The 70,671-nt window shown below is 50.2% G+C and overlaps 2 protein-coding genes across 3 annotated transcripts in view; one reads left to right on the top strand and one right to left on the bottom strand.

Annotated features, from left to right (window-relative positions):
* The window catches only part of EFHC1 (EF-hand domain containing 1), a 20,802-nt gene extending 17,650 nt beyond the window's left edge, over positions 1-3,152 (top strand). The window contains exon 4 of the mRNA XM_068142936.1: positions 2,958-3,152. Within this exon, the coding sequence (XP_067999037.1) occupies positions 2,958-3,152 (195 nt within the window). The remainder of the gene's footprint in view (positions 1-2,957) is intronic.
* Positions 3,153-18,500: 15,348 nt separating this feature from the next.
* Positions 18,501-46,534, bottom strand: TRAM2 (translocation associated membrane protein 2). Of its 2 annotated transcripts, none has more exons than XM_068143222.1 (11): positions 46,295-46,534; positions 34,107-34,170; positions 28,825-28,934; positions 28,474-28,590; positions 25,263-25,321; positions 24,286-24,370; positions 24,078-24,148; positions 23,087-23,191; positions 22,806-22,964; positions 21,596-21,765; positions 18,501-18,769 (listed from the first exon to the last, which is right to left on the bottom strand). In XM_068143222.1, the coding sequence occupies exons 1-11, from the start codon at positions 46,412-46,414 to the stop codon at positions 18,696-18,698; spliced, it is 1,134 nt and encodes a 377-aa protein (XP_067999323.1). In that variant the 5' UTR covers positions 46,415-46,534; the 3' UTR covers positions 18,501-18,695. The 2 variants fall into 2 exon arrangements, with proteins under 2 accessions (XP_067999323.1, XP_067999324.1); XM_068143223.1 differs by having other exon boundaries at positions 21,596-21,698.
* Positions 46,535-70,671: the final 24,137 nt, after the last annotated feature.

Here is a 70,671-nt window from a genome sequence, read left to right as displayed (position 1 = left end):
CACCGAGTTCCCATAGTTCACAAACCATCAAGGCCAACACTGTCTCCTTCTTATCAGTCCAGCAGTGCTTGGAGCTCGGTTCTCCAAGATTTAACCCTTCAAGTTTGGAGATGGATCTGTTGGAGTATGATGTAGAGGAAAGGGACCTGGGAGTCCTGGTGGACAGAAGGATGACCATGAGCCAGCAATGTGCCCTTGTGGCCAAGAAAGCCAATGGCATCCTCAGGTGTATTAGGAGTGCAGTTACTAAGTAGGTCAAGAGAGGTTCTCCTCCCCCTCTATTCTGCCCTGGTGAGGCTGCATCTAGAATACGTGTCCAGTTCTGGGCCCTTCAGTTCAAGAAGGACCTCAGAGAACTGCTTGAAAGAGTCCAGCACAGAGCCACAAAAATGGTTAAGGGAGTGGAACATCTTCCTTACAAGGAGAGACTGAGGGAGCTGGGGCTCTTTAGCTTGGAGGAGACTAAGGGGTGATCTCATAAATGTTTGTATGTGAAGGGTGAGTGTCAGGAGGATGGAACCAGGCTCTGCTCAGTGATGTCCAGTGATAAGACAAGAAGCAATGGGTGCAAGGTTCCATGTGAACATAAGGAAAAACTTTTTCACTGTGAGGGTGACAGAGCACTAGAGCACTGGAGCACTGCCCAGAGAGGTTGTGGAGTGTCTTTCTCTGGAGACATTCAAAACCTGCCCACATGCATTCCTGTGTGCCCTACTCTAAGTGATCCTGCTCTGGCAGAGTGGTTGGACTAGATGATACCGTTTCAGCGGTAAGCTCTCTCGGTGTAATGGGTTGGGGCAGACCCTCTCCCCACCACGCGCAGAAATAACGACTCAGACAAACAGATTGCAAAAGTGATGGAAAGTTTAAATAGAACAGTGAGTGCGTGCAGAGAACTAGAAATACAGTGACAAGAGAAAAGAACCCAAAACAGACCCAGAGAAATCCCATCCCTACCTGAGGGTACACCCGAGACCCCCAGGGCTCCTTCTTCCCCCTCCCATTGCTAGGCTAGTCTCAGCTGGCCAGATCTGAGACTGCCCATCCCCCCGTAGCCTTGGGCCTAGCCAGGCCCAAAGCCAGGAGATCTCTCCCCCATGTTACCGGCTGACGGAGGAGGAAGAAAAGAGGAAGTGCCAGACCCCGCCGCGAAACTTATAGTGGTGCAAGGGATCATAGTAGGAAATAACCTAATTTCCTGTGTCCACCCACTGGGCTGGAATTCTGGACACAGGAAACACCCCTGTAGCAGAGGGCAGCCAGCCCAAACTACGACACTCGGGAACACACCAAGACCAGGAGCCTCGGAAAAGCACTAACTGCTCCATTTTCAACCTGCGGGACTCAAGCGGTATCTCGGCACTCGGCTAGGATCGGCTCTTGCCATTTCTCCACGTGCTCGGGATCGCTTGGGCTCCCTGTGTCGCCGTGGCACTTTAAAAAGCCAACGGCAGCTTGCGGCAGCTTCCGTTTCAGCAGTAAGCTCGCTCGGGAACACACCGAGACCAGGAGCCTCGGAAAAGCACTAACTGCTCCCTTTTCAACCTGCAGGACTCAAGCGGTATCTCGGTACTTGGCTAGGATCGGATCGGCTCTTGCCGTTTCTCCACGTGCTCGGGATCCCTTGGGCTCCCTGCATCGCCGTGGCACATTTTTCTATACAGAGAGAGTGATTGCCCATTGGAATGGGCTGCCCGGGGAGGTGGTGGAGTCACCATCGCTGGAGGTGTTCAGGAGGAGACTTGACAGGGTGCTTGGTTGCATGGGTTAGTTAGTAGGGTGGTATTCTATCTTTGGAGGTCCCTTCCAACCCCTAACTTTCTGTGAGTCTGTAATTCTGTGATCTTCATTTGTATTTGCGAATGGAATGGAATGGAATGGAATGGAATGGAATAGAATAGAATAGAATAGAATAGAATAGAATAGAATAGAATAGACCAGACCAGGTTGGAAGAGACCTTCAAGATCATCGCGTCCAACCCATCAACCAGTCCAACCCACCTAAACAACTAAACCATGGCATCAAGCACCCCATCAAGTCTCCTCCTGAAAACCTCCAGTGATGTCGACTCCACCACCTCCCCGGGCAGCCCATTCCAATGGGCAATCACTCTCTCTATATAGAACTTCTTCCTAACATCCAACCTAAACCTCCCCTGGTGCAGCCTGAGACTGTGTCCTCTTGTTCTGGTACTGGCTGCCTGGGAGAAGAGACCAACATCCGCCTGTCTACAACCTCCCTTCAGGTAGTTGTAGAGAGCAATAAGGTCACCCCTGAGTCTCCTCTTCTGCGGGCTAAGCAATCCCAGCTCCCTCAGTCTTTCCTCATAGGGCTTGTGTTCCAAACCAACTTCATTGCCCTTCTCTGGACTCGTTCCAGCAAGTCAACATCCTTCCTAAACTGAGTGGCCCAGAACTGGACACAGTACTCGAGGTGTGGCCTAACCAGTGCAGTGTACAGGGGCAGAATGACCTCCCTGCTCCTGCTGGCCACACTGTTCTTAATGCAGGCCAGCATGCCATTGGCCCTCTTGGCTGCCTGGGCACACTGCAGGCTCGTGTTCAGCCTACCATCGACCAGTACCCCCAGGTCCCTCTCTACCTGGCCACTCTCCAGCCACTCTGACCCCAGCCTATAGCACTGCATGGGGTTGTTGTGGCCAATGTGCAGAACCGGGCACTTGGATGTGTTAAATCTCATGCCGTTGGATTCTGTCCATCTGTCCAGCCTGTCGAGGTCCCTCTGTAGATCCTCTCTACTCTCTGGCAGATCAACTCCTGCCCCCAGCTTGGTGTCGTCAGCAAATTTACTGATGATGGACTCAGTGCCACTCCTGCAGTCTGGTGGTCTGTAAGGAATGAACTTGCAGTGTTGTAACAGCACTCATCTCACCCCATCTGTAATCTCTGGGCTTCAGAACTCCTGACATCATTAATTCCTCAGATGACCTTCCTAGGTGTTCTTGGAGAGCCAAAGAATTGAAGTGAACCCTCCAGAGAAAATGGTTTCTGATCCATACACAGAGCTACATCGGATGCCTAAGCACAACTACCTCACACCGTCAGACTTTGGCCAACTCAAACAGTTTCTGACATATGACAAGCAGGTGAGAGAGCTGGTTCCCCACATCACAGACTATTTGTGCTACTGAAACCTGAGTCTTGTGAGGACCTGCAACCTTACTCATTCCAAAAAAAGCTCACTGAGCAGACTCCAGATTTGCTCCTTTCTTAGCTTTAGTGAGAAACAAAACCTTTTATGTTTTTGCTGGGCTCTGTGCTCTGTAAACAGCTTCTCTTTGGATTGTGGAACCTATGCCTTAGATCTTCCATTTCTCTTCTGTTTTCTGTTGGGATGATATAAGCCATCTGCTTCAGGAACTTAGCAGGTAGGGGCAGATGCAGTTCTAATATGACTGAGCATGCTGCATCCACTCCTTCCTTCCCCCAAAACATTGATGCCAGCTGCCAGTGGACAATTTGAAGTGGAAACACCACTTGCTCTGACTGGGTTCTCCCTCTGCACACAGTTGACTAACATTCTTCTCCCTGCTCCTCTCTATGTAGGCTACATTTATACTAGAAAATAAAACAGAGCCAGGACATGGCCTGGGTTCTGCATGTTGTCCCTGGCTAGCTATCAATCACTCAGTTCCTGCCTATCAAGTAGGTGCCAGCTCAGGCCAGGATCATGTGCAGTTGCCACATGTGGTCACCTAGTTTTGAGGGCAGTTGAGAATTTTGTGGTGTGCCACTGTTGCAGTTTGAGCTGGGTGCCCCCTGCAATGTTTACTTCCTGTGTCCAGAAGTCCAGCCCAGAGGGGTGGACACAGGAAATTATGTAGTATTTCCTACCACAATCCTTTGCACCACTATAAGATGTCTAGCACACTCTCTTTTCTTCCTCCTCCGTCAGCCGGTAACTGGGAGAGATGTCTCCTGGCTTTGGGCCTGGCTAGGCCCAAGGCCATGGGGGGGATGGGCAGTCTCAGATCTGGCCAGCTGAGACTAGCCTAGCAGTGGGAGGGGGAAGAAGGAGCCCTGGGGGTCTTGGGTGTACCCTCAGGTGGGGATGGGATCTCTCTGGGTCTGTTTTGGGATCTTTCTTTGTCACTATGCTTTAGGTTCTCTGTAAATGTTCACTGCTTTCTATTTAAACTTTCCATCACTTTTGCAATCCATTTGTCTGAGTGTTTATTGTTGCCAGGAGTGGGGAAGGGGGCTGCCTCAACCCAGCACAGCCACGCCTGCCATTCTACTGCCAGTTTAGCCTTGGTGACTCAAATCTGCACTGGGCCAACTCTGCCTGCAGTGGCTGCTGGACTGCCTGCTCAGGAGCTGTGCCTTGGGGAACTCATGAACATTTCTGTGGCATTAAAAGATGGTATTTTGACTAGGCAGAAATAAGATGGGGTCTGCAATGAAAGCAGCCTTGTTTGTGCTGCCAAGTGCATTCCCCTCTGCATTCCTAAGCGCCAGAGCAGTCAAGAATTGGCCATGAAACCTCTGAGAGATTTAAGAGTCAAAACAAAGATTTTATCTTATGGTATTAAAATTGCTTCCCTTGACTACTTCCCTACTTGCCCCTGGGCAATTATATTCTGATGCTTTTTAATCACTTCCTCCTCATTTTATCTCATGCTTCCTGAACTGAATTTCTTGTCTTAGCATAAACTGTTCTTTTGCACTTACTGCTGTCAAGATAAGCCAGGCCTGTCCAGCTCTGGAGGCCACACTGCTACTCTGCCCACTGCTGCTACCCATGGAATCCTAAGCCCCGGACTACCATAGATGAGGGAATTAAGCACCTGAGAGAATTTGCTGTTAGAGAGATACTCTATGGTGAACATGAAAATCTGAATCCTGATGACATTCCTGTAGGAACTGGTCTTGCTAAAAAGCCCATCAAACTTGCTCCTTCTAATTATGCAAACATTCTGGCAAGAAGGATTGTGTCAAGAAATTCTGGTGGAGCTCCTCCTACGGTTGGCCAATTCAGTGCTCAAATGAGACAATTGGAGGATAGCATGACACGTGTTTCTTTGGTTTCAGCCATTGAAACCCTGTCTGGAAAAATTGAGAGTTGCATGAAAGAGTTGAAGGATAAATTTAAAAATTCCATATCCCAATTGGTACAAAGAGATAATTCCAATTCTTCCTCCAGGTGGATGCAAGTTTCATCTGTGAGGAAAACACGTCCTCCAAGGAGGTCATTCCAAAACAGATCAAACCAAAACAGACCACCAAGGCAGTCACGTAGGACTATTTGGATAACTCTGCGTGATCAGTTTGGTGAGAACATGAACCGGTGGGATGGCCAATTAACTTCTAATCTTTTCAGGAGACTGAGGGAACGGCAAAGTGGCAGAACCCGAGGTAGCAATACCAAAAGGGTAGCTGTTACTTCCACAGTTCCCCAGAACAACTATAATAGCTCCAACAGTGGCTCCAGTTCTAACGCTGCACACTGTGCTCAATGCACATGTGGGCATGATCCCCATAACTAGGGGTGCCCTGCCTCCTGGCAGGGGGAGAAGAGGGATAATAGAGATAACAGAATCTATTGGGATGTGTACATCCAGTGGCCTGGCACTTCACGATTTCGGAAGTACAGGGCCTTGGTTGACACAGGAGCTCAGTGCACCATAATGCCATCAAATTATCAGAGATCAGAGTCTATAACCATTCTGGGAGTCACTCGTGGATCTCAAGAGTTAAGTAAGGTGGAGGTTAATATAAGTTTAACTGGTAAACAATGGAGGAAGCATACAGTTGTGACCGGACCTGATGCACCTTGTATTTTGGGAATTGATTTTCTGAGAGAAGGGCGTTTCAAAGACCCTAGAGGATACAAATGGGCTTTTGGAGTAGCTTCTGTAGAAATTGATGGACAAAAACTGAAGCTATCTGTTAGACCTGAGCTTTCTGATGAATCTGCAGTTGTGGGACAACACAAGATACAGGACATTAAATTGCTGGTTGCTTCTCAGACTGTGCATCACAGATAATACAGAACCAACCGTGACTCTTTGTTGCCCTTTCAGAATCTGATTTGCCAGTTGCAGAGTCAGAAAGTCGTCAGCAAAACTCATTCACCTTTCAACAGTCCAGTGTGGCCTGTGCAAAAGCAGAATGGAGACTGGCCCTGAATAAAGTAACACCACCTAGGAGTGCAACAGTACCAGACATGATGGAACTCCAGTATGCGCTGGAATCCAAAGAGGCCAAATGGTATGCTACCGTAGACATTGCTAATGCATTTTTCTCTATTCCCATAGCAGAGGAATGCAGGCCAATGTTTGCTTTCACCTGGAGAGGAATCCAGTACACTTTCAACAGGCTGCCAATGGGCTGGATCCATAGTTCAAGCAGCTATCATGCGGTAATCCACGACGCTCTGGAGAAAGGTAGTGCTCCAGAACATATCCAGTTCATCGATGATATCATCGTCTGGGGTAAAACTGCTGAGGAAGTCTTCGAGAAAGGTAACAAAATCATTGACATTCTTCTGAATGCAGGCTTTGCCATCAAACGAGACAAGGTGAAAGGACCTACCACAGAAATTCAGTTTCTGGGAGTGCGGTGGCAGGATGGACGCCGACAAATTCCAGTGGATGTGGTAAATAGAGTCTCTACCATGGCAAATCCCACAGACAAGCAAGAGACCCTACGTTTCTTGGGGATAATGAGATTTTGGAGACTGCACATTGCTGGATACAGTCAGATTGTGAAACCTCTGTATGATGTGACTCGAAAGAGAAACAATTTCCACTGGGGACCTGAACAACAAGCAGCCTTTGACCAGATAAAGCAAGAGGTAATTCAAGCAGTGGGTCTGGGACCTGTCCGAAATGGTCCAGACATTAAGAACATTTTGTACACGGCTGGAAGTGACAGCAGTCCAACCTGGTGCTTGTGGCAAAAAGCTCCAGGTGAGACATGTGGACGACCTCTTGGTTTCTGGAGTCGAGGTTACAGAGGTTCAGAGGCTAACTATACTGCAACAGAGAAAGAAATTTTAGCTGCCTATGAAGGAGTAAAAGCATCTTCTGAAGTGATTGGAACTGGATCACAACTTCTCTTAGCTTCCAGATTACCAGTTTTGGATTGGATGTTCAAAGGCAAAGGCTCCACACCACATCATGCCACAGACTCAACATGGTCTAAGTGGATGGCTCTGATAACACAGAGAGCTCAAATGGGAAGTCTTGAAAGACCTGGTCTAGTGGAGGTGATCTCAAGTTGGCCTGAAGGTACCAACTGTGCTAAACCTCCAGTGGAGAGAGTAACTCGTGCTGAGGAAGCTCCTCCTTGCAATGACCTTTCTGATGATGAAAAGACATATGCTTTGTTCACAGACAGTTCCTGTCGTCTTGTTGGAAACAAGCGAAGGTGGAAGTCTGCAGTGTGGAGTCCAACACGCCAAGTTGCAGAGGCGAAGGATGGAGAAGGAGGATCCAGGCAGTTTGCAGAGGTAAAAGCTGTCCAGCTAGCTCTCGACGTAGCTGAACGTGAGAGATGGCCAAAGCTTTATCTCTACTCCGACTCACGGATGGTAGCCAATGCTCTATGGGGTTGGCTAAAGAACTGGAAGAAGAGTGGTTGGCAGAGAAAGGAAAACCCATTTGGGCAGCCGACCTGTGGCAGGGCATTGCTGATCGAATCGAGAGAATTCCAGTGAAAGTGAGACACATTGATGCTCACATTCCTAAGAGCAAAGCTACTGAGGAACAGCAACACAACCATCAGGCAGGTCTAACTGCAAGAGTTTCTCAAGTAGACATGGACTCTAATCTTGATCTCGACTGGAAACACCGAGGTGAGATATTCTTAGCTCGGTGGGCTCATGATTCGTCAGGACATCAAGGCAGAGATGCAACATACCAATGGGCTCGTGACAGATCCATAGACATTTCCATGGATGCTATCACACAAGCCATCCATGACTGTGACATTTGTGCTGCTATTAAGCAGGCCAAACAACTTAAGCCCTTGTGGTATGGTGACAGATGGTCCAAGTACAAGTATGGTGAAGCTTGGCAGATTGACTACATCACTCTACGACATTCTCGTTCTGGTAAGCAATATGTGCTTACTATGGTAGAGGCAAACACTGGATGGTTGGAGACTTATGCAGTTCCACATGCAACTGCACGTAACACCATTCTCGGTCTGGAGAGACAAATCCTGTGGAGACACGGAACTCCAGAGAGGATTGAGTCAGACAACGGAACTCATTTCAAGAACAACCTTGTAAAGAACTGGGCAAAAGAGCATGGTATTGAGTGGATATTCCACATTCCCTACTATGCACCAGCTTCAGGGAAAATTGAATGATACAACAGTTTGTTGAAGACTACTCTTAAAGCCATGGGGGGTGGATCTTTGAAAAACTGGGAAAAACATTTAGCACAAGCAAACTGGCTGGTAAATAGTAGAGGTTCAGTGAACCGAGCTGGACCTGCACATTCAGATCTGCTACAGAAAGTAGAAGGTGATAGAGTTCCTGTTGTTAGAGAAAAGAATCTGTTAGGTAAAACTTTTTGGGTATTTTTCTCCCTCAGGAGAGGCTAAACCTGTCCGAGGGGTGGTTTCAGCTGAAGGTCCGGGTCACACTTACTGGGTAATGCAAGAGAATGGTGAAATACAGTGTATACCACGAAGAAATTTAACTTTAGCTGAAAGAGTTTAATTTCAAACTGTTGTACAGCTACATCGCGTCCAAAGGAAGAATCAACGAGGAATCTACGGTGCACAAACCCTGAGATCCCTGAGAGCCCTGAGTCAACTAAGAGACCCTGAGAATCCCTGTTTCCCTTTTCTTCGCTTCGTTGGCGAAGGAATAAACTGTTTTCCATTTTTCTCATTTTCTGATTTTCTTGGACTTTTGAATCATCTGCATCTGAGTATAGCCGGAATGGACTATGAACTTTGCTCATAAACTGTAAATATTGTCTTGGATTGGATGGACAGTATGAACAGCCAATGAAATTGTTTAGAAGGGGTGGACTGTGACCGTTTGAGGCTGTCCCTTTAAGAAAGGGGACATTGTGGCTGAATGTGTGCACTTGCAGCCCGCAAAGCCAATCAGATCCTGGGCTGTATCAGGAGAAGTGTGGCTAGCCGGTCGAGGGAGGTGATCCTCCTCCTCTACTCAGCCCTGGTGAGACCCAACCTGGAGTGATGTGTCCAGTTCTGGAGCCCCTATTACAAGAGGGATGTGGAGGTGCTGGAATGTGTCCAGACAATGGCCACAAGGATGATCAGAGGGCTGGAGCACCTCTCCTATGAGGACAGACTGAGGGAGTTGGGGCTATTCAGTCTGCAGGTGAGAAGGCTCCGAGGTGACCTAATTGTGGCCTTCCAGTATCTGAAGGGGGCCTACAGGAAGGCTGGGGAAGGACTTCTCAGGATCTCAGGTAGTGCTAGGACTAGGGGGAATGGAATGAAGCTGGAGGTGGGGAGATTCAGGCTAGATGTGAGGAGGAGGTTCTTTATTAGAATAGAATAAACCTTTATTAGAATAAAGCAAACCAGGTTGGAAGAGACCTTCAAGATCATCGCGTCCAACCCATCAACCAATCCAACCCACCCAAACAGCTAACCCATGGCACCAAGCACCCCATCAAGTCTCCTTCTGAACATCTTCAATGACGGCGACTCCACCACCTCCCCAGGCAACCCATTCCATAGCGCAATCACTCTTTCTGTATAGAACTTCTTCCTAACATCCAACCTGAACCTCCCCTGGCGCAGCCTGAGACTGTGTCCTCTTGTTCTGGTACTGGGTGCCTGGGAGAAGAGACCATCATCAGCCTGTCTACAACCTCCCTTCAGGTAGTTGTAGAGAGTGATAAGGTCACCCCTGAGTCTCCTCTTCTCCAGGCTGAGCAACCCCAGCTCCCTCAGCCTCTCCTCATAGGGCTCTTGGCTGCCTGGGCACACTGCAGGCTCATGTTCAGCCTACCATCACCATCACCATGAGAGTGGTGAAACCCTGGAATGGGTTGTCCAGGGAGGTGGTCGAGGCCCCGTCCCTGGAGGTGTTTAAGACCAGGCTGGATGAGGCTCTGTCCAGCCTGATCTAGTGTGGGGTGTCCCTGCCCATGGCAGGGGGGTTGGAACTAGATGATCCTTGTGGTCCCTTCCAACCCTGAATGATACTATGATACTATGATACTATGAATGTTTATAAACAAAGGCAGATCTAAACTAATTTCATTGGTAGATCGGTAGAAAGCACCTTTGAACTTGGAGTTCAGCAGAGACTTGTGGGCAATATATTGTAAATACTGTAAATTCTGTATATATTTCCCTGCATCTCCTAAACCGCTTTGTAAATATAGCACACAATCCCTTTGCTAATCCAGCTGCGTTTTTTTTTCCCTTTCAATTTTCTTCTCTTTACTTACCTAACCTGCTGGAGGGGACATAAGCGAGGGTTGGGTCTGTACTATGTGCATAGGAGCCAGCAGTGTGTTCAGGTGGGCAAGAAGGCCAACAGCATCCTGGCTTGTAACAGCAACAGTGTGGCCAGCAGGAGTAGGGCAGAGATCATTAGATAGTGCTGGGTGATAGGTTGGACTCAATGATCTCAAAGGTCTTTTCCAACCTGGTTAATTCAATTCAATTCAATTCAATTCAATTCAACTCTGTTCTATTTCTATTCTATTCTATTCTATTCTATTCTATTCTATTCTATTCTATTCTATTCTATTCTATTCTAATTTCCATTCCATTCCATTCCATTCTCTTCCTCTGTACTGGGCACTGGTGTGGCTACAGCTCATATATTGGTTTCAGTTTTGGGCTCATCATTAGAAGAAAGACATTTGAGGTGCTGGACTGTGTTCACAGAAGAGCAACAAAGCTGGTGAAGGGTCTAGAGGAAAAGGTGCTAGAGTGGCTGAGGGAACTGGGGTTGTTTAGCCTGGAGAAAAGGAGGCTCAGTGGAGACCTTATGGCTGAAAAGAGATTCTAGCAGAGAAGCTGAAGCCCAGCTGTGAGGAACTGGAGGACACAAAATGCTGCACCAAAAGGAACAGCCTGGTCTGGTACGGCAGGGGAGAGACAAGCACAGCACCTCGCAGCTTGCTTTGGGAGCAGACACAGCTCAGCAGCGTGACAAAGCATCAGTGGAGAGCAGCAGTGGAAGAATCTATGCCTTTTATTTCTTATTTCAGAAAAATACTTCTGTTGAGTATATCACAAAAGTCATTGAATGACAAATGACGACAAACACCATCCGTACAAAAACTGCAGTGACAGGAAGGATGCATCCAACAGAATAAAATAGCAGAGGCTGTTACTTCCCAACCCCCCCTCATTCCCCCCCCCCCCCCCCCCCCCCATTCCCCCTTCCAAAATCAGGAAAGTTGCACTAAAGCATAAATATGAAAAACTAGACATTTTTCCTCGAGTTCCCTGGCTGAAGTTTGGTCTGTGGAGTTCAACAGGTTCAAAGGCAAACTGCTTGCCTCTGCTTGGCTATGACAACAAGAAGGCTGTATGACCTTTGGAAGGAGGGGAAGGCTTCTCGAGGTATGTTCAAGGAAGCTGTTAGATTATGTAGGAATAAAATTAGGGAGGCAAAGGCCCAGCTGGAACTGAAGCTGGCCACCTCAGTCAAAGATAATAAAAAGCATTTTTACAAATATATTAACAATAAGAAGAAGGGCAGGAAGAACCTCCACTCCTTATTGGACCTGGAGGGGAACATTGTGACTGAAGACAAGGAAAAGGCTGAGGTACTGAACACCTTCTTTGCCTCAATTTTTAACAGCAAGGCAGGAGTTCAGGATGAGTGGCCTCCTGAGCTGGGTGATGGGGTCGGGGAGCAGTGTAAGCCCTGGTAATCCATGAGGAATTAGTTTGGGACCTGCTGAGCCACTTGGACACTCACAAGTCCATGGGACCAGATGGGATCCATCCTAGGGTGCTGAGAGAGCTGGCAGATGAGCTGGTCAAGCCGCTCTCCATCATTTTCCTCCAGTCCTGGCTCACAGGTGAGGTCCCAGATGACTGGAAACTGGCCAATGTGGTCCGCATCCATAAGAAAGGTCGGACGGAGGAACCTGGAAACTACAGGCCAGTCAGCCTGCCCTCAGTGCCAGGGAAAGTGATGGAGCAGATTATCCTGGTGGCAATAACTGCGTACCTGAAGGATGGCCAAGGGCTCAGGTCCAGCCAAAATGGATTTAGGAAGGGCAGGTCCTGCCTCTCCAACCTGATCTCCTTCTATGATCAGGTGACCCGTCTGGTGGATGTGGGGAGGCCTGTGGATGTGGTCTACCTGGACTTCAGCAAGGCCTTTGACACTGTCCCCCACAGCAAACTGCTGGCTAAGCTGTCAGCTCGTGGCTTGGACCACTACACTCTGTGCTGGGTTAGGAACTGGCTGGAGGGCCGGGCCCAGAGAGTGGTGGTGAACGGTGCCACATCCAGCTGGCGGCCAGTCACCAGTGGTGTCCCCCAGGGATCAGTGCTGGGCCCCGTCCTCTTCAATATCTTCATTGATGATCTGGATGAGGGGGTCGAGTCAGTCATCAGCAAGTTTGCAGATGACACCAAGTTAGGAGCAGTTAGTCAATTAGAGGGTAGAAAGGCTCTGCAGAGGGACCTCGACCAACTGGACAGATGGGCAGAGTCCAATGGGATGGCATTCAACAAGTCCAAGTGCCGAGTGCTGGACTTTGGCCACGGCAATCCCATGCAGAGCTACAGGCTGGGGTCAGAGTGGCTGGAGAGCTCCCAAACAGAGAGGGACCGGGGGGTACTGATTGACAGCTGCCTGAATATGAGCCAGCAGTGTGCCCAGGTGGCCAAGAGGGCCAATGGCATCCTGGCCTGCATTAGGAATAGTGTGGCCAGCAGGAGCAGGGAGGTCATTGTGCCCCTGTACTCTGCTTTGGTTAGGCCGCACCTTGAGTACTGTGTCCAGTTCTGGGCCCCTCAGTTTAAGAAGGACATCGAAACACTTGAACGTGTGCAGAGAAGGGCAACAAGGCTGGTGAGAGGCCTTGAACACAAGCCCTATGAGGAGAGGCTGAGGGATCTGGGATTGTTTAGCCTGGAGGAGGCTCAGGGGTGACCTCATTGCCCTCTACAACTACCTGAAGGGTGGTTGTAGCCAGGAAGGGGTTGGTCTCTTCTCCCAGACAACCAGCACCAGAACAAGGGGACACAGTCTCAAGCTGCACCAGGGGAGGTTTAGACTCGAGGTGAGGAGAATGTTCTTCACCGAGTGAGTCGTTCGTCATTGGAATGGGCTGCCCAGGGAGGTGGTTGAGTCACCGTCCCTGGAGGCGTTCAAGAGGGAATTGGACGTGGCACTTGGTGCCATGGTCTAGTCATGGGGTCTGTGTTGATAGGTTGGACTCGATGATCCTTGAGGTCCTTTCCAACCTAAGTTATACTGTGATACTGTGAACCCCCCACAGCCCCAGGGTGAAGAAACAAACTTCACCCCTTGAGTACAAAGCCTGCCCAACCATCTGTTACATGCTCATGAAGTTTGCCAGAAGGCTGGAAAACAAACCCCATAAACTCCATCTACTGCTGACACAAGTCAAGGTTCACCTACCAAGACTTCATCTAAGGCAAGAGATGAGGCTGCTGTAAATCCCCACATGCTGCAGCAAAGGCAGGGTGGCTACTGGCTTCAGGAGTCATTTGGAGGTATCCTAGGGTAGTCCTTATTCCTTCTGACCATGAAGCCTACCAAAAAGATGTTTCTAAATGGTGAATGAAGGGTAAGGAGACCTACAGGGGAACTGGAACTTGACTTCTGTACGACTAACTCAACCATGATCAGTGGGAAAGAAATGATCCTAAACAAACAAACAACAACAGAAAATATACAACTGTAATGCCCCTTAAGAGTCACTTCAAAAGTCTATGTGAAATGCTACATCTGTTCTTCCTCTGCCCCTTTCTCTTTCCAAGCCCATTCCCAAGCTATCTAAGACCAAAAGAACTACTTCTGGGCTGTGACAAGCATGGAAAACACTATGCTTCACACCCAAAATCCCAGACTACTCATCCCCAACCTTCTCAGGCTGGACAATGGACACAGACTGCAGAAATGGCCTCAAACCAACAGGAAGGGTGCAAGCAGAAGTGTCATGCTAGAAGCAAAGACTTGCTCTGGTCTCTAACACCTTCTGTGCTGTGGTGGACAAGAGTCCTTGTCTGGGGTTGGATCTTCTCTGCAGCAGACACAGGGCTTGGAGAAGAGGAGGCCTGAGAAGAGCAGCCACTGAAGGGAGGTGAGCTTGTCCAGGGAGTGGTCAAGGGAAGACTGGGACCACTAAGGGCTTGCAGTGAAAAATACTCCTGTGTGGAAGAGGAAAAGCTCTTTGGGCTGAAGAGCAGGCTGGGCCTGCTGAGACATGACATGGACAGAGAAGCAGTTCCTGCAGGCTCACAGCTGAGGGATTTTGCTTGCTCGAGGAAACGGGCAGAAGCAGCCCCCGGAAGCCTCGGATGGAGGGTGGATTGCATGCCTCTGGGATGACAGCGCAGACTGCCTTACAGCAGAGGCTCAGCTCAAAATAAAAATCAACTCCAGGGATCCTGTCACATTTGGTGTAACAGAAGGATGGGGATTTCTGAGGACTAATTACAGGGGTGGGCAAAAAAAGTCCAAACCAATCCCAGCTCCCCCCCCTCCCCAGGTTTTAAAACCAAACAAAGAAAACAAAAAAGTGATAAAGAAGCAGACCTGGAAAAGCTTCCAAAACAAACTGTCCCTTTTACTAGTACCTCTACCAAGCACAAAGCAAAACCCTGACAAGATGAAGCCCATGTAGGTTGTGGAGAGAGAGGAAGATTAGCTGCTGATACAGCACACAAAACAAGCCTTCATGGCACCGTAAGGCACTTGGGATGCAAAGCATCATTAGCTACCGTAGGAGGATGCAAGATTGTGCAAGTGGGAATAGAATAGAATAGAATAGAATAGAATAGAATAGAATAGAATAGAATAGAATAGAATAGAATAGAATAGAATAGAATAGAATAGAATAGACCAGGTTGGAAGAGACCTTCAAGATCATCGTGTCCAACCTATCATCCAACACCACCCAACCAACTAAACCATGCAACCAAGCACCCTGTCAAGTCTCCTCCTGGTCACCTCCAGCGATGGTGACTCCACCACGTTCTCGGGCAGCCCATTCCAATGGGCAATCACTCTCTCTGTGTAAAACTTCCTCCTGACCTCCAGCCTAAACCTCCCCTGGTGCAGCCTGAGACTGTGTCCTCTTGTTCTGGTGCTGGCTGCCTGGGAGAAGAGACCAACCCCTGCCTGTCTACAACCTCCCTTCAGGTAGTTGTAGACAGCAATAAGGTCACCCCTGAGTCTCCTCTTCTCCAGGCTGAGCAACCCCAGCTCCCTCAGCCTCTCCTCATAGGGCTTATGTTCCAAGCCCCTCACCAACTTTGTTGCCCTTCTCTGGACATGCTCCAGCAAGTCAACATCCTTCCTAAACTGAGGGGCCCAGAACTGGACACAGTACTCAAGGTGTGGCCTAACCAGTGCAGTGTACAGGGGCAGAATGACCTCCCTGCTCCTGCTGGCCACACTATTCCTGATCCAGGCCAGGATGCCATTGGCCCTCCTGGCCACCTGGGCACACTGCAGGCTCATGTTCAGCCTACCATCAACCAGCACCCCCAGGTCCCTCCCTGCCTGGCTGCTCTCCAGCCACTCTGACCCCAGCCTGTAGCACTGCATGGGGTTGTTGTGGCCAATGTGCAGAACCCGGCATTTGGATGTGTTAAATCTCATGCCGTTGGATTCTGCCCATCTGTCCAGCCTGTCGAGGTCCCTCTGCAGAGCCTCTCTACCCTCCAGCAGATCAACTCCTGCCCCCAGCTTGGTGTTGTCTGCAAATTTACTGATGACTGACTCGACCCCCTCATCCAGATCATCAATGAAGATATTGAAGAGGACGGGGCCCAGCACTGATCCCTGGGGGACTCCACTACGGACTGGCCGCCAGCTGGATGTGGCACCATTCACCACCACTCTCTGGGCTCGGCCCTCCAGCCAGTTCCTAACCCATTGCAGTGTGCTCCCATCCAAGCCATGGGCTGACAGCTTGGCCAGGAGTTTGCTGTGGGGGACAGTGTCAAAGGCCTTGCTGAAGTCCAGGTAGACTACATCCACAGGCCTCCCCACATCCACCAGGTGGGTCACCTGATCATAGAAAGAGATCAGGTTGGGAAAGCTGCCTGCCAGCAGAGGCAGGCAGGAGGAGGAATCCTTCAGCAGACAGATTTTTGGAGGGCTGGTATGTGTCACCTGCTGACAGAGTCGATACCTCAGCTGTGGTGAGGCACAAAGGCCAGGCTGAGGCTCTGGAGAGATGCCGGCCAGAGGCTGCTCTCAAAGGGCACGTGGCAGTGGATAGCTGGGGATGAGAAGAAGCAGGAGAAAGGAAAAACTTCTCACACTAGGCCTTTTCCTCATCCTAACAAAGCTTTTCCCCCTCTCTCTTGTCACATTGCACTGCAGGTACCGTTGCTGCCTCTGAGCCAGACTGTGTGTCTCATGAGGGCTCTGATCCAGAGTCTCCTTCCCCGGTTCCCTTGACAAAGGGGAAATCCCTTTCCTGTCAGTATCTCTCCTGTGACAGTCAGAGGTTGTGGAGATGGAGAAACAGGTGGAATCTGACCAACTGTCCTCGTGTCCCTGTGCATTTTCTCCCTCTGGTGCCCAGCATAAGGAAAGAGAGAGGAGAAGGAAGAAAAGACACCTACAGAAGAAGGAAAAAAACCCTGACCCATCTCAAAGAGGGGCAGAAAATCAGGACAACTGTGCCAGTTTTGAGCTAGGATTGCACTTGGAGAGAGCCACAGATCAGCTGCCCAAAGGTTTGAGCAAGAGGCCTGTGAAGGACCTTGTGCCTCCCTCTCCCTCAAGGAAGGTGGATCTGAACCCTGGCCTGCTTATCAGAGCACTCCAGCTCTCTGCAACTTGGTGCCCCCACTTCTTGCCCACCACTCACCCATTCCTGCTGTGGTGAAGAACTAAAGCTACAGCTGGCTTTGCTGCACAAGAGGCACCAACAGCAAAGCCCAGCTACAGACATTGCCCCAGAAGAGATCTGTGGGGGCAACGGTGCCCATCTACTGCATGCCTACCAAATCTAGGCTGGTGCACGGCACCCTACAGAAGCTTGGTAAGCTGGCACTGATCCATGAAACCCTGGGCAGCAGATGCTGCTCCTCAGCAATGAGGCAGCAGGAGACTGAGCTGGTGGGATCTGGAGTTCCCACAAACCTCCTGCCAGCACATACAACTGGCAGAGGGCAGGAGCAAGAAAAGAAAGTGGTCTGCAGCAACAGATGGCCTCTGAGGTAGATTTGAGACAACTCCATCTGCCATCATGCATCACAGGTCAGGCTTCTCCTATATGCAGGCTGCTCCTTCCCTGTCATCTCATTCACAGCTCAGAAAGTGATGAAGGGGCCAGGCTGTTTGGAAGAAACCCTGCATTTGATAGCACCTTGGGTGGATACGAGCCTGTATCCTTTGGAAAGAAAGAGTGAAGCTGGTGGCTACCACCAGCACGGCTGGACCGGTACGGCGAGGATGAGGAAGGCTAAGGCAAGTACATGAAGGGCACAGTCCCACTGATGCAAAACTCTTTGCAGCAGCCAGTTTGCTCACCTGGACATGGTCACAAGGCATGAGAGCACCAGGTCCACGAGGCACACACAAGCTGGCAAAGGGCCCAGGCCAAGAAGAGCCAGGCCAGTGCTCAGAGTGGGACTCAAGGTTTTATGTGGACCTGAGGATGCTGCTGCCCCATGACAAGGCACTGAGTGCTGCAGAGCCCCGAGTTCAGCTCTTGGAACTGGGAAGTCCAGAACAACTAAGGAGCAGCTCACCTCTTGCAGCCAAGAGGGTAAGAGTGACCCAGCTGTACCAGAAGAGCTGGGGCAAGCAAAGGCTGGAAAGTGGGTCCTTGTCTCCCTTCTCCGCTCCCCAGCTCTCCAGAATTAGCTGAAAGCCAGGGGCTGGAGGAAACCAGAAGTCCACCATGAGACAAGGCATGGTTGGGGTTCCTCCTTCAGACCACAGTCTCTATTTGCAGCATCACCATCCTGTGGCACTTGCCATGTCTATGACCAGACTTGCCCAGTGAGGCAACCCTTGGCCAAGAGTACCCCTGAGCCTCACGGTCACAAAGCCCCAGAGCATTCCCTCAGGAGTCTGTTCCCATGACAGACACATGGTGCCTTCAAGTTGCCATGGTCCTGACCCTGGGGCTCTGGAAAGCACCACAGAGAGAGGGGAGGAACATGCTGCAGGGTAAAATAAGGATTGTTTGGAACTACCTATGATGCATTTGTAACAAGAATCCAAAATAACCAAACACTACAATAGAAAAGAGAACAAAAACCAAAAAACAAATTGCACACTGTTTTAGGAGGAAACAGAGAAAGGCAAAACCAGGAGGGCTGGAAAAAGCTCCTATGAGGGGAAGGGAGCATGGGAAAGGGACTTTTTTGGTTTTATTGCAAATGGTTCAAGAGAGCAAGAAAGGAAAGGAGGAGAGTGAGAGACACCTTGGGAAGATGACAGGTTTCCAAGCCGTTTGAGATGATGCTAGTGAGCACCAGGAGGAGGGTCTGCTTCTTAGTCCTGGTATCTCACCCTCCTCCCCAGGAGACCAGCCTCTGCTCTAGGGTGATTTCAGCTTCTTGGTTCGTGGGGAGGTGCCATTCTCCGCTTTCACCACTCCATTTTCATGGTAACCTGGGGATGGAGAGAGAAACACTTTGTCCCTTGCACAAGTCAAAACTTTAACCCTCTCAGGGCCGGCTCATAGACATGGGGAAAGCCTCCACCGTGGCAGGATGCTGCTGGGGATGCCCTGAGCTCTGCAGCACTGAGGCACAGCTGCAGCACCGCCTGCAAGAGGTCAAGGGAGGTGATTTTCCCCCTCGACTCCACTCTGGTGAGACCCCACCTGGAGCACCACATCCAGTTATTAGAATAAACTTTATTATTAGAATAAACCAAACCAGGTTGGAAGAGACCTTCAAGATCATCGTGTCCAACCCATCAACCAATCCAACCCACCCAAACAGCTAACCCATGGCACCAAGCACCCCATCAAGTCTCCTTCTGAACACCTCCAATGACGGCGACTCCACCACCTCCCCGGGCAACCTATTCCATAGCGCAATCACTCTTTCTGTATAGAACTTCTTCCTAACATCCAACCTGAACCTCCCCTGGTGCAGCCTGAGACTGTGTCCTCTTGTTCTGGTACTGGGTGCCTGGGAGAAGAGACCATCATCAGCCTGTCTACAACCTCCCTTCAGGTAGTTGTAGAGAGTGATAAGGTCACCCCTGAGTCTCCTCTTCTCCAGGCTAAGCAGCCCCAGCTCCCTCAGCCTCTCCTCGTAGGGCTTGTGTTCCAAACCCCTCACCAACTTTGTTGCTCTTCTCTGGACTCGTTCCAGCAAGTCAACATCCTTCCTAAACTGAGGGGCCCAGAACTGGACACAGTACTCGAGGTGTGGCCTAACCAGTGCAGTGTACAGGGGCAGAATGACCTCCCTGCTCCTGCTGGCCACACTGTTCTTGATGCAGGCCAGGATGCCATTGGCCCTCTTGGCTGCCTGGGCACACTGCAGGCTCATGTTAAGCCTACCATCAACCAGTACCCCCAGGTCCCTCTCTGCCTGGCTGCTCTCCAGCCACTCTGACCCCAGCCTGTAGCACTGCATGGGGTTGTTGTGGCCAATGTGCAGAACCCGGCATTTGGATGTGTTAAATCTCATGCCGTTGGATTCTGCCCATCTGTCCAGCCTGTCGAGGTCCCTCTGCAGAGCCTCTCTACCCTCCAGCAGATCAACTCTTGCCCCCAGCTTGGTGTCGTCAGCAAATTTACTGATGATGGACTCAATGCCCTCATCCAGATCATCAATAAAGATGTTAAAGAGCACAGGGCCCAGCACTGATCCTTGGGGCACACCACTAGTGACTGGCTGCCAGCTGGATGTGGCACCATTCACCACCACTCTCTGGGCTCGGCCCTCCAGCCAGTTCCTAACCCATCGCAGTGTGCTCCCGTCCAAGCCATGGGCTGACAGCTTGGCCAGGAGTTTGCTATGGGGGACGGTGTCAAAGGCCTTGCTGAGGTCCAGGTAGACTACATCAACAGGCCTCCCCACATCCACCAGGCGGGTCACCTGATCATAGAAGGAGATCAGGTTGGTCAGGCAGGACCTGCCCTTCCTAAATCCATGCTGGCTAGGCCTGATCCCTTGGCCATCCTCTAAGTGTTGTGTTATTGCACTCAGGATGACCTGTTCCATGATCTTGCCTGGCACTGAGGTCAGGCTGACAGGCCTGTAATTCCCTGGCTCATCCAACCGGCCCTTCTTATAGATGGGCACCACGTTGGCCAGCTTCCAGTCCTCTGGGACCTCGCCAGTGAGCCAGGACTGCTGGAAAATGATGGAGAGTGGCTTGGCCAGCTCATCTGCCAGCTCTCTCAGCACCCTAGGATGAACCCCATCTGGTCCCATGGACTTGTGGGGATCCAAGCTGCTAAGGAGAGTTCCAACTACCGCCTCATGGAACATAGGGAAACTGTGCAGCTCCCTGGCTCCTTCTGCTAGCTCTGCAGGCCAGCTGTCAGGAAGACGTTCTGCCCTTCTAGTAAAAATTGAGGCAAAGAAGGTGTTAAGTATCTCTGCCTTTTCCTTATCCTTGGTTACAATGTTCCCCTCCGTATCCACCAAGGAGTGGAGGTTTTCCTTCCCCTTCCTCTTGCTATTAATGTATTTATAGAAGGACTTTTTGTTGTCCTTCACAGTAGAGGCCAGTTTAAGCTCCAAGTGTGCTTTTGCCTCCCTAATTCTCTTCCTACAAGACCTAGCAACATCCTTAAACATTCTGTGGGTTGCCTCCCCTCGCTTCCAAAGGTGATACACCCTCTTTTTTTCCCTCAGTTCCATTAAAAGTTCATGAACCATCCAGGCTGGCCGTCTGCCCCGGCGGCTCATCTGGAGCCCCTATTACAAAAAGGATCTGGATGTGCTGGAATGTGTCCAGAGAAGGGCCACAAGGATGAGCAGAGGGCTGGAGCTCCTCTCCTATGAGGACAGACTGAGAGGGTTGGGGCTGTTCAGTCTGGAGAAGAGAAGGCTCCCAGGAGACCTTCTTGTGGCCTTCCAGTATCTGAAGGGGGCTACAAGAAAGTTGGGGAGGGACTTTTGAGGGTGTCAGGGAGTGACAGGACTAGGGGGAATGGAATAAAACTAGAAATGGGTAGATTCAGATTGGATGTTAGGAAGTTGTTCCCCATGAGGGTGGTGAGACACTGGCAAAGGTTGCCCAGGGAGGTGGTGGAAGCCTCATCCCTGGAGGTTTCTAAGGCCAGGCTGGATGTGGCTCTGAGTAAGCTGCTGTAGTGTGAGGTGTCCCTGCCCATGGCCAGGGGGGGTGGAACATAGATGATCTTTGAGGTCCCTTCCAACCCTATCAATTATTCTATGATTCTATGAGTGATGGTGATTCTATGCCCGTGGTGCCAGCGTCCTGTAGCACCCCATCCCCAGCACTGACCTGAGTCCCTCTTGAGCGGCTTCGGCTGCTGCTTGGTGCTGGCAGTGGGGGCGGCTCTCTTCCGGCTGCTCTGCTGGTTCCAGTACTCGCGCCAGCGCCGCAGCTGGAAGTGGATAAAGCGCCACATCACCGAGGCCTGGAAGAGGCACACCAACAGCAGCACACTCATTCTGGCAGGGGTGGAGAAGAGGCAGGCTGAGAACAGAGCAGTGAGGCCACCACCAGCCCAGCCTTCCACCCACACCAGAAGCTAGCAGCTGAGCTCCCCTCAGGTGGCTGCGCCAAGCTGCTTGGAGACAGGCACCGTCCCTCAGAAGCACAGAATCAACCAGGTTGGAAGAGACCTCCAAGATCATCAAGTCCAACCCATCACGCAACCCTAACTAACCAACTAGATCATGGCACTAAGTGCCTCATTCAGGCTTTTCTTAAACTGGACACCTTCAGTCCTGTGTCCAGTTCTGGGCCCTTCAGTTTAGGAAAGATGTTGAGATGCTGGAATGTGTCCAGAGAAGGGCAACAAAGCTGGTAAGGGGTTTGGAGCACAAGCCCTATGAGGAGAGGCTGAGGGAGCTGGGGTTGCTTAGCCAGAAGAGGAGGTTCAGGGGAGACTTTCTTGCTCTCTACAACTACCTGAAAGGAGGTTGTATCCAGGTGGGGGTTGGTCTCTTCTCTCAGGCAAGCAGCACCAGAACAAGAGGACACAGTCTCAAGCTGCACCAGGGGAGGTTTAGGCTGGATGTTAGGAAGAAATTCTTCACAGCAAGAGAGATTGGCCATTGGAATGTGCTGCCCAGGGAGGTGGTGGAGTCACCATCACTGGAGGTGTTTAGGAAGAGACTGTATGGGGTGCTTGGTGCCATGGTTTAGTTGCTGAGATGGTGTTGGATGACAGGTTGGACTCAATTATCTTGAAGGTCTTTTCCAATCTGGTCAATTCAATTCAATTCAATTCAATTCAATTCAATTCAATTCAATTCAATTCAATTCCTATTCCATTCTATTCAACTTCTATTCTATTCTATTCTATTCTATTCTATTCTATTCTATTCTATTCTATTCTATTCTATTCTATTTCCAAACTCAGCAAAACCCCAGCCTGGGACAATGCAACCAAGGACCATAGGGGAGAGGTTTCCACACTTCAGCCTTCAGGTGAAAGGATGCATTACCAAAAAGAGGCAGGAGATGTGGTGAGGGACATTCTTACCTGAAGAGGATATTGTTGAAGAGAAAGCTGAAGAAGTTCCCTTTCTCAGGGTTGAGGACCTGGTTCTCCACCCGGGGCAGCCCGAAGCCGATGACCAAGATGTACAAGGTGAGGGTGAAGAGCCTGGTGACCACGAACACCACAGCCCAGACATTAAACCTGCGGGAGGGCAAGCAGAGGGGGTCGGCAGGAGCCCCTCCAGCGCTGAGCTGGAAGGTGAGAGTGAGCTCCTTGCCACTCTGCTGGCTTTCCTGGGCACCAGAGGATGGAAGCCTGCTTACAGCTTCTTGTTGTTCTCGTCGGTGAAGCAGACCAGCCGGGCCATGTGGAAGAAGAACTCAGCTAAGTACTGCAACAGCAAGAGGATCAGCCCCAGGCGGGTTAAGCTGGCAGGGAAGAGAAAGAAAACACTCATCAGTGGGGCTGGCCAACATCAGTCCTTCAGATCCAGCACCAGCACTTCCCTTGCCACCCCTGAGTTGCAGCAAAGCACCAGTCCAAAGCTGAACCTTTCCACAGCAGCAGCTGGGGTAGGATTGCAGTGGGGAAAGTCCCCGTCTTCAGAACAGAGACTCAGAGAATAGTTTGGGGTTGGAAAAGACCTTTAATGGGCATACAATCCAAACCCTCTGCACTGACCAGGGCCATTTTCAACTAGATCAGATTCTGCAGAACCCCATCCAACTTCACCTTGAATTTCCAGAGATGGGGCTTCTACCACTGTGTCTCTCACTACCCTCAGTGCAGAAAATGTCTGACTCCTTTGAGTCTAAAAGCATCACCTCTCATCCTGTCCCTATAAGCCATACTAAAAACATTGTCCCCATCTTTCTTATCAGCTCCCCTGTAAGTACTGGAAGGCTGCAGTAAGGTCTCTCCAGAGCCTTCTCTTGTCCAGGCTGAACAACCACAACTCTCTCAGCCTGTCTTTACAGCAGAGATGTTCCATCCCTTGGATCATGTTTGTGGGCTCCTTTGGACCCACTCTAGCAGGTCCATGTCTTTCCTGTGCTGAGGACTCCAGAGCTGGACACAGCACTGCAGGTGGAGTCTCACCAGAGCAGAGGGGCAGAATCCCCTCCCTCAACCTGCTGGCCACGCTGCTTTGGATGAAGGCCAGGACACAGTTGGCTCCTGGGCTGTGAGTGCATGTTGCTGGCCCACTGCTGAACCTTCAAGCCTTGCTGAGGCTTCCTGGCTGCCTTGCACTGCAGAAGGCCCCACTCAGCCCCATCCTTGGCACAGGGTGGGATGCTGAAGCAGCCAACTCACTTAAGGAGATACGCGCCGGCGATGTGCACCAGGTAGAGCACGATGCACCGCAGCTGCCGAGGAATCTCCTCCTGGGAGGGGCAGAAAGCCCTGTTAATCTCTTGCTCCTCTTCACCCACCCTCTCCCAAAGGTCACCTTCCCCAAAGCTGGTGGGCAAACCACCTCAGGGATCCCCAGGGCATGTGGGAGCACCTGCCTGGCTCTTACCTTGCGGACTTTTTGGAAGTAGAGCTCTGGCAGGGCATGCAGCCAGTAGGCAAGCTGGCACAAGTAGAAAAACTTCACCTGGAACCTGGAGCACAGGGATCAAAGAATCATAAGATGGTTTGAGGTGGAAGGGACCTTTAAAGGTCACCCAGTCCAATCCCCCCCCTGCAGTGTGCAGAATAATAGAATTAATAGAATAATAGAATTAACCAGGTTGGAAAAGACCTTTGAGATCATCAAGTCCAACCTATCATCCAACACCATCTAATCAACTAAACCATGGCACCAAGCACCCCATACAGTCTCTTCCTAAACACCTCCAGTGATGGTGACTCCACCACCTCCCTGGGCAGCACATTCCAATGACCAATCTCTCTTTCTGGGAAGAACTTCTTCCTAACATCCAGCCTAAACCTCCCCTGGTGCAGCTTGAGACTGTCCTCTTGTTCTGGTGATGGATGCCTGGGAGAAGAGACCAACCCCCACTGGGCTACAACCTCCCTTCAGGTAGTTGTAGAGAGCAAGAAGGTCTCCCCTGAGCCTCCTCTTCTCCAGGCTAAGCAACCCCAGCTCCCTCAGCCTCTCCTCATAGGGCTTGTGCTCCAAACCCCTTACCAGCGTTGTTGCCCTTCTCTGGACACATTCCAGCAACTCAACATCCACTTGCCCTAGCTGAACTTCATTAGGTTCCTCTCCCCCAGCTTTCCAGCCTGTATAGATCTTGCTGAATAGCAGCAGCACACCCTCCCAGTGTACCAAGCAGGAAGCACCCAAGATGAGTAACCAAGCCCAGAGGACATTCCTCATGGAGGAAACCCTCTGTGAACACCCTCCCTGGGGCCACAAAGCGACATCCCTCCTCCCCCAGGATCTCACTGTGGTGTCTCTGCAGGACTGTGCCTGCAAAGGGTGACCCAAAGCCGTGCAGAGGAAGGAAGTGGTCAGGCCAAGAACAAAATGCCCTTGCGCATGCTTACGGCAGATAAACATGGGGGTAGTTCTCCCACAGGCTCCGGGGGTTTGATATGTATCCTTCCTGGAAAAAAGCAGAGACAGCAGCCTTCAGCAAGAGGAACAGGCAGCACAGGGCTGTGAAGGGGACAAGGCTAATGCCACAGTGGAACTGGGGATGACACTCAAGTCCCTTCAGCCTGCAGTGAAAAATGTCTCCTCTGCACAAGGCCAGGCTCAGTTTCCCACAACTCAGCCACACTCAGGGGGCTCTAGCACCTCGCTCCAGTTTCATGAGGTCCCTGTGTTTGGAGGTTGGATCATTGAATCATAGAATCATATCACAGAATCATAGCATCAATAACCAGAGAAGGGCAACAAGGCTGGGGAGAGGCCTTGAGTACAAGCCCTATGAGAGGCTGAGGGAGCTGGGATTGTTTAGCCTGGAGAAGAGGAGGCTCAGGGGTGACCTCATTGCCCTCTACAACTACCTGAAGGGAGGTTGTAGCCAGGAGGGGGTTGGTCTCTTCTCTCAGGCAACCAGCAACAGAACAAGAGGACACAGTCTCAAGCTGCACCAGGGGAAGTTTAGGCTGGAGGTGAAGAGAAAGTTCTTCACAGAGAGAGTTGTTGGCCATTGGAATGTGCTGCCCAGGGAGGTGGTGGAGTCACCATCCCTGGAGGTGTTCAAGAGGGGACTGGATGTGGCACTTGGTGCCATGGGTTAGTCATGAGGTGTGTGGACAGGTTGGACTTGATGATCCTTGAGGTCTCTTCCAAGCTTGGTGATTCTGTGACCTCAGAGATCATCTCATGTAACGTTTGGGCTGGAAGGGACCATCAAAGGTCATCAGCTCATCTAGTCCAACCCCCCATGCAGTCAGCAGGGACATTTGCAGCTAGGTCAGGTTGCTCAGAGCCCAATCCAGCCTGAGCTGGAAGGTTTGCAGGGATGAGGCTTCTACCACCTCTCTGGGCATTCCATGCCCATGCATCTCATCATCCTCACTGTAACAAATTTCTTCTTCCTCTCCAGCCTGAATTTCCCCTCTTTTAGTTTAAAACCACCACCCCTTGTCCTGGTGCAAAAGGCCCTGCTAAAAGGTCTGTCCTGATCTTTTTGATAGGTCCCCTTTAAATACTGAAAAGCTACAAGAAAGTCTATCCAGAGCCTTCTCTTGTCCAGGCTGGACAACCCAACCCTCTCAGCCTGTGCTCACAGCAGAGGTGTTCCAGCCCCCTGATCATTTTTGTGGCATCCTCTGGACCACTCCAACAGGTCCATGTCTGTCTTGTGCTGAGGACCCCAGAGCTGGACACAGCACTGCAGGTGGGGGTCTCACCAAAGCAGAGCAGAGGGTAGAATCCCCTTCCTCAACCTGCTGGCCACACTGCTTAGGAAGCAGCCCAGGATACAGTTGGCTTCCAGGCTGTGAGTGCACACTGACAGCTCATGTCCAGCTTTTCACCCACCGGTACACTCAAGTTCTTCTCCACAGGGCTGCTCTCAATCCCTTCATCCCCCAGCCTGTTCTGATACCAGGGATTTCCCTGACTCATGTGCAGGACCTTGCACTTGGCCTTGCTGAACCTCCTGAGGTTCATATAGGGCCTGTTCTCAGGCTGCTTGAAGGCTGCTTGCTCGGTTGCACAGTGGCCCTTAGGTTCAGGATAGGAGGTGCTGGGGTTTGGGCAAAGCAAAAGGGACATTCTGGAGGTGTAGGGTAAGATGTTGGTAGCACATCCACAAGCAGTGGTATGCATGGCCCAGGGGTGCTTCTTCCCCACTGGCATTTTCAAGCTGAGTATCACCCAAGCACTTCTGAAGAGAAAGGGGAATGGAGAACACCTACGAAACTTATTTCAGATGCATTCCACCTGCCTGCATTTGCCTGCAGCCTCTTCCTTGCAGGGCAGATGACAGGATGGGGACTCCCTCCCCATTCCTCCCCTGCACAGCTCCTGCCCTGCTTCATCAGGCTTTGCTAACTGATGCTGGCCTGGGAAATTGATCCTGCCCAGCACCTACCTGTCATTGCTGGCCATGACCTCTCTGCCCTAAGCCCTTTCTTTGGTTAGAATAGAGTAGGATAGGATAGGATAGGATAGGATAGGATAGAATAGAAATTAACCAGGTTGGAAAAGACCTTTGAGATCATCAAGTCCAACCTACCACCCAACACCATCTCATCAACTAAACCAAACACCCCATCCAGACTCTCCCTAAACACCTCCAGTGATGGTGACTCCACCACCTCCCTGAGCAGCACATTCCAATGACCAATCTCTCTTTCTGGGAAGAACTTCTTCCTAACATACAGCCTAAACCTCCCCTGGTGCAGCTTGAGACTGTGTCCTCTTGTTCTGGTGCTGGTTGCCTGGGAGAAGAGACCAACCCCCACCTGGCTACAGCCTCCCTTCAGGGAGTCATAGAGAGCAATAAGGTCTCCCCAGAGCCTCCTCTTCTCCAGGCTAAGCAACCCCAGCTCCCTCAGCCTCTCCTCACAGGGCTGTGCTCCAAACCCCTCCCCAACTTTGTTGCCCTTCTCTGGACACCTTCCAGCAACTCAATATCTTTCCTAAACTGAGAGGCCCAGAACTGGACTCAGGACTCAAGGTGTGGCCTAACCAGTGCTGAGTACAGGGGCAGAATGACCTCCCTGCTCCTTCTGGCCACACTATTCCTCATCCAGGCCAGGATGCCATTGGCCCTCTTGGCCACCTGGGCACACTGCTGGCTCATGTTCAGCCTACTATCAACCAGTAACCCCAGGTCCCTTTCTGCCTGGCTGCTCTCCAGCCACTCTGACCCTAGACTGTAGCACTGCATGGGGTTGTTGTGGCCAGTGTGTAGAACCTGGCATTTGGATGTGTTCAATCTCATGCCCTTGAACTCCCCCAGCAGCAGAAGGACATGGCAGGGACAGGCAGGATTTCTCCAAACATATTTTCCAGGCACATATGCACAAAGCAGAAGGATCTCCCCAAACTGCCCTGAGACAGTGGCTGGGAAGACCTACCCCACCTCAAACTAGATCTGGTGAAATGTGCACATCTTGGCCCAGAGACTGGCTGGGAACCCTCCACTGCCACTGGCGCTCCAGAACCCCCTAAGCCCAGCCAGGGAACCCTAATCCCAGTCAGGGAACCCAAAGCTCAGCCAGGGAACCCAAAGCTCAACCAGAGAACCCAAAGCTCAGCCAGGGAACCCAAAGCTCAGCCATCCCTGTGTCTCACCGTCACCACGACGTATAAGCACCAAATCACAGAAGTGAGGTGGAAGGCAAGCAGCTGTCCTGATTCATTGAATTTGCTGTGTTTGACTTTGGAGAGATGCAGACGCCTGTTGATTTTCTGGGGAGGAGCAGAGGGAGAGGAAAGCAACAAGAAAGCATAAGCCAGAGCCACCACATCAACAACCCTCCCTCCTTCTCCTCCTCACCACCCCATGCAGCCCCCAGAGATGAAAGCTCACTCACCACCACCACCTCAACCCCCAGACCACCCCCAGACCAGCATTTAACTGCAGCAGGACCACGTCCCCTCATGATACTTGAGCTATTTTGGGGGGCTCAGGACAACACTCACATCCAGGGCGTACTCCTGCACCACCGCGTGCAGGATGATAGCAATGAAGATGTAGAAGAGGATAGTGACCAGATCCTTCAGCCCATAGTGATACTGGAACAGCTCCCCATCTGCAAAGAGACCAAATGCTGGGTCACATCCCCAACACACACATGATTTCCAAGCAAGGGTTAGTGGGCAGGGGGGGCTATTCCCAACACACGGCTTGCATGAGGCCACCAGAGAGCTGGAGGCAGGCAGAGGCCATGACTGTGCCAGGGGCTGCAGGGCTGGCAAAAAAGACTTCCAGACTGAGTCAGTTGATCAGCAGAGGGTGGATGATTTCTCTTCTAGTAGTTAGATACCTCAAAGGAGGTGACACTCAGGACACTTCAAGCTGGTTTGGAGCACAGCCCTGTGAGGGGAGGCTGAGGGAGCTGGGGTTGCTTAGCCTGGAGAAGAGGAGGCTCAGAGGAGACCTTATTGCTCTCTACAACAACCTGAAGGGAAGTTGTAGCCCAGTGGGGGTTGGTCTCTTCTCTCAGGCAACCAGCACCAGAACAAGAGGACACAGTCTCAAGCTGCACCAGGGGAGGTTTAGGCTGGATGTTAGGAAGAAATTCTTCCCAGAAAGAGAGATTGGCCATTGGAATGTGCTGCCCAGGGAGGTGGTGGAGTCACCATCACTGGAAGTGTTTAGGAAGAGACTGGATGAGGCACTTGGTGCCATGGTTTAGTTGATTAGATAGTGTTGGATGGTAGGCTGGACTTGATGATCTCAAAGGTCTTTTCCAACCTGGTCTGGTCTACTCCTATTCTATTCTATTCTATTCTATTCTATTCTATTCTATTCTATTCTATTCTATTCTATTCTATTCTATTCTATTCTATTCTATTCTACTCCACTTCACTCCATTCCATTCCATTCCATTCCATTCCATTCCATTCCATTCCATTCCATTCCATTCCATTCCATTCTCCTGACAGAGGTGAAGGGTTGAGGCCAGCCTGGCTGTGGAAACAGGATATTTATCAGCCTGGAGGGATGAAGCCACAGAGGCCGCTCTGAAGCAGGTGGTGGGCATGTAGAGGTTGCTGTTGCCATCTGGGACACCATGCTAGGAGCTTCAGGGCTTGGGATGGGATTTCCACCTCCTCAGGTGTCATCCAACACCTAGTCCAACACTCAGCCCTGAAAGCTGCTGGAGCAGGATTCAGCTGCCTAAGTGCAGGTGCCTTGTGCTATTAAGAGATCTGAGACAGAGGCACAGGGCTGCAGATGGGAAACAGGATCCACAGGAGGCCCTGCTCTTCTGGAGCAACAGGAGACCCAGCAGCACCCAGAATAGCCCAGACATCTGCATTTAGGCAACTATTTGCAGCCCTGCAGCTTATAGGGAGGAAGCAGAGTGGGCAAAGCCGCTTTCCTTGTGGCACACTGCAGAAAGCTCAGCCCACGCCAAACTGCTGCTTTCCCTCACTCTGATCATCCTCTCCTATTGGGAAGTGACCAGTTTGTCACCAGCCCTGTTTCCCCTCCAACAAAGCTTCAGTCCAGATTTCTAAGGCTTAAGGAACATGAATAATATTTGAGTAACAGATTGCCCAGAAAGGTGGTAGGTGGGAAACATTCCAGGTCAGATTAGATGGGACTCTGAACAACCTTGGTAGATGATGTCCTTGATACTTGCAGGGGGGTTGGACTAGATGAACTTTAAAGGTCTCTTCCAACCCAAACCATTCAAAGATGATTCAGAGATGGAAAGGGACTTTGCAGAAAGGTGGAGTCACCACCCCTGGAGGTGTTCAAGAGGGGACTGGACGTGGCACTTGCTGCCATGGTTTAGTCATGAGGTCTGTGGTGACAGGTTAGACTTGATGAGCTTTGAGGTCTCTTCCAACCTTGGTGATTCTGTGATTCTGTGTCTAGCAACAGGAGAAGGGGGAATGGTTTTAAGCTGAGGGAGAGTAGGTTCAGACTGGATCTTAGGAAGAAGTTCTTCAGTACAAGAGTGGTGAGACTCTGGAACAGGTTGCCCAGAGTGGCTGTGGATGTTCCCTCCCTGGAGGTGTTCAAGGCCAGGTTGGATGAGACCTTCAGCAGCCAAGTCTAGTTCAGAGGCATCCCTGCCCATGGCAGGGAGGTTGGAGTAGATGATTGTCCCCATCCACTCCGGCAAGACCACACCTGGAGCCCTGTGTCCAGTTCTGGAGCCTCTATTACAGGAAGGATCTGGAGGTGCTGGAAGGTGTCCAAAGAAGGGCCACGAGGATGATTAGAGGGATGGAGCTCCTCTGCTATGAGGACAGACTGAGTGAGCTAGGGCTGTTCAGTCTGGAAAAGAGAAGCCTCAAAGGAGACCTTCTTGTGGCCTTCCAGTATCTGAAGCAGCCCTACAAGAAAGCTGGGGAGGGACTTTTTAGGGTGTCAGGGAGTGATAGGACTAGGGGGAATGGAACAAAACTAGAAATGGTTAGATTCAGGTTGTATGTTAGAAAGAAGTTCTTCCCCATGAGGGTGGTGAGAGACTGGAACAGGTTGCCCAGGGAGGTGGTGGAAGCCTCATCCCTGGAGGGTTTTGAAGGCCAGACTGGATGTGGCTGTGAGCAACCTGCTGTAGTGTGAGGTGTCCCTGACCATGGCAGGGGGGTTGGAACTGGATGATCCTTGAGGTCTTTCCAACCCTAACAATTCTATGATTCTATGATCTCTAAGGCCCCTTCCAACCTAAGCCATTCTGTGATTCTGTGATTTATGAAACCACCTGGTGTAAGGATATGAAAACACTTGGTCCTTAAGAGTCCCTGGGGTGGGTGCTGTGCAAACCCTGAGGTAAAAACACTGCCTGTACCACAGAGCTCATAACCCCAGTGTAAGACAAAAGCCAGAACTGCAAGTCTGGAGAAAATAAGGTTATTGTGGCCGGTTGACGTTGCCCCCTTAAGAAAGGGAATATGGTGGACGGAAGTTGGTGAACGGAAGGAATAGTCTAAACTATTTCATTGGTAAAGTGGGAGGAAGCACCTTCTGAGCTGGGACTATACTGGGTTTTTCCAGCTCTTTATCTTCAGTCTTGCTTCCGCCTTTCCATGGTGCAGCAGCTCTCTGTCTGTGCTGGGCTTTCTGCCAAGGCCTCGGCCTTGAAGACCAGATAACAGCCGGTATTAACTGCTTTCCAATTAACACAAACTGCTTCTAACTTTTTTTTCCTCTCTTTTCTTTCTCTTTCTATCCCATTCTGGGGAAAGGGGGGGAAGAGAGGGGAGAGCGGAGGTGGGGGACCCCTTTGCCGAGGGGGCTTACTCTCATTTCTGTGTTGCTCTGTTGTATATCTTTGTATATATTGTAGATATTGCAAATTTGTAAATATTGCCCTGCATTCCCTACATTGCTTTGTAAATATAGCTCCACTGCTTTGCTAATTCAGCTTGCGAGTTTTTTTTCCTTTCCCTTCAATTTTTTTCCCCTTTTACCTTACAAGGGGGAAGGGAGGAGGCTTCTCGGCCTTGCCCTTCCACCCACCACAGTTATGCACATGTGCAACTGCTCTGCCTCCTCTCTCTAGGGCATTTCAGGAGCTGCTCTAGCAGGAGCTGTGTGCTGAGCACAGGAGATGAGAACAAGATCTGCCAGATGACAGGCAGCAGCATCCTGCTTGTGCAGAGCGTGGAGCAGCCCTGGAAGAATCCAGCTGAGCAATCATTCTTCTTCTGGGCAAGCTGGCTGCACCAAGAGCTCTCTCCCCACAGCCTCAGCCAGCTCATGCCCCAGTACCTGCTCCTGGTGAGATGGTTATGTGTCCCCTGGTAGGAGGGAAGACTCAATCACTGGGCAGGAAGGCCAGAAACTGTCTGGACTGTGCCACAGGAGCACAGACTGCAATTTGATTTGGAAGCTGGGCAATTTCATCAGCCATGATGTCCAAAGATTTTAAGGGCAGACCTTTTATTTTCCACCTGTCTGCCTCATCCTAGTTTCACTCATCCCAACAACCCCACTCTTCTCTTCCCTAGGATGATTACTCACTTCTAATTACCTGCTGTTTTCTGTCACCAAGCCAGGTTCTGCCTCTGGAACTTGGCCCATCCTGAGCCCAGAGCTTTACCCAAACCACCTCTAACATTGGTGCCCAGATCACTGCCAGGCCTTCAAGGGCTCTCAGATAGGAAGGGAGCTACTAGCAGCCAAAATACAAAGAAGGACTGAACCTCCAGCTGTCTCCTGGCTGGAAACTGGGGCACATCTTTGGGTCCATCAGGCTCAAACCTGTGCCAGCTCAGAGCCTGCTTTAATTACCCTCCATGTGCTTTAATTACCTGCATTGCTGGGTCCAACTCTGGAGTCCTCAGCACAGGAAAGACATGGACCTGTTGGAGCAGGTCCAGAGGAGCCCACAAGAATGATCAGAGGGCTGGAACATCTCTGCTAGGAGGACAGGCTGAGAAAGTTGGGAGCTGTTCAGTCTGGACAAGAGAAGGCTCCAGGGAGCCCCTTAAAGGGGTTCTATCGGAGAGATGAGAGCAGCCTTTTTCAGTGGGGCCTGCTTCAACAGGACAAGAGGTGATAGTTTTGAATTAGAGAAGGGGAGATTCAGAGTACATACAAGGAAGACACTTTTTATGCTGACACAGGTTGCCCAGAGAGGTGCCAGATGCTCCATTCCTGGAAGCATTCCAGGTCAAGTTGGATGGGGCTCTGAGCAATCTGATCTAATTGAAGATGTCCCTGTTGACCTTTGAGGAGCCCTTCCAACTCAAAACATTCTATGATTGTATGATTAGCTGCCTGGAGCAGGGATGCTATTGCTCCACATGCATTTCCACACCCTCACCTCACGCTATTCCCAATAACCAAAGCAAGACAGGAATTACTTGTGCAGCACCCACCACTTAGCAAAGAGCTACATCCCTCCTGCTCCTTGGCAGGGCACAGAGCTACTCCAGCCATGCAATCAGGGAATTCTGATTTTCCTGACCAGGCTGGAGGAGGATACTCACCCTGCAGAGCACACAGAGCAGCCTGACCATGGCAGAAACAGGCAGCAAGGAAGCTCTAAACACCCCAGGAAAACATTTCTTTCCATCTCTGGCAGCATCAGGGCTGACAGGCAGAGTATTCTGAGCCACTCAAACTTTGCTCTTCCCCCACATATCTTATTTTTAAAATCTCCTTTAGTACCAGACAGAGGCCTGAGCACTGTGCATGAGCAAAGGGTGAGCCCAGGCCAGCTGGTAATGAGGGTTTGGGGAAGACCACAACTCAACCCTCCCCTTGGGGTATGTGCAGCAGAAGCATCTCTTACCTGCTGTAGGCACACTAACATTGTACTGAGGTAAGATAAACAGGAAGGCAGTCTTGGCTGTAACCTGGCAGAGACACAGAGAGGGGAAAAATAAGCAAATCAGCTGTTGAATCCATTCCTCTGCCACCATTTACACTCCTTTCCTCCTGTGCTGGGAAAGGCGAATCACCCAGGCTCCGGCTTCACTCACAGAAAGGCCTTCCAGCGATGAGATTGCTAGGGATGAGGTTTTGCAACAGGCACCTAGGAAGGACAAAGGGATGTATAAAAGAGGGAGAAAAAGCAATGCAGCTGTAAAAGTCCCCAGCCAGCCAGAATGGCGGAAGCTCCTCACTTCCCCTCACAGCTAAGCACACCTCCAATAACACAGCCCTGTTGCTCAGGGGACAACAGGAGGAGCATGACCCTGCAGGTCATCTGCATTCATTAAAACCTTCACTGATTTTCATCTGCTCCAGGCAGCCACAACAGGAGCCTGGCCTGGTGAGGGATGGCAGCACCCAGCACCCAAGCAAGCTCAGAGGCTGAAAAGCCCCATGGGCTATGCATGGATTTAGCCCTTACACCTTTGGGGAAGCTGCTCTAGTAGTAACAGCCACAGGACCAGGGAGGTCAGGCCCATTTATGTACTGTGTCCAGTTCTGGGCCACTCAATTTAAGAGGGATATTGAGGGGGTTGGTCTCTTCTCCCAAGCAACCAGCACCAGAACAAGAGGACACAGTCTCAAGCTGCACCAGGGGAGGTTTAGGCTCAAGGTGAGGAGAAAGTTCTTCCCAGAAAGAGTTACTGGCCATTGGAATGTGCTGCCCAGGTAGGTGGTAGAGTCACCATCCCTGGAGATGTTCAAAAAAGGGTTGGATGTGGCTCTTGGAGCCATGATTTAGTTGTTAGGCATTAGGTAATAGATTGGACTTGATGATCTCTGAGGTCTTTTCCAACCTGGTTGATTCCATGATTCTATGATTCCTTCCATGCCTCACGAGCACCCAGCCTCAAACACAACCACTCCCAAGAAGTCCTTTGCCCACTGAGCAGCAAGGGAGGTGAGGTGAGCTGCATTTCACACAGATGGAGCTGCCACCTTTTCAGAGCTGCAAGCTATTAAAAACCCAGCTGGAAGTATTGCTTCACATCTTGCAGGACATATCTGGGGGGGGGGGGGGCACAGAGGCTTTGCCAAGTGTTCTTGTCCCACCCCTACAAGCATTAAGCAACCAGCCAGTGGCTCCGCTCCACCAGCACGAGTGCTGCCCATCTTCTTGCAGCCCTGGCTGGGGGGATAACAAACTCCACAGCCTGTTTTCAGGGTGTTTGGGGATTATTTATTTATTCCCCCCTTAAAAAAAAAAAAAGAAAAGAAAAATCCCACATGCTGTGCTCTGCTTGTGGAGGAGTAGATGTGAGAAGCATTCTGCCAAGGAAGATGGAAACCACGGGCAGAGTGTGTGTGGGGGTAATGGAAAAAGTACATCGCCTGGCCTCAAGCTGCCTCCAGGAGACACCTCTGGCTTGCAAACCTTCTTGGCTTAGGAAAGCCAAGTTGTTTCATCCTGGAACAGTACCACACAACCCAGATCTAGACTTTACATCCGAGCTGGGTTTCTCAGTTCAAGAGAGACAAGGAGCTACTGGCGTGAGTCCAACAGAGGCTACAGAGATGATGAAGGGACTGGAGCACTTCCCTTGGAAGGAAAGGCTGAGAGACCTGGGGCTGTTTAGCCTGGAGGGGAGAAAGACTGAGAAGGGATCTTCTCAAAGCTCATCAATGCTTCCCAATATCAATTGAGGGTGATGAGACACTGGAACAGGTTGCCCAGGGAGGTGGTGGAAGCCTCATCCCTGGAAGTTTTCAAGGCCAGGCTGGATGTGTCTGTGAGCAACCTGCTGTAGTGTGAGGTGTCCCTGCCCATGGCAAGGGGGTTGGAACTAGATGATCCTTGAGGTCCCTTCCAACCCTAACAATTCTATGATTCTATCTAAAGGGTGAGGGTCAAGAAGGTGGGACCAGGTTCTTTTCAGTGGTGCCCAGAGACTGGACAAGGGGCAATTGGCACAAATTGGTACAGCATAAGTTCCACCTGAACATGAGGAAACATTTCTTTCCTGTGAGGTTGACAGAGCACTGGACCAGGCTGCCCAGAGAGGCTGTGGAAGCCCCTTCTCTGGAGAGATTCCAAACCTACCTGGACACAACCCTGTGCAGACTGCTCTGGGTGCACCTGCTTTAGCAGGAGGGTTGGACTAGATGATCTCCAGAGGTCCCTTCTAACCCCTGCCATGCTGGGATTCTATGTGGTTCAACACCAGCTCCAACTCCCCTGCAAGGCTCAGGAAGGAGAGATGGGCACAGAGGATGACAAAGCTTCAGAGTTCACAGCAAGTGTTTCACAAGCAGCCAGAGAAAGGAGAAGTTTGTAATAGGAAGAGCAATGTAAGGATTATTCAGAGCCACAAGACACTCGCTGTTGTTTGCTCTCAAACAAGATGTTGACATGGGAAATGAAGCACCAAGCATGCTCCTGCCTTGCAGGGCAGTGAGCACAGCCAGACTTGCCACAAAACTGCTGCAAGCAGAGGCAGAATTGGGCCACTGCAGATGTTCTGGATTTTTTTTTTTTGCTATGCTGTGAGGCCACCTCCTCAACCTGCTTCTTTGGGTTTCCCCTTATCTCCAGCCTCTTCTCAAGGCAGCCAGAAGTCCAAATCTTACAAAGCATCACTATAACAGTTGGATTTGATCATCTTAAACCAAAACAATTCTATGACTCCAAGAGTCAGGTAGGGGTTTTTATAGGGTGGGAGAGGATTTGTCTGCAGGGGACAAGCTTAGCAAGGATGATACAGGAAAAGCTGTATATTCCAGTTGTTGCCTGCCCTGCATTAAGGGCACCTCTATGTAACCTACCACTGCCCAAGGGAGTGAGGGAGATGTTCCTTATCCTACCCTGCATGTAGGATGTGCCTGAAATAGCTACATTTGAGAAGCATCTGTCCTGGGGAGGACACAGTCTCAAGCTGCACCAGGGGAGGTTTAGTCTGGATGTTAGGAAGAAGTTCTTCCCAGAAAGAGAGATTGGCCATTGGAAGGCGCTGCCCAGGGAGGTGGTGGAGTCACCATCACTGGAGGTGTTTAGGAAGAGCTTGATGGGGTGCTTGGTGCCATGGTTTAGTTGATGAGATGGTGTTGGTTGATAGGTGGGACTTGATGGTCTTGAAGATCTTTTCCAACCTGGTCTATTCTATCCTATCCTATCCTATCCTATCCTATCCTATCCTATCCTATCCTATCCTATCCTATCCTATCCTATCCTATCCTATCCTATCCTATCCCCAAGCTAGGGGCAGGTGTTGCTCTGTTAGAGGCTAGGATAGCACTGCAGAGGGACCTTGACAGGCTGGACAGATGGGCAGAGTCCAAGGGCATGAGATTTAACACATCCAAGTGGCAGGTTCTACACACTGGCCACAACAACCCCATGCAGTGCTACAGTCTAGGGTCAGAGTGGCTGGAGAGCAGCCAGGCAGAAAGGGACCTGGGGTTACTGGTTGATAGTAGGCTGAACATGAGCCAGCAGTGTGCCCAGGTGGCCAAGAAAGCCAAAGGCATCCTGGCCTGGATCAGGAACAGTGTGGCCAGCAGGAGCAGGGAGGTCATTCTGCCCTGTACTCAGCACTGGTTAGGCCACACCTTGAGTCCTGAGTCCAGTTCTGGGCCCCTCAGTTTAGGAAAGATATTGAGTTGCTGGAACATGTCCAGAGAAGGGCAACAAAGCTGGGGAGGGATTTGGAGCACAGCCCTGTGAGGAGAGGCTGAGGGAGCTGGGGTTGCTTAGCCTGGAGGAGGCTCAGAGGAGACCTTATTGCTCTCTATGACTTCCTGAAGAGAGGTTGTAGCCAGGTGGAGGTTGGTCTCTTCTCCCAGGCAACCAGCACCAGAACAAGAGGACACAGTCTCAAGCTGTGCCAGGGGAGGTTTAGGCTGGATGTTAGGAAGAAGTTCTTCACAGAGTGATTGGCCATTGGAATGTGCTGCCCAGGTGTTACAGTTTGAGCTGGGTGCCCCCCTGCAATGTTTACTTCCTGTGTCCAGGAGTCCAGCCCAGAGGGGTGGACACAGGAAATTATGTAGTATTTCCTACCACAATCCTTTGCACCACTATAAGATGCAGTGCGGAGTCTAGCACGTTCTCTTTTCTTCCTCCTCCGTCAGCCGGTAACTGGGGGAGATGTCTCCTGGCTTTGGGCCTGGCTAGGCCTAAGGCCACGGGGGGATGGGCAGTCTCAGATCTGGCCAGCTGAGACTAGCCTAGCAGTGGGAGGGGGAAGAAGGAGCCCTGGGGGTCTTGGGTGTACCCTCAGGTGGGGATGGGATCTCTCTGGGTCTGTTTTGGGATCTTTCTTTGTCACTATGCTTTTGCTTTTCTGTGAAAGTTCACTGCTTTCTATTTAAACTTTCCATCACTTTTGCAATCCATTTGTCTGAGTGTTTATTGTTGCCAGGGGTGGGGAAGGGGGCTGCCTCAACCCAGCACATTTCTTGGTAGCAGAGGATGGTTAAGGTGGGCAGAGGGTCTGCCCCCAACCCCTTTACATTCTTGGCAAGCCAGCCAGGAGTAGGAGTTGGTTATTGTGGCTACTCTGCAGATCGGATTGCAAAAGATAAGAGAGTTTAAATTTAGTTCTGGGCGTCGTTTTGGTCTTTTGGCAGTTGGGGGCTCATGTGTTGTTGGGGCGATTGTGTTAAGTTCTTGTGGATTGCAGGGGGACACCTGATGCGTGGCCGGTGGCACAGAGTCCCTCCTGCTATTTCAAGCAGGGGTGGTTCTTAACCATCGGAATTGGGGCACCGCTTGAGAATGCGGGACCTGCCCTTTCCTCCACCTTTATTCTCTGCGGAGCGGTGGAAGCGGCAGGGAGTGAAGTGGGGGAGGGGCAGTGGCGAGCAGATCAAAGTCAGGTCCGTTCTCGCTGCGGGGTAGGGTCAGCCACAGCGGAGCGGGCGAGCTCGACTCCCTATGGGCGAACGGGGACTCCAGCTGAAAGCTGTTCTTAAGGGCCCCGAGGACGCGTTTATGGCTTTTGCTGGAGGAGGCGTTTGAATGCCCGAGGGGTGGAGGCGATTTTGATTCTGTACCACGGCGAAAGAGATGGCCGGAGCCCTGCTGTGTGCTCGGGCGCCGGCGGGCCCGGCCGTGTGCTTGGAGCGGCGCCGGTGGTCCCCAGCTGTCCGCTCGGGCTGTGGCGGCAGTGAGCACAGCCGTGCGCTCGGAGCGGTGACGGCGGTCCTGGTCGTGCGCTCGGGCTGCGGCGGCGGTGAGCACAGCCGTGCACTCGGAGCGGTGGCGGCGGTGAGCACGGCCGTGCACTCGGGCTGCGGCGGGTCCGGCCCTAGTCTCTTCCCCGACTTTTTCGGACGAGTTCCGAAAATGGCGCCGAGCACCTGGCTCCACCTCCCTTCTTCTCACTAGGTTGTGGTGTAGCCCCTCCCTCTGCCAGGGGAGGGTTGTGTTGTTGGATGCTGTCACGTCTTGGTACGCGAATGCCTAGCGGGAAGGCGGTGTACTGTGACATGCATCCTTAGAGCCTCGGGCCGCGGCTGGAAGCGGTCAGCACTGGGCTTGGAATATGTCCGTGCAGGGTTGTGAAAGGCTCAGCGTGCTGTTTTCCTGGAGGGGTGGAGAAGCAGTTAGAGCCTGATTGTTCTGACTGGCTTGCCCCAGGGGTGGAAATATGCCGCTGAGTAAATAGAGATGGGAATAAAGGTTTGGTTGAGAAGTTGTGAGGTTCTTTCCAGGTGACCAGGATGTCCAACGGATCCATTAAGAGCTTGCACCACAGAAGAGTGAACTCTGCATCGCCGAGAGGTTCCATTAGATGAAGGAAGAAGAACTGGAATGGACTGACACTTGAGCCTGAATGAGAGACTGTTTGGGTGGACGCCCAGACGAAGATATGGACTTCGCCGAACATGTCATGAGAAGATTTCTGATTTAATTATGTGTTTGGGTGCAAATATTGTGGTATGAAATAAGGGGTGGCGTGTTGCAGTTTGAGCTGGGTGCCCCCCTGCAATGTTTACTTCCTGTGTCCAGAAGTCCAGCCCAGAGGAGTGGACACAGGAAATTATGTAGTATTTCCTACCACAATCCTTTGCACCACTATAAGATCCAGTGCGGAGTCTAGCACACTCTCTTTTCTTCCTCCTCCGTCAGCCGGTAACTGGGGGAGATGTCTCCTGGCTTTGAGCCTGGCTAGGCCCAAGGCCACGGGGGGATGGGCAGTCTCAGATCTGGCCAGCTGAGACTAGCCTAGCAGTGGGAGGGGGAAGAAGGAGCCCTGGGGGTCTCAGGTGTACCCTCAGGTGGGGATGGGATCTCTCTGGGTCTGTTTTGGGATTTTTCTTTGTCACTGCACTTTTGGCTTTCTGTAAAGGTTCACTGCTTTCTATTTAAACTTTCCATCACTTTTGCAATCCGTTTGTCTGAGTGTTTATTGTTGCCAGGGGTGGGGAAGGGGGCTGCCTCAACCCAGCACACCAGGGAGGAGGTGGAGTCACCATCACTGGAGGTGTTCAGGAAGAGACTGGATGGGGTGCTTGGTGCCATGGTTTAGTTGATTAGATGGTGTTGGATGATAGGTTGGACTCGATGGTCTTGAAGGTCTTTTCCAACCTGGTTAATTCTATTCCATTCTATTCGCATCTAAACACAGGCAGCCAGGCAGCTTAGCACCTCTCTCAAAACCTGTCCTCCGCAACTCTCAAACCCCAACATTTACAGCAGAGAGAGTTTTTGAGCAGACCTCACATAGAGGTACCAGGTCATTCCATGAAACTATGGGACTAGAGAAGAGATTGTCTCCCTGTACTCAGCACTGGTGAGGCCACACCTTAAATCCTGGGTTCAGTTTTGGGCCCCTCACTCCAAGAAGGACACTGAGACATTGGAGCAGAGCCAGAGAAGGGCAGTGAAGCTGGGGCAGGGTCTAGAGCACAAGTCTTGTTAGGAGTGGCTTGAGGGAACTGGGGTTGTTTAGCCTGGAGAAAAGAAGGATGAAGGGAGAGACCTTCTCTCTCTCAACAGCTACCTGAAAGGAGGCTGTAGTGAGATGGGGACCAATCTCTTCTCCCAAAGAACAAGAGGAAATGGCCTCAAGTTGCATCACAAGAGGTTTAGATTGAATGTTTGGAAAAAATTCTTTCCCCAAAAGGGTTGTCAAGCCCTGCAACAGGCTGCCCAGGGAAGTGGCGAGGTCACCACACATGGAGGGATTTAGATGTGGTGCTGAGGGACATGGTTTAGGGGTGAGCTGGCAGTGCTGGGTTAATGGTTGGACTCAGAGACCTTAAAGGTCTCTTCCAAACAAACCAATTCTGTGATTCTATGAAGCTTGGTTCCCTTCCCACAGGCTTCACCCCAGCAGGGTTTGCAGAGTCTGCTGTTTTCACTCCATCCCCATGGTCCTGCCTGGGTTGAAACTGCTTTGGAGGAAGGAAGCAGTTCCAAACCTCTGGTGGGGGTGGCTGGAGGAGTTTCTGCAGTCTGAGCTGGGGAAATATTTCCAGGGTTTGATAAACAACTCAACCTAATTAAAGATAAAAATGCTGTCCAAAGGCTTTTCTTACAACTTTGGGCTGTTTTTTTTTCCCCTCTCTCCCCCACCAGCCAGAACTTTTCTTGAGAGAAAAACTTGTTGCTCCACAGTATGGATTGACACAGGCTCTACATGTAAACTACAGACCAAACTTTGGACCAAAGCCCTTTTAAAGCAAACAGTTGGCTTCGGCAACAAGAAAACATCTCTCCCCGAGGGTGGTGCAGCCCCTCTGCTCCCCAACTCAGCCCCCCAGCCCCACATGATTATCATTATTCCCTTTTTAAAAGGCTTTAATTCTGCCTTTTTTTTTCCCCCCTCTTTTTTGCCCCCCCCAGCACTCAGTCCTTAAGCTGCCCACGTGCCTCAGCTCCCACATGTGGAGAAGCCCGCGGGAGGCAGAAACACCAAGTTTTGTTTTCTCTTGCTAAAGCCTTCATTTTTTTGCAGAGTACTACAGAGAGGGACCAGGGAGGGGAAAGTATATTTAGCAAGAAGCCTGGAAATAGCATCTCATTCGTCAGCTGCCTTCATTTTACAGTGTCACAACCCAGTGTTTGGGAGACCATGACTCACTGTTGTGGCTCTGCACACAGGGGAAAGCCTAGCAACGGCACAGCATCTCTGATAATCCAATGTTTGATAACTTTATTATCACTGTCATCCCCTGCTTAAGCATCAGGAGCTCTGCCTCTGTGACTGTAGCAGTCAGTTCTGGGCATAAATAAGAAGATTGAGCTTCACTTGCTCCGTGTTACAGGCTAGCAGGTCAAGAGAGGTGATCCTGGCCCTTTACTCTGGTCTTGTGAGACCCCCACTTCAAATACTCAGCTCAGTTCTGGTGTCCCCAACATAAGAAGGACATAAAACTGTTGGAGTAAGTCCAGAGGAGGGCCACAGATGATCCAAGGGCTTGAACACCTCTGCTCTGAGGATAGGCTGAGGGAGCTGGGGTTGTTCAGCCTGGAGAAGACTCTGGAGGAACCTTATAGCTGACTTCCAATACTCGAAGGGATCCTACAGGAAAGCTGGAGAGGTACTTTCCATAAGCGTGCCTAGCAACAGGACAAGGAGGGGATGGTTTTAAGCTAAGGTAGAGGAGGTTTAGACTGGATCTTAGGAAGAAGTTCTTTAGTGGTGAGACTTTGGAATAGTCTGCCCAGAGAGGTTGCAGATGCCCACTCTCTAGAGGTGTTCAAGGCCAGGTTGGATGAGCCCTTGAGCAACCAAGTGTACTTGAGAGGTATCCCTGACTGTGGCAGGGAGGTTGGAGTTGATCTCTATGGTGCCTTCAAACCTGAGACATCCTATGATTCTATAACATTACATCAGCTGCCCATCTGCTACAGAAACATCCCAAAACCAGTGAGTTCTTCCCCAAACTCAACCCAATGGAGGCCGATTGATCCAATGCTGCGCACAGGAGCTGTCCCAGATGGGACACACATCACTAAGCAGCTGCAGTTTAGATCCAGCCTGGCCTTGGCTTCATTTTACTGCAAAGCAGGGTGGAAAAAGATATGCAAAGTGATTTTGGTGTGAGCTCCTGTTTCATGCTTAAGCTATCACATAAAATGGTTTTTGAAGACACAAAAAAAAAAAGGGATATTTTTCTTTACAGGCTCCAGCTCGCCTGTGGATGGGGTAGCCAAACACACAACAAAATCCCACCCTAGCACTATGCAGAGTGCACTGGGTGTGCTTTCACGCCCTGAAGGCTTAGGCCTGGCCAGTAAGGCAAAAAATCCCACAGCACCCAGCTCAGGGCAGCTCATCACAACTGGTTCCTGCTCCCTGCTGCAGACAAATTCCAAGCTGGTGGTACCCACTGATCTGTTTGAATGGCAAAGAGGTTCCCCAAAGTGTGCTCAAGGTGTACCTTGCTTGGAGACCTCTGGCAGCCTTCGAGCAACACCACGACCTGATGCTGGAGAAAGCAAGCACTCATCTCTTGGGCTGCCTGGGAAAAGGTTAAATATCCCTTTTGTGCCTCCCCAAAGGCTGCAGGAAGCAGCCCATTGTGAGCAGGATTCAGCCCTTTCTGCTCAGCTTGGCCACCAGCATTGGGGAAGGTGGAAGCCCGGCAGCGGGGTGGGAAGCTGGGTGGCAAGGAGAAGGGATGGTGACATGTCCTCCTCACCATCACACAGGTGGTGCTGCAAAGGTGTTGAAAGGCAGAAACACTCAAGATGCCAGCAAAAGTCACTATAAAACCGGTGCAAACAGGCAGGGATGGTTTGGAGGGCTAGGGAAGAGCAGAGTCTGATTTCTCCTCGAGGAGAAAAGAAGGCAGAAAATAAAGCAAAACAAAAGAAAAGAATCACAAGGACCAAAAGAGATGTGACAAACCCTGTGCTGAGGGGAAGATGAGGGCAGATGTCATCCAGCTAGGATGCAACCAGGTGGTGCAGAAGGAGGAGGACTGCTGAAAGCCTCCTGGGCATGGTGAGCACCATCTCCCCCGAGGTCTGCCAGGAGAGTGATAGTACCATGAGGAACCTGCTGCCTCTCAGCAACCAGGGGAGCTTTAATTCAAAGACATTAAAAACATCAGAAACACCACAAAACTCTTCCCTGCCTCCACCTCCACAGGGGGTATCATCACATTGCACTTCAAAATTGCTCTGGGAGCATCAAGTTAACCAAAAGCCCTTACAGCACCGAGCCTGGGTACCACCTCCCCTGGGATGGAGCTGCTGGCATGCAACCACAGGCACTAGCACCCCGAAAAAAACATCTGTGGGGAGAAACCCTGAGAGAGACACAAACTCAATGACTTTCCACCTCCCCCCAACCGTCCCCCTTTCAGAAGTACAACTATGAAACTCGCAGGCCAACTTTGCAGCATTTGCATGTGGTTTTGGAAAACAGCTGGTCCTCTCCGGTAAGTTTTGAACCCTTCCCGATCCTTAAATAAATAAACATACAGATCTATGAACAAATGATTCAAAAGGGGGCTGTGCACTAGAAACGATCTGCTCATTCAAGGCATTTGCGGGGGGAGGGCGGGGGGAAATAAAGGAAGGAGTGGTGGTGGGAAGGCAGGAAAAAGACGCGGGGGCTGCCACCAGGAGGGTATTAAGGAAACGGACTTCCTCCTCCTGCGATTTGCTACAGAAGGAGGCTTTCCTCCTTCGCCAGGCCCCCCGGCCACCCCTTTCCCGTACGGATTTGCTTTGAAACGTGGCACTGCGCTTAAGGGGAGGGTTCGTGCGGGGGAAGCGGGAGGAGGGGGAGGAGGGGGAGGAGGAGGGGGGGTCCGGGTCCGAGCCAGCCGAGCTGCTCGACCACGGCTTGCAACTACCCGAGGTGCCTCTGCGTAGGGTGTCCGGGGCCAAGCAAAGCTGCACGGTGGTGGCCTCCAGCCCTCCGCTGTCTCCTCCCCGAAAGAGGAGAGGAAAAAGCAGGCTGGGAGGGAAGGAGACGGAACAGGGGGGAGAATGCGAGCGGCATTCCCAGCATGGCTCCACATGGCGCTGGGTCAGTGGTGGGGCAAAGGGCCTTCTTGGGGGGGGTTCCAGTCACCCCAGCTGGGACAAAGTTTCCCACGGAGGAGCTGTGGAATGCCTTCTAATGGCCCGTGGCAGAGTGGGATAGCCAGGACGGGGAAAGGCCAGGGAGATAGATGTTGGCATCTGCACAGCAAGGCCCAGAAGCTCATCCCACGGAGCGGGGTCAGCCGGCTGTGGAGAAAACACCTGGAAAAGGGCTAACGTTAAAGTCCAAAGTGGGGTCCTAGTGATAGGACTAGGGGGAATGGAATGAAGCTGGAGGTGGGGAGATTCAGGCTGGATGTGAGGAGGAGGTTCTTCACCATGAGAGTGGTGAAGCACTGGAATGGGTTGTCCAGGGAGGTGGTTGAGGCCCCGTCCCTGGAGGTGTTTAAGACCAGGCTGGACGAGGCTCTGGCCAGCCTGATCTAGTGTGGGGTGTCCCTGCCCATGGCAGGGGGGTTGGAACTAGATGATCCTTGTGGTCCCTTCCAACCCTGATTGATACTATGAAAGCCAGTCCTCACTTTTCCAACAGCTGGAAATAGCAGTGAGGGCTTTGCTTTTCCCTGCATGCGTCTGGGCGGCCTATGTATCCCGCTCCGTGCTTGGTGAGACATGGTGCAGGGCAGGGACCATCCCCAGCAGCGGTGGTGGGTCTGCAGAAGGAGGTTTGCCACCCTCTGTGCTCCCCCTTCTGCATCTGGGGACCCTGGGCAGGGCTGGAGGTGGCAGAAGGATGTGCCAGCTCAAAAAATAAAACAGCACCAAGTTGCGTCCGTACGGTGGTCTGTGGGGAGGACACCCCTCTGCCGGTGGGATCGAGATGGAGAATGAGTAAGGCAGCACTCGGCATCCCTAGACAGAGGAGTCCTGCACTCCAAGTAGGATGGGGTCATCTCGCTGGGATGCGGCACCTCGAACACCCCGAGCAGAGGCAGTCGGGATGTCCCGTCCACAATGGGGGTGCACACGGGTGGGGAGACACACAGTGCCGGTCCCGAAGGGATTGACTCCGACGGGGTGGTGGGTGGGGTCTCCCCGTGCGACTGTCCCCCCACCCCCTCCCCGGAGGGACGTCGGAGGATCGCGGGGTGCCTCACCTCGAACATGAGGGCGATGAGGACGCTGAGCACCAAGCAGAAGCCGATGTCGGCATGGTTGTGGATGAGGAACTCCTGGCTGAAGAGCGGGTGGCTCTTGGCCCGCCGGCGGAAGGCCATGGCCGCACCGGGAGGGGTGCGGAGCGGGAGCGGAACGGCAGCGGAACTAGCCGCCGCCCCCCGCCGCCGCACAGCACCGCAAAACTTCCCCGAGGCCCCGCGCAACTTCGCGGAGCTCCGACACAGCCTCGCGCAGGCGCCGCCCACGCCGCCGCCGGACCCCTCCCCGCCGCCCGCCCCGGCCCCGGCTCCGCCTCCGGCTCCCGCCTCCCGAGGCGCTGCTGCTGCTGCCGCTGTTACCGGGATCCGGGCCGCAGCCGCTGCTGCACGCACGCCCTGGCTGTGTCGGGAGGTGGAGGAGCGACCCACCGGGCCCGGCACCCTCCTGCCACCTGCACACAGCCGCGTCTGCGCCAGATCGCCGTGCGTGGCTGGGCGCCAGCTCGCATCTGCACCCAGATCCCTGAATGTCTGGACACCCACCTACGGCTGCACCCCACCTACCATGCATGTCCAGACTCCCACCCGCATCTGCACCCACCTTCCGTGCACATCTGGATGCCCACCCCCACCTACAACCACCTTATGCTGCATGTGCTGACACCCATCTGCGTCTGACTACACTTAACCTACTGAATGCCCACCTGCATCTGCACCCACATGCCTTGCATGTCCAGACACCCCCCCAACACACCTCTGCCTACCTACTCTTGCACATCCTGGAGTCACTACTGGCTCAGAAGAAAAGTGAAGAGGTGATTGGGAACAGTCAGCATGGCTTTGCCAAGGGCAAATCCTGCCTGACCAACCTGGTGGCCTTCTATGAGCAGGTGACAAAATTAATAGATGAGGGGCGAGCAACTGATGTCATTTACCTGGACCTGAGCAAAGCCTTCGACACTGTCCCGCACCACATCCTGGTCTCCAAACTGGTGACACATGGGTTTGATGGGTGGACCACTAGATGGATAAGGAACTGGCTTGATGGCCGCACCCAAAGAGTGGCTGTCAATGGGTCCATGGCGGAGTCCCTCAGGGATCAGTCCTGGGACCTGTCTTGTTCAACATCTTTGTGGGTGACATGGACAGTGGCATTGAGTGCACCCTCAGCAAGTTTGCTGATGACACCAAGCTGTGTGGTGCTGCAGATACGCTGGAGGGAAGGGAGGCCATCCAGAGGGACCTTGACAGGCTGGAGAGGTGGGCACAAGCCAACCTCATGAAGTTCAATAAGAGCAAGTGCAGGGTCCTGCATCTGGGTCGAGGCAATCCCAGGCACAAATACAGGCTGGGCAGTAACTGGCTGGAAAGCAGCCCTGAGGAGAGAGACTTGGGGGTGCTGGTGGACAAGAAGCTCAACATGAGCTCTCAGTGTGCACTTGCAGCCTGCAAAGCCAATCAGATCCTGGGCTGTATCAGGAGAAGTGTGGCTAGCAGGTCGAGGGAGGTGATCCTCCCCCTCTACTCAGCCCTGGTGAGACCCCACCTGGAGTACTGTGTCCAGTTCTGGAGCCCCTATTACAAGAGGGATGTGGAGGTGCTGGAACGTGTCCAGAGAAGGGCCACAAGGATGATCAGAGGGCTGGAGCACCTCTCCTATGAGGACAGACTGAGGGAGTTGGGGCTGTTCAGTCTGCAGGCGAGAAGGCTCTGAGGTGACCTGATTGTGGCCTTCCAGTACCTGAAGGGGGCCTACAGGAAGGCTGGGGAAGGACTTCTCAGGATCTCAGGTAGTGATAGGACTAGGGGGAATGGAATGAAGCTGCAGGTGGGGAGATTCAGGCTGGAGGTGAGGAGGAGGTTCTTCACCATGAGAGTGGTGAAACCCTGGAATGGGTTGTCCAGGGAGGTGGTCGAGGCCCCGTCCCTGGAGGTGTTTAAGACCAGGCTGGATGAGGCTCTGGCCAGCCTGATCTAGTGTGGGGTGTCCCTGCCCATGGCAGGGGGGTTGGAACTAGATGATCCTTGTGATCCCTTCCAACCCTGAATGATACTATGATACTATGATACTATCTGGGTGCCCACTCATGCCCATGTCTATCTGAGGTGCATATCTGGATACCCACTCACACCTCCACTCACCTTTCCATGCATGCTGCACCCATCACACATCTGTGACCTAGTACTCACCTCCTTGAGCATGTCTTGACCTGCCTCTACACCCTCTCCCCCAAACCCACAACCCCAGTGCTAAACCCTAGATCTCGTTCCCTGTGAACAGGGAGAAGCCAGAGGTGTGGGGCACCCTCCACATCTTGTCACCTTCACATGTCTTGGGTGGAAGTGGAGAGAAGCAGCTACCAGTTGCTTTACAGTGTGGAAAGAGAGATATAGAATCACAGAATTGGTTTATTTACTTACTTTGAAACACCTTTAAGACCAAATCCAACCATTAATCTAACACTACCAAGTCCACCTCTAAACCATGTCCCTCTGCACCCCGTCTGCATGACTTTTAACTCCCTCTGGAGATGGTGATTCCAGCTACTTCCCTGGGCAGCCTGTTCCAGAGCTTGACAAAACTTTTGAGGAAGATTTTTTTTTCCCCACAATATCCAATCTAAACCTCCTTTGGTGCAACTTGAGGCTATTTTCTCTTCTCCTATTGCTTGTTCAATGGCAGAAAAGACTCTACAACTCCTTTCAGAGAGTTGCTTTGGCGGGGCGGTTGGACGCAATGATCTCCGAAGGTCCCTTCCAACCCCTAACATCCTTTGATCTTGTAATCCCCTCAGCCTCCTTATCACCAGACTAAACAACCTCTGTTCCCTCAGCTTCACCAGCTTTGTTGCCCTTCTTTGGCCAAGCTCCAGCATCTCAGTGTCCTTCTTGACGTGAAAGGTCCGAAACTGAACCCAGTAATCAATGTGTGGCCTCACCCGTACTGAGTACAGAGGCACAATCACTTCACTGGTCCCACTGTGTGACACTCTTTCTCACACAAGCCAAGATGCTGTTGGCCTTTTTGGCCTCCTGCTCACACTGATGGCTCATATTGAGCCACTGTTGACCAGCAGCCCCAGGTACTTTTCTATCAGGAGGCTTTCCAGACACTCTTCTCCAAGCCTGTAGCGTTGCTTGGGGTTGTTGTGACCCAAGGGTAGGACTCAGCACTTGGCTTTGTGGAATAAACAGCCTTGGCCAATCAATCCAGGTTGTCCAGATCACTCCATAGAGCTTATATACCCTTAAGCCAAGTCTCTGGGGCAGAGAAGTGGTCCAGAGAAACGGAACTGTGTCCAGTTCTAGGCCCCTCAATTTAAGAAGGACATTGAGACGCTTGAACGTGTCCAGAGAAGGTCAACAAGGCTGGGGAAAGGCCTTGAGCACAGCCCTACGAGGAGAGGCTGAGGGAGCTGGGGTTGCTTAGCCTGGAGAAGAGGAGGCTCAGGGGAGACCTTATTGCTCTCTACAATTACCTGAAGGGTGGTTGTAGCTGGAAGGGGGTTGGTCTCTTCTCCCAGGCAACCAGCAACAGAACAAGAGGACACAGTCTCAAGCTGCACCAGGGGAGGTTTAGGCTTGAGGTGAGGAGAAAGTTCTTCACTGAGAGAGTCGTCAGCCATTGGAATGTGCTGCCCAGGGAGGTGGTGGAGTCACCATCCCTGGAGGTCTTCAAGAAGGGATTGGACGTGGCACTTGGTGCCATGGTTTATTAGTCATGAGGTCTGTGGTGACAGGTTGAACTTGATGATCTTTGAGGTCTCTTCCAACCTTGGTGATTCTGTGATTCGCTGTTATTTACTAAAGCCAGCCCTTAAAAAATACCCCCCAAGCTACCCAATAAGCCTGAAGGATATTAGGGGAGTGGACAGGGCCCTTTAATGGTTTTGCTTTGAAAAAAACAAGGCATGAACAGGTTTAGTTTCTTTTTAAAGATGACAGAGTGATAGATTCTTAGAATGATTTGGGTTGCAAGGCACCTTTACTTGTCATCTAGGCCAATCCCCCTGCACTCAGCAGGGACATCTTCAACTAGATCAGGTTGCTCAGAGCCTCGTCCAACCTGACCTGGAACATTTCCAGGGATGTGGCTTCTACCACCTCCCTGGGTGACCTGTGATGGTGTCTCATCACCTTCACTGTAAACAATTAATTCCTTATATCCTGTCTGAATCCCCCCCCCCCTTTTTTTTTTTCAGTTTAAAACCATCATCCCTTGTCTTATCACAGCAATCTCTGCTGAAAAGTCAGTCTTCATCTTTCTTGTAGACCCCCTTTAAGTACTGAAAGGTCTCCCTGGAGCCTTCTCTTCTCCATACTGAACAACCCCAGCTCTCTCAGCCATTCTCATAGCAGAGGGTTTCTATCCCTCTGGTTGTTTTTGTGACCTCCACTGGACCTGCTCCAACAGGTCCATGTCTTTCCTGTGCTGAGGTCTCCAGAGCTGGACACAGCACTGCAGGCAAGGTCTCACCAGAGCAGAGCAGAGGGGCAGAATCCCCCTCCCTTAAAAAGGTCTCCCTTTCAACAAAACAAGCACTGAATCCTTTGTCCTGCAGTGTTTGCCCCGGCTCCTCCAACATCCACAGATCCCTCAAAGCCATGGATGTCATCCCATGTCCACAGGGAAGGGATTCACAGCAGGGAGGAAATGCTGCTCCAGTGCGTTTGAGGGAACTGAGCTGTCTCAAACCTGGTGTTGAGAGCACAAAGCCTTTTCCTCCAGCCAAATCCAGCACAGGAAGCACAGTCCCTGGGTTCTCATTAAGCACTCGCTCGTGTTAGGCAAGTCCTGATTAGCTGTGGTTACCCTCCACAACCCCTCCTCCATGTTATTGTTTAGCCTCAGAGCGATGGGCACAGAGATGCAGCCTGTGCCGAGCCACTGGCAGAAGGACACCAAAAAGGGATTTGAGACAAGTCAAAACTGTTTAATTGAGGGGGGTGAGGGGGAGGAATGTTCAAAGTTTCAGCTTGGAAAAAAATCAAGCAAATAACAACAACTCCAGGGCAAATATTTCTATTTTCTGCAACATCCAAACATTGTCTTTCATTCTTTTTTTGGAAGTGAAAAGCTGTTTTTCTGGGTAAACCTTTCCTGGGTTAGTTCAGAGGGGTCACATCTCCTCAGCTCTGGAGGCAATGTTTTCCACTGTATGTTGAGCAAAACTGACCCCAAAATCTGGCACTTGTGGGCAGCACTCAGAAGTCAGGCTGGAAGGGGGAGTTGGAAAATGGTACTGCTGGTAGTGTAAGGTCCTAGCAGGGCTGGGGCAGGGCTGCTGCCAGCCCTTGTGCTCTGTTGGTACCTTTCCAACCCACTGACTTTTGTTTCACCTTTTCTTCAACATATTTTTCACTATTTGTTCACTATTTGTTGTTTAGCCTGGAGAAGAGGAGACTCAGAGGAGACCTTACTGCTGTCTACAACTACCTGAAGGGGGGTTATAGCCAGGTGGGGGTTGGTCTCTTCTCCCAGGCAACCAGCACCAGAACAAGAGGACACAGTCTCAAACTGCACCAAGGGAAGTTTAGCTGGAGGTGAGGAGAAAGTTCTTCCCAGAGAGAGTTGTTAGCCATTGGAATGTGCTGCCCAGGGAGGTGGTGGAGTCACCATCCCTGGAGGTCTTCAAGAGGGGATTGGACGTGGCACTTGGTGCCATGGTTTAGTTAGTCATGAGGTGTTGGGTGACAGGTTGGACTTGATGATCTTTGAGATCTTTTCCAACCTTGTTGTTTCTATGATTCTATGATTCTATCAGTGATCTGGATGAAAGGACAGAGTGTACTCTTAGCCAGTTTGCTGATGGTTCAGAACTGGGTGGACTGGCTGGCACAGTGGAAGACTGTGATGCCACTCAGCAGTCCTGGACAGACTGGAGAATAGGAGGGGAACTTAATGAAGATCAAAGGCAAGTGTAGTCCTGCACCTAGAGAGGAGTAACCCCCTTGCACCAGTACAGGTTAGGAGCTGACCCTTTGGAAAGCAGCTCTGCAGAGAAAGACCCAGGAGTGTTGGTGGACAAGTTCCCCATGAGCCAGAAATGTGCCCTCATGGCCAAGAAGACCAACAGTGTCCTGAAGTATAATAAAAAGAGTGTGGCTAGGAGGTTGAGGGAGGTACTCCTCCCCCCCTAGTCTGTCCTAGTGAGGCCACATCTGCAGCATTGTGCTCAGTTCTGGGCTCTCCAGTTCAAGAGAGACATGGAACTACTGGGAATAGTCCAGCAGAGGCTACACAGAGGATGAAGGGACTGGAAAATTTCTCTTGTGAGGAAAGGCTGAGTGACATGGGGCTGTTTAACCTAGAGAAAAGACTGAGAGGGGAATCTTCTCAATGCTTTTCAATACCTAAAGGATGGATGTCAAGACGATAAGGCCAGATTCTTTTCAGGGGTGCCCAGTGACAGAACTAAGGGTGATGGGCACAAAGTAGAGCACCGGAAGTTTCACCTAAATGTAGAGCAAAATGTCTTCCCTGTGAGGCCTTAGGCTGCCCAGAGAGTCTCCTTCTCTGGAGAGATGCAAAATCTGCTTGGAAGCAATCCTGTTCAACCTGCTCTAGAAAGCCCTGCTTCGGGAGGGGGATTGGACTAGATGATTCTCAGAGGATCCTTCCAACCCCTGCCTTTGTGATACTGGGATTAAAAACAACAAAGCCAAGTTGATGGTGTCAGGGGACAGCCATGTCCCCAAGCCCAGGTGTTTGCCCAGTCATTGTTTGGTTTGTTAAGGATATAGCATTTGTTCCTGCCTGTTCACACCTTTTTCCAGATCACCAGTGAGAAGCACAGCCAGTTCTCCTTGGGAGCCCATGGTCACTCCCTGCATTGTCAACACTTACCATCAATTGTGCTTTCCATTCCCTTGCTGCCCTTTTGCAGCCCTCAAGAGATTTTTCTCTATATCAGTAGCACTGAGCTCTCCTGGGCTGGGGGGACAAACCTCTCTCCTTGAAGCACTGCAGAGGGTTTCCTTAAAAAAACACAAAGCAAGCAAACAGGGCTTGTCAGAGACCAATGAGCAGAAATATTCCATTCCAAGGCAGATGAAAGCACAGGATGACCTGGCCAAGTGTGCTATCCCCCACTCCAGACTTTCTGTGGGTACCTGAAGCACAAATGCTGGTGATGAGCATCCCTGGGCTATGTAGATCTTTGGTCTATCTCAGGACAGGATAACTTAGCTGGAAAAAGCTTCATAGGAACTGTTGAAGAAGTTGCAGAGGGTCTGAGTGAATGTCCTCAAGTGGGATACTTGAAGGAAACATCAGCTGGTTCTCCAAAGCACTTGCATGATCTCCCCTCTGTCATGCATTTTCCCAGCTGCAATTTCTCATGCAGCTTCACTCTCCAGGTTTGGGCTGCCCCAAGACCACATTGCTCCACAGAGAGCATGGACCTGGGCTTTGTGGGACCTCTGTGCTCAGTGGGTTGATGTGAAGACAGATCAGAGCAGGGAGTGACCATGAGACCAACTCACTCAGGCTCACCTGCACCACTCCATAGGCATGCTGCCAAATATCAGGACTCAGCACCACAGTGGCAACAGCAGGAGACTCTTACCAAACCAGCAGGTTCCAATGCCACATCCAAAGCAGCTGGTGGCAGCTTGCCTTTCACACACACCTTGGGACCTGGAGTCACCATGGGGTATTTACAGACAGATATCCCTGAATACTGCCTTGGTGAAACTCCGGCAGGGAGTTCCAAACTTTCCCCAGTGAATAGAGTAGAGTAGAGTAGAGTAGAGTAGAGTAGAGTAGAATAGAATAGAATAGAATAGAATAGAATAGAATAGAATAGAATAGAATAGAATAGAATAGAATAGACCAGGTTGGAAAAGACCTTCGAGATCATCGAGTCCAAACTATCACCCAACACCATCTCATCAGCTAACCCATGGCACCAAGTGCCCCATCCAGTCTCTTCCTAAACACCTCCAGTGATGGTGACTCCACCACCTCCCTGGGCAGCACATTCCAATGGCCAATCACTCGTTCTGTGAAGAACTTCTTCCTAACATCCAGCCTAAACCTCCCCTGGTGCAGCTTGAGACTGTGTCCTCTTGCTCTGGTGCTGGTTGCCTGGAAGAAGCAATGGCCTGGTGATACCTGAGGAAGTGGAAGGAGACTCCCACAGCCGTGGTCATGTTCCTCCAGGAGCTCGCTGTGCATCATATCAGCTACCTATAGTATCTTAGAGCCCCCCATCTTGCTCCCACCAGTTCCCACCTGCAAGACCACATCCTTCTCCTCCCATAACCGGGGCACAGGGCAGGCACGCAGCATCTGGAAGAAGCAATCTGCTTTTGTGGCCTTGAGCAGCATCTCCCTCTGGTGGCTGAGAAACAAGGAGCTATGGGGAGGTACACCTCAGCACAATTTCTTCGAGCTGGCAGGGTTGGGGAAAACCTGGATGTGCACCAAGTCACGGGGAAATCTTGAGTCTCTTCATCCCCTGTCACTTCTTCAGAAATTAAAAGGGTGGGGCCGGGTATTTGGAGCTGTAGTTTGCAGCTGGACAATCCTCTGCTCTCTGCAAGCCGCATCAGTACCTATAGACTGAGGTGGCCCAAGTTAGAAAGCTGCTGGATGCAGATCCTTCTTCAAAATCATAGAATCATGGAATTGTCAGGGTTGGAAAGGACCTCAAGGAGCAGCTAGTTCCAACACCACTGCCATGGGCAGGGACACCTCACACTACAGGAGGTTGCTCACAGCCACTTTCAGACTGGCCTTAAAACCCTCCAGCGATGAGGCTTCCACCACCTCCCTGGGCAACCTGTTCCGGTGTCTCACCATCCTCATGGGGAAGAACTTCTTCCTAACATCCAATCTGAATCTACCCATTTCTAGTTTTGTTCCATTCCCCCCAGTCCTATCACTCCCTGACACCCTAAAAAGTCCCTCCCCAGCTTTCTGGTAGCCCCCTTCAGATACTGCAAAGCCACAATTAGGTCTCCTCAGAGCCTTCTCTTTTCCAGACTGAACAGCCCCAACTCTCCCCATCTGTCTTCATAGCAGAGGTGTTCCAGCCCTCTGCTCATCCTTGTGGCCCTTCTCTGGACACACAGGCAATTCTTCCTGGGTTACAGGAGAAAAGCATGGGGAAGAGAGGAAGAAGAAGGTGTGGAGTCCAATGACTGCTCGTATTAGTGTCCTATCTTTGCACACTCCCAATTGGAGAAAGGGAAAAACCCTGCTTGATTAAACAAACAACCTGGCTGGGAGTGGGCAGGACCAGCATGGGTAGGAAATGGAAGAAAACAGGAAAATGGAGTTGCAAAGGTATCTGAGGTCACATCCAGCCGGGAATCTGCACAGTGGCTGGCTTGCAAAGCAGGAGGAGAGCAAGGTCCAACATCCCCTACAGCAAGGTTGAGAGAGAATAGAATAGAATAATAGAACAGAATAATAAACCAGGTTGGAAGAGACCTTCAAGATCATCGTGTCCAACCCATCAACCAATCCGACCCACCTAAACAACTAAACCATGGCACCAAGCACCCCATCAAGTCTCCTCCTGAACACCTCCAATGATGGTGACTCCACCAACTCCCCGGGCAGCCCATTCCAACGGGCAATCACTCTCTCTGTATAAAACTTCCTCCTAACATCCAACCTAAACCTCCCCTGGTGCAGCCTGAGACTGTGTCCTCTTGTTCTGGTACTGGGTGCCTGGGAGAAGAGACCAACCCCCACCTGGCTACAACCTCTCTTCAGGTAGTTGTAGACAGCAATAAGGTCACCCCTGAGTCTCCTCTTCTCCAGGCTAAGCAACCCCAGCCCCCTCAGTCTTTCCTCATAGGGCTTGTGTTCCAAACCCCTCACCAACTTTGTTGCCCTTCTCTGGACACGTTCCAGCAAGTCAACATCCTTCCTAAACTGAGGGGCCCAGAACTGGACACAGTACTTGAGGTGTGGCCTAACCAGTGCAGTGTACAGGGGCAGAATGACCTCCCTGCTCCTGCTGGCCACACTGTTCTTAATGCAGGCCAGCATGCCATTGGCCCTCTTGGCTGCCTGGGCACACTGCAGGCTCGTGTTCAGCCTACCATCGACCAGTAGCCCCAGGTCCCTCTCTACCTGGCCACTCTCCAGCCACTCTGACCCCAGCCTATAGCACTGCATGGGGTTGTTGTGGCCAATGTGCAGAACCGGGCACTTGGATGTGTTAAATCTCATGCCGTTGGATTCTGTCCATCTGTCCAGCCTGTCGAGGTCCCTCTGCAGAGCCTCTCTACCCTCCAGCAGATCAACTCCTGCCCCCAGCTTGGTGTCGTTCACAAATTTACTGATGATGGACTCAATGCTCTCATCCAGATCATCAATAAAGATGTTAAAGAGGATGGGGCCCAGCACTTATCCCTGGGGGACTCCACTACTGACTGGCCACCAGCTGGATGTGGCAACATTCACCACCACTCTCTGGGCTCGGCCCTCCAGCCTGTTCCTAACCCATTGCAGTGTGCTCCCGTCCAAGCCATGGGCTGACAGCTTGGCCAGCAGTTTGCTATGGGGGACGGTGTCAAAGGCCTTGCTGAGGTCCAGGTAGACTACATCCACAGGCCTCCCCACATCCACCAGGCATGTCACCTGACCATAGAAGGAGATCAGGTAGGTCAAGCAGGACCTGCCCTTCCTAAATCCATGCTGGCTGGGCCTGATAGCTTGGCCATCCTCTCCACGCTGATGTGCATCCCCAACATGAGACATCATTATTTATTATCAGCAGCACAAACCCAAGCCAGATCAAACTTTCCATAATGTCCCAGCAGCTCTGCTGCCTTCTGTGTGATGCACACAGCGAAGAGGACTCTGAAAATGCTGCTGCAGCTCTTTCCTACTTTCAAAGCCCAGATGCAGGTGCTGGCTCTCAATGGAGACACAAAGCTTTCAGCACTTTGGAAAGCATCTTCACTCTGAAAATGGTGCCAGGTGGGATTCACTGCCCGGGTCAGCCTAAAGAATTGTCTGTTTGGGTCAGTATTGAGAAGGCAGTGCTACATGGAAGCTTGCTTTTAATAATTCATTGCATACTTGTACCTGCTGCCTTTCCTGCCACCTAGCAACACCAGAGTCCTGCATGCAGCAGGAAAACAGCTGGACACAGCCAGATGTGTGCCAGCGGGCACCCATGAGTTCAGTGGTGAACCCAACTGACTGGACATCTCTGGAACATGTTTAGAGAAGGGCCTAAAGGATGAGCAGAGGGCTGAAGCACCTCTGCTATGAAGACAGACAGAGAGAGTTGGGGCTGTTCAGTCTGGAAAAGAGAAGGCTCCAAAGAGACCTTACTGTGGCCTTCCAGTATCTGAAGGGGGCTACCAGAAAGCTGGGGAGGGACTTTTTAGGGTGTCAGGGAGTGATAGGACTGGGGGGAATGGAACAAAACTAGAAATGGGTAGATTCAGATTGGATGTTAGGAAGAAGTTCTTCCCCATGAGGATGGTGAGACACCGGAACAGGTTGCCCAGGGAGGTGGTGGAAGCCTCATCCCTGGAGGTTTTTAAGGCCAGTCTGAAAGTGGCTGTGAGCAACCTCCTGTAGTGTGAGGTGTCCCTGCCCATGGCAGTGGTGTTGGAACTAGATGATCCTTGAGGTCCCTTCCAACTGGACGTTAGGAAGAAGTTCTTCATAGAAAGAGAGATTGGCCATTGGAATGGGCTGCCCAGGGAGGTGGTGGAGTCACCATCCCTGGAGGTGTTTAGGAAGAGACTGAATGAGGCACTTGGTGCCATGGTTTAGTTGATTAGATGGTGTTGGGTGATAGGTTGGACTTTATGATCTCAAAGGTCTTTTCCAACCTGGTCTATTCTGTATTAACTATTTCTTAGACCATGGTGTTGAGGCTTTTAGTTCCCGGTATAAATAAACCCTGCCTTCAGTGGGGGTTTCATGGTGGCAGGCAGTGTGTAGATCTGTTATGAGACCTTTGAGTCTTCTAAGGAGTGCATGAGGGAACTGAGGTTCTGTATCCTGGAGAAAAGGAGGCTCAGTAGAGACCACCTCACTCTCTACAACTACCTGAAAGGAGGTGGGAGTGAGGTGAGGATCAGTCTTTTCTCCCCAGCAACAAGTGATAGGGTAAGAGAAAATAGCCTCCAGTGGTACCAGGGCAGGTTTAGGCTGAACATCAGAAAAAAAACCCCAAACATTTCTTCCCGGAATGGATTTTGAAGCATTGCTGCTGAGGGAAGTCTTCCCCTGTGCGAGGACCAGGTGCTGTTCATGAGGGATGAGCACTAGGTGGCATCTGGGACACGGTGTACCGGCAGCTGCCAATTAACTCAGCTGCTTTTGAACCCCCACCCAAGGGATCACATAATCACAAGAATGGGAAGGGTTGGAAGGAAGCTCTGGAGTATCATCCAGTCCAACCCCTCTGCTAAAATAGTTGCACAGGATTGTGTTCAAGCAGGCTTTGATTCTCTCACTGAAGTAGATGGAATAAAGTAGCCCTTAAGTGTCATTGAACACTTGAAGAGTGTGACCGTTTGAGGCTGTGCCTTTAAAAAAGGGACAGTGCTGGGACACTCTGGCTGGATATTTTGTAAACAAAGACAGGTCTAAACGAATTTCATTGGTAGATTGGTAGAACGCAACTTTAAGTTTTAGTGCAGTTGTAATTTTTTCTCAGTTCTTTCCTTTCCTTCTCCCTTTTCCAGCTTGCCTGCTTCTGGGCACCTAGCCAGAGCAACCTTGGATAAGATAAGCACTAATTCTGCATTAATTCGCATGAGGCCTACTAAAACCATTCTTCCTTAATAACCGCCTTTCTCTCTCTCTAGCCCTTTTTGGGAAAAAAGGGAGGTAGGGGGGAGAGTGGGGTACAGGGGAGGAACCCTCCTCTGTCTGGAGGAGGGAATTGCGTTCCTGTATTCTTTTTTTCCTTGCTGTGTATTTCTGTATATGTATTGTAAATACTGTATATATTGTGTATATATACTGATGAGAACGGAGACAGGGACGACAGCACTCAGTATGAGTGATAGTAATCATCCAACTTTATTGTTCCACACTTCATTATTTATAGTCTTATCTTATGCATAGTTAATTCTATTCTAATTTAACACATACTATTGGTTTCTCTCTAAAAGGTTACATCATTGTTTTCACTACTCTGTGGAATTTTTCTACTCAGTTTAAGTGCTCTTTTTCCCAGATCTCGCCTCCTCCTTATCTTGCTTGCCTCCCTTCTCAGGGGCAGCTGGACTTCAGCATACCAAGCAATCAGCACTTTCCCACAGCTCCTACTCCACCACTATATTATCAACAGAGAATTCTTCAAGGCCTGAATTGCACAGGTGTTCCTGGGACCCATGTCCCCTCTTGCTCAAAACAATCCCCAACAATTTCCCCGTTTTTCTTTTGTGCAAGTAAGGTCTTGGAGGTTATCCTTTGAACACTTTGCATAATACAATTATAAACAAGTTTAACAATAATCAAAATTAGTACAATAATACCTAAAAACCTTAAAGCTTCTTTTATAAATTGTATAACCCACTGTGACACATTCCCAAGCATTGATCTTAACCAATCATCTAAGGGACTTTTTACAATTGTAACAGCACGCGTATGATTCTTTAGCCACCTAATCTCAGCATGCATCGACACTCCATGATCCAACAAGTTCAAACAACACATTCCTTCAAAATCTTCACATCCATGCCCTTGAGCCAAGAACAAAAAATCAATTGCAGCACGATTTTGCAGTAATGCATGCTTCAACTCTTCCAACACCTGAGTCATAACATTTGCATTTTTTACTGACCAACACGCTAATTTTTCTACTGTACTCAAGGCTTTTCCTGCAGCAGCACCTGGCACAATTATACTTTCAAAGGCTCTCATTGCATACCCCCATAATTCCACTTGGTCATTACAATTTTATGGTAATTGCTCAATCGTGCATTTTTTCCGTTGTTGTATTTGCTTTAAAAGTTTTAACCACTGAGTCTGAGACGGTGCTATCATGGATAAAGACCCCAAATAACAGGGACCCCCCACTGGGTTAGCTGGAATTCCCTGCCAGGCATGATCTCCACAAATCACAAATATACCTGGCAGCAATGCTTTTGCGATATGATTATTCCATAAAAGGGGTATATTTTCCTTCTTAATTGTTGAAGTCCCTGCACTGAGATCTTGAGCTCCATATGCACCCCACAGTTTTGGAACGATGAGACTTTTTATTGTTGCTTTGTCATTCCATCCACAATAGTCACCATACACATTATATGGTCTTTTGGGACGAACGTCAGTCCATCCCTGAGAGCTGCTTTGTATCCCAACCGGCACTTTCCCCCAACCTTCTAACACTTGCTCAAAACCCTGCTGTCCTTTAAACATACCTCCAAACACAATACACGTTCAAGTCCAGTTTCTCGATGCATTGCCAACCTGCTGAGAGCCCAAAAATCACAGTTCTTCAGGATCATATGGTAACTGCTGAGTCAGTCCCTTAATCAATAATGCACTACAATTTGCCACTTCATTCTCATTACTACAATTATTACTACTATAATTAACAAACATATTTACATCAAATCTGGGTATCCCTATTAAACACGTCTGAAAAGGTTCTCCCACAGTCTGTAAACTGAAACAAAATTCGTCATTGCCTGTCATGTTGGCCCATGTTAACCATACAAGGCACAAAGCTTAAGTTGAACCAGTTACAATGTTCTAACAGAGCTGGCATAATACATGGTCTGTCGAGGGTTGGAGGAAAAGGCCAGGCCTTCTCCCCCCTCTGTAAAGTGAAGGGAAGAAAATTGAAAAGGAAAAAAAAACCCACAGCCGGATTAGCAAAGGGATTTTGTGCTGTATTTACAAAGCAGTTTAGGAAGATGCAGGGGAATATATACACAATTTACAGTATTTGCAATATATACAGTAATATACAACGAAGTAACACGGAAATGAGATTTCCCTCCTCTGCCGAGGAGGGTTCACCACCCCTGTACTCCCTTCTGTCCCCCTTTTCCCCAGAGAGGGTTATAAAGAGAGAGAAAAAAAGAAGAAGTTGTTAATTGGAAAGCAGTTAGTACAGGCCTTGCAGTTTATCAGTTTCAAGGTCAGTCTCTCCAAAAGCCCAGAAAGCTGCGAGTTGCCACAAGGAAGAAAAAGAAGTGCAAGACTGCCCAGAATACTCTACTGTACTACAAGTTCAAAGGTGCTTTCTACCAATCTACCAATGAAGTTAGTTTAGACCTGTCTTTCATTTATAAACATTCAGCCACAATGTCCCCTTTCTTAAAGGGACAGCCTCAAACGGTCACAGTCCACCCCTTCTAAACAATTTTATTCGCTGTTCATATTGTCCATCCAATCCAAGACGATATTCACAGTTTCTGAGTAAAGTTCATAGTCCATTCCGGCTATACTCAGATGTAGATGATTCAAAAGTCCAAGAAAATCAGGAAATGAGAAAAATGGAAAACAGTTTGTCTCTTCGCCGACAAAGCAAAGAAAAGGAAAACAGGGATTCTCAGGGTCTCTTAGTTGATTCAGGGCTCTTAGGGTTCTCAGGGTTCGTGCACCGCAGATTCCTCATAGATTCTTCCTTTGGACGCGATGTAGCCGTACAACAGTTTGAAATTAACCTCTTTCAGCTAAAGTTAAATTTCTTTGTGGAATACACTGAATTTCACCATTCTCTTGCATTACCCAATAAGTGTGACCCGGACCTTCAGCTGAAACCACCCCTCGGACAGGTTTAGCCTATCCTGAGGGAGAAAATACCCAAACCGTCTTACCTAACAGATCCTTTTCTCTAACAACAGGAACTCTATCACCTTCTACTTTCTGTAGCAAATCTGAATGTGCAGGTCCAGCTCGGTTCACTGAACCTCTACTATTTACCAGCCAGGTTGCTTGTGCTAAATGTTTTTCCCAGTTTTTCAAAGATCCACCCGCCATGGCTTTAAGAGTGGTCTTCAACAAACCGTTGTAGCGTTCAATCTTCCCTGCAGCTGGTGCATAGTAGGCAATATGGAATATCCACTCAATACCGTGCTCTTTTGCCCAGCTCTTTACAAGGTTGTTCTTGAAATGAGTTCCGTTGTCTGACTCAATCCTCTCTGGAGTTCCGTGTCTCCACAGCATTTGTCTCTCCACACCGAGAATGGTGTTACGTGCAGTTGCATGTGGAACTGGATAAGTCTCCAACCATCCAGTGTTTGCCTCTACCATAGTAAGCGCATATTGCTTGCCAGAACAAGAACGTGGTAGAGTGATGTAGTCAATCTGCCAAGCTTCACCATACCTGTACTTGGACCATCTGTCACCATACGGCAAGGGTTAATTCTCTTTGCCTGCTTAATAGCAGCACAAATGTCGCAATCACAGATTACTTGTGTGATAGCATCCATGGAAATGTCTATAGATCTGTCACGAGCCCACTGGTATGTTGCATCTCTGCCTTGATGTCCCGACGCATCATGAGCCCACCGAGCTAAGAATATCTCACCTCGGTGTTTCCAATCGAGATCAAGATTAGAGTCCATGTCTACTTGAGAAACTCTTGCAGCTAGATCTGCCTGATGGTTGTGTTGCTGTTCCTCAGTAGCTTTGCTCTTAGGAATGTGAGCATCGATGTGTCTCACTTTCACTGGAATTCTCTCGATTCGATCAGCAATGTCCTGCCACAGGTCAGCTGCCCGAATGGGTTTTCCATTCCTCTGCCAACCATTCTTCTTCCAGGTCTTTAGCCACCCCCATAGAGCATTGGCCACCATCCATGAGTCGGTGTGGAGATAAAGCTTTGGCTATCTCTCATGTTCAGCTATGTCGAGAGCTAGCTGGACAGCTTTTACCTCTGCGAACTGACTGGATCCTCCTTCTCCATCTTTCGCCTCTGCAACTCGTCGTGTCGGACACCACAATGCAGACTTCTACCTTTGCTTGTTTCCAACAAGACAACAGGAACCGACTGTGAACAAAGCATATTTCTTTTCATCATCAGAAAGGTCATTGTAAGGAGGAGCTTCCTCAGCACAAGGTACTTTCTCCTCTGGAGGTTTAGCACAGTTGGTACCTTCAGGCCAACTTGAGATCACCTCCACTAGACCAGGTCTTTCAAGATTTCCCATTTGAGCTCTCTGTGTTATCAGAGCCATCCACTTAGACCAGGTTGAGTCTGTGGCATGATGTGGTGTGGATCCTTTGCCTTTGAACATCCAATTCAAAACTGGTAATCTGGGAGCTAAGAGAAGTTGTGATTCAGTTCCAATTACTTCAGAAGATGCTTTTACTCCTTGATAGGCAGCTAGAATTTCTTTCTCTGTTGGAGTATAATTAGCCTCTGAACCTCTGTAACCTCGACTCCAGAAACCAAGAGGTCGTCCAAGTGTCTCACCTGGAGCTTTTTGCCACAAGCACCAGGTTGGACCACTGTCACTTGCAGCCGTGTACAAAATGTCCTTCATGTCTGGACCATCGCGGACAGGTCCCAGACCCACTGCTTGAACTACCTCTTGCTTTATCTGGTCAAAGGCTGCTTGTTGTCCAGGTCCCCAGTGGAAATGGTTTCTCTTTCGAGTCACATCATACAGAGGTTTCACAATCTGACTGTATCCAGGAATGTGCAGTCTCCAAAATCACACTATCCCCAAGAAACGTAGGGTTTCTTGCTTGTTTGTGGGATTTGCCATGGTAGAGACTCTATTTACCACATCCACTGGAATGTGTCGGCATCCATTCTGCCACCGCACTCCCAGAAACTGAATCTCTGTGGTAGGTCCTTTCACCTTGTCTCGCTTGATGGCAAAACCTGCATTCAGAAGAATGTCACTGATTTTGTTACCTTCCTCAGCAGTTTTACCCCAGACAGTGATATCATTGATGAACTGGATGTGTTCTGGAGCACCGCCTTTCTCCAGAGCATCGTGGATCACTGCATGACAGATGCTGGAGCTGTGGATCCAGCCCATTGGCAATCTGTTGAAAGTGTACTGGATTCCTCTCCAGGTGAAAGCAAACATTGGCCTGCATTCCTCTGCTATGGGAATAGAGAAAAATGCATTAGCAATGTCTATGGTAGCATACCATTTGGCCTCTTTGGATTCCAGCTCATACTGGAGTTCCATCATGTCCGGTACTGCTGCACTCATAGGTGGCGTTATTTCATTTAGGGCTCGGTAATAGACCGTCAGACGCAAGTCTCCATTCTGCTTCCGCGCAGGCCACACTGGACTGTTGAAAGGTGAATGAGTTTTGCTGACGACTTTCTGACTCTGCGACTGACGAATCAGATTCTGAAAGGGCAACAAAGAGTCACGGTTGGTTCTGTATTGTCTGTGATGCACAGTCTGAGAAGCAACCGGCAATTTAATGTCCTGTATCTTGTGTTGTCCCACAACTGCAGATTCATCAGAAAGCTCAGGTCTAGCAGACAGCTTCAACTTTTGTCCATCAATTTCTACAGAAGCTACTCCAAAAACCCATTTGTAACCTTGAAACGCCCTTCTCTCAGGATATCAATTCCCAAAATACAAGGTGCATCAGGTCCGGTCACAACTGTATGCTTCCTCCATTGTTTACCAGTTAAACTTATATTAACCTCCACCTTACTTAACTCTTGAGATCCATGAGTGACTCCCAGAATGATTATAGACTCTGATCCCTGATAATTTGATGGCATTATGTTGCACTGAGCTCCTGTGTCAACCAAGGCCCTGTACTTCTGAAATTGTGAAGTGCCAGGCCACTGGATGTACACATCCCAATAGATTTTGTTATCTCTGTTATCCCTCTCCTCCCCATGGCAGGAGGCAGGGCACCCCTAGTTATGGGGAACATGCCCACATGTGCATTGCGCACAGTGTGCAGTATTATAGCTTTGCATGTTATAACTGGAGCCACTGTTGGAGTACTAGAGTTGTTCTGGGGAACTGTGTAAGTAACAGCTACCCTTCTGATATTGCTACCTTGGGTTCTGCCACTTTGCAGTTCCCTCAGTCTCCTGAGAAGATTAGAAGTTGGTTGGCCATCCCAGCGGTTCATGTTCTCACCAAACTGATCACGCAGAGTTATCCAAATAGTCCTACGTGATTGCCTTCGTTGTCTGTTTTGATTTGATCTGTTTTGGAATGACCTCCTTGGAGGACGCGTATTCCTCACAGATGAAACTTGTATCCACCTGGAGGAAGAATTAGAGTTATCTTTCTGTGCCAATAGGGATATGGAATTTTTAAATTCATCCTTTAACTCTCTTATGCAATTCTGTATATCACCAGACATAGTTTTAATGGCCGAAACCAAAGAAGCATGTGTCATGCTATCCTCCAATTGTCTCATTTGATCAGTGAATTGGCCAACCGTAGGAGAAGCTCCACCATAATTTCTTGACACAATTCTGCTTGCCAGAATGTTTGCATAATTGGAAGGAGCAAGTTTGATGATCTTTTTAGCAAGACCAATACCCACAGGAATGTCATCAGGATTCAGAGTTTCATGTTCTCCATAGAGTATCTCTCTAACAGCAAATTCTCTCAGGCGCTTAATTCCCTCATCTATGGTAGTCCAGGGTTTAGGATTCCATGGAAGATCATCTCGGGAAGGGTATCTCAGGGCATCCGCCATTAAAAGGTGTATCCACAGATTGACCTTACCGAGAACCCTGCCTTGATGCCTATCTATTCCATTATCCCATGAGAGAGTTCCTAACTGAGCTGCTGACTTGTCTCCAACTGTTAGAGCTGGAGCACCTGTATCATAACACCTACTAAGCCAAGCTAGAACTGGCTCCTTATCTGCCCTGGTATAATCTTTACGGACATTTCGTAATTCCTCACTTGGTGACGAACACTCGGTAATATCATTCTCAACTTGTTGCCCTAATAATCCTACTGCCATTTTCTCAAGGATCTCTTTAAGCTGAGAACCACCACTGCCAGCTCCTGTCCTAGCTGCATCTCTATCCTGCTTTGCTCTCACTAAGTCAGCTAGATCTTTAAAACAAATCTTCTCTTCCTCCTCATCAGGATCTTTTCTAGTAGAGGGCCCCTCACCAGGATCAGTCTCCTGCTCTTCTTCTCCATCAGCTCCTGGATCAGCTTTGGTCTTTCCACTTCTAGTCTTTCAAACAGCCACCTTAACTGGAGCTGTGTTTGAATTTACAATCACCTTAACAGAAGCTGACAGGTCCTGAGATAAATCAGCTGCTGGGGCAGTGACTTCCGGTCCCACCGAGAGAGTGGGCGGAACTGACATTGCTCGGTTAATGGCCGACGGAGAAGAAGGAGGAGGAGAAGAAGAAGGCACCATGTTGATACCTGCCGCTGCCCCTGCCAGCTTACCAAAATCAGTAGCGAAACTGTTCAAGGCAGCTTTTCCAATTTACTTTTTATCTGTTCTTTTTACTGACACAGATTCTCCACATTCCTCATCACTAGATGTCTCTGGGACTGACCCAGAGCCACGCCGTCTTCTCCTTGATCTATTTTTAATAATAAAACACGCTCTGGATACCTTCTTCTCCCGACGTAACGAGAGAGTGTTGGGCAGAGCCACTGTTCACGGTGCCCGCCCATCTGTGCAGGTACTTGACTGGGCCCGTGAAAATTGGCATAATTTCCAGAGTGTGGCTGATACAATTGTGGCCCTGCAGAAAGATGCGAGAGCAAAAGCTGGAAAAGGCAAAGCTTTTGTTTGTGCGGTTTTAGGTGCCTGTTTAGCTGCCTCAGTGAAGGAGAAAGAGGAATGGCATGAGCAGGAGAATAAAACTATTTCCTCTTTGCAGGAATTAGTTTTGTCACTACAAAGCCATGTTGCCACTTTGAAAGACTTAGTGGCAGATCTTAAAATTCAATTGGAATAGGAGAAGAAGCATAATTTGTATTTGGACTCAAAAGAGAGTGTGAATTACCTGGAGTCTGCCCCTATGTACCCTCGGGCAGAACTGACAAAAGCTAAGGAAACTGCTGTGCACGTTAGACCTCTCATTAAAACTGAAGTTTTATATGAGGATGGGGAAACTACCCCCACTATCACAACCAAAGAAACGCCTTTCTCCTCAACTGAACTGGCCAAAATTCGTAAAGAATTTGCACGCTCTGCTGGGGAATCTGAGGTGGAATATGTCTGGCGAGTTTCAAAAACTGGAGGTGATCAGATTCTGTTAACAGAAGCTGAAGCCATGGGCTATTGGGGTGATAATGTGTTTCTAACTACGAAAAACAGGAGTGGTCCCTGGAGCCTTACCCAGCGAGCTGCCTACTGGGCAGGGGGGTTTGATCCGAAGGAGAGAGGGGAACCTGTAGTTCTGCGGGGAGGGATGAATCAGATAATGGAGAATGTGCAAAGGGCTGCATGCCTGCAAATGATATATGACAGAGAACTGAAACATCATTTTGAATCCCCCCTTTCTCTCCTGGTGGATGCAAACAGAATGACTCCTCTGGTCAGGGGTCTCCCTGACTCGCTTAAAATAAGAGGTATCCAGCTCCAAAAAGAAATAGCTGATACCCCAATTTCCTCCAGGATGCAGGCTGCTCTAAGAGACAATTTAACACACGGAGGCAGCCAGCCTGACTTGAAGCCATGGACGTGGGAGGAGGTCAGAAGGGAGTTATTAGACTATGCCAGGCAATATAGTATCCCTGAAGAAATTAAAAAACCTGACACTAGAGGCTTGAGGCATGTAAAAATGAACCACCTACCCTCAAGTCCTCAAGGGTTTAACCGTGCCCCCAGCCGGCTTGGAACAGGGGGCAGGGAACACACAAACACCCCACAATATTGGTGGAGCTTAGGCCTAAAGAAAAATATCCCCAAAGAAGTGATAGATGGGCTAAACACAAAACAATTAGAAATGACTGTGAAGAACTGGCCTGAGCCCAATCAGAAAATTGAGCCCACCGCGCCCCCCTTAATAGACTTGTCTGATGAGAATAAAGGCATGCCTTCCTTTCAGCCTCAGGGAAACTGAAGTCTTCACTCCTCAATGGTGGGCGGAGGGGTGAGGGGTGGATGTATATTCGTCAGCTCACCGAAAATGGCCAGGGCGATTTACTAATCACTGGCATTGTAGGACCAAAACAAATTCCTATTACATTTTTAGTAGACACTGGGGCTCAGATTTCAGCTATTAAAACAAAGGATGCTACTGATTGTGGAGTGGTGCTCTCCAAACAGAAATTGCTGGTAGCAGATGCTCTGGGTCAAACCCATGCACAGGCATTAGCAACCATCCGGTTAGGCTTGCCAGGGGAAGATAAGGACACTAAGGTCGTAGGGGAGTTTCCAACTAACCTCCTAGGGCTTGATGTTTTAAAAGGGAAGACCTGGACAGACAACAAAGGGCGGAAATGGTCTTTTGGGTCTCCCATAATGAGCATTCGGCTGTTGAAAGCAGTACCTCTCCTGCCTCACTCAAAGCTTACAAATGTCAAACCTTATCCTATACCTCTAGGGGCTAAAGAAGGAATAGTGCCTGTACTGGAGGACTTAAAGAAACAGGGTATTGTGGTTCCCACCCACTCTGCTTTCAATTCCCCAGTTTGGCCTGTACGGAAGCCTAATGGGACATGGAGGCTGACCATTGATTACTGCAGGCTTAATGCCAATACTGAACCACTAACAGCTGCAGTGCCAAATATTGCTGAACTCATAGCTACAATCCAGGAGAAAGCACACTCGATTATGGGTACAGTGGATGTGAAAGATATGTTTTTTATGGTCCCGCTGCAACCTGAGGACCAAGACCGCTTTGCTTTTACATGGGGTGGTCAACAATTCACATTCACACGTCTCCCACAGGGATTTAAGCACTCACCCACTTTTGCCCACCATGCCCTGGCACAGGAACTGGAAAAGGTCCAACTAGAGACAGGGGTCAGTGTTTACCAATATATTGATAGCAGGAGAAGATATTGAAGGGGTACGAATTACCCAAGATAATATAATTTCACATCTAGAAAATTTGGGGCTGAGAATACCACCTGAGAAAATACAGACGCCCTCAAGTGAAGTGAAGTTTTTGGGAATCTGGTGGAAGGGGGGAATGACCTGTATTCCACCAGACACCCTTTCCTCCCTGGACCAGATCAAAATGCCAGAGTCCAAAAAGGATTTGCAACATGCACTAGGATTACTTGTGTTTTGGAGGAAACATATTCCTGATTTTTCAATTATTGCAAGACCCCTATATGATTTGTTATGCAAAGGGGCTCAGTGGCAGTGGGAAGAGCCCCACGAAGCAGCATTACAGCTGCTAATATTTGAAGCCACTGCCCACCAAGCTCTTGGTCCTATTCACCCTACTGACCCTGTGCACATTGAATGGGAATTTGCTGTCTGGCTTATCAGTACACTTATGGCAAAAGGGTCCAGAAGCCCTTGTCAGGCCAATTTCATTTTACAGTCGTAGTTTTAAGGGTGCAGAAAAAAGATATACGGTGTGGGAAAAGGGTTTGTTTGTGGTTAGTTTAGCCCTGCGGGAAGCTGAGAAGACCATTAAACAACAACAAATAGTGCTTAGAGGCCCATTCAAAGTAATTAAGACAATTCTGGCAGGAACACCACCACCTGAGGGGGTGGCCCAGAGGGCCTCTGTGAGGAAATGGTATGCCCCGATACAGCACTACTGTGACATCTTTTCAGTATCTGAGGGAACCACCAAAATGTTGACCTTCCAGGAGGAAATGGGTCCAGACTGGGAGGCTAACAAACCCTCCCCTGTAATACAAGTAGCCCCTACATTCTCTGGACAGATACTGAATGCATGGTTCACAGATGCTTCCTCTAAGCGGGAAGGGAAGACCTGGAAGTACAGATCTGAGGCACTCAGTGTGGATACCGATGAACAGATAATTACTGAAGGGGAAGGTAGTGCTCAAGTGGGGGAGTTGATTGCAGTCTGGAGTGTTTTTCAGCATGAGGCTGAATCTGCTTCTCCTGTCCACATCTATACTGACTCCTATGCTGTATTTAAGGGCTGTACTGAATGGATACTCTTCTGGGAGGAGAATGACTGGGAAGTTAATAGAATACCTGTATGGCAGAAGGAGAAATGGCAAGATATTCTGGCCATTGCTAAAAAAGGAAAATTTGCAGTGGGATGGGTGGCCTCCCACCAAGAGGATGGTTCCTCTGCTAGCCAATGGAATGGCAGAGCAGATGAACTAGCCCGATTGGCTCCCCTGCAAAACACCCAAATAACAGAAAATTGGGAACGGTTGCTAGAATGTCTGCATGTGAAAAGAAAACACTCTGGAATAAAAGATCTGTATTGTGAGGCCCAAGCAAGGGGTTGGCCAGTTAGCAGAGAAGAGTGCAAGACTTGTGTCTCTGCTTGTGACCAATGCCGCACCCGTTTGGAAAGACACCCTCTGGAAAATGACCCCCTGCACCTAAGAGAGGGGAAAGG

The sequence above is a fragment of the Melanerpes formicivorus genome, unplaced genomic scaffold, assembly GCF_026170545.1.
Source record: "Melanerpes formicivorus ecotype bairdi unplaced genomic scaffold, bMelFor1.0.p_v2 SCAF_9, whole genome shotgun sequence".
NCBI lineage: Eukaryota > Metazoa > Chordata > Aves > Piciformes > Picidae > Melanerpes > Melanerpes formicivorus.
The sequence above is the reverse complement of the archived record's forward strand: the minus strand, read 5'-3'. Positions and strand labels throughout refer to the sequence as shown.

What these genes read in the sequence shown, in the direction of transcription:
- TRAM2 (XM_068143222.1), bottom strand. Translation starts at nt 46,414, where the DNA reads ATGGCCTTCCGCCGGCGGGCCAAGAGCCACCCGCTCTTCAGCCAGGAG. An exon ending in TGTTAGTGTGCCTACAGCAG is followed by an intron (nt 28,935 to 34,106) that starts GTAAGAGATGCT and finishes GTCTCTTTGCAG; the next exon opens with ATGGGGAGCTGTTCCAGTAT. An exon ending in TTCAACAATATCCTCTTCAG is followed by an intron (nt 21,766 to 22,805) that starts GTAAGAATGTCC and finishes CACCCCTGCCAG; the next exon opens with AATGAGTGTGCTGCTGTTGG.